This window comes from Rhinoderma darwinii, chromosome 8, assembly GCF_050947455.1.
Source record: "Rhinoderma darwinii isolate aRhiDar2 chromosome 8, aRhiDar2.hap1, whole genome shotgun sequence".
Lineage (NCBI taxonomy): Eukaryota > Metazoa > Chordata > Amphibia > Anura > Rhinodermatidae > Rhinoderma > Rhinoderma darwinii.
In genome coordinates, this window is record NC_134694.1 from 25,871,946 (window position 1) to 25,944,034 (window position 72,089).

Below are 72,089 nucleotides of genomic sequence, written 5' to 3' on the forward strand. Positions count from 1 at the left end.
ACACTGGCTTGGCAAATGGCAATGAATGAGAATTTCAATCAGCCTCGCTGCAGTGCACTCAGGGAATGCTGGGCGTTGTAGTACTTCTAGGCTGCCTGTATGGCAAGTTGGATTGTTATTCCAGGGATGAGCCCCTTTTAAAAGCGTATTCACACACGGACACTGGCTTGGCAAATGGCAATGAATGAGAATTTCAATCAGCCTCGCTGCAGTGCACTCAGGGAATGCTGGGCCTTATAGTACTACTAGGCTGCCTGTATTGCAAGTTGGATGCAACGGGGATGAGCCCCTTATAAAAGCGTATTCACACACTGGCTGAGTAGTGAGTAGTGGATGAGCCCCTTCGATTTCTGAATTCCTGCCTTTTAGATTCCTAAAGCTTTCCCTTACTGCACAGAGATGCTATTCCTACAGCTCCTGTCTGTAAAATGGCCGCTGAGCTCCGTGCATAGACTTTTATTGCAGGCTTGAGCCCGCCCCTATGCTGCCTCCCGATAGGCTGGGAGAGCCGTTTGCAAGGCATTATGGGGTAGCCTGATGTCAGGTGATCTTCTGTAATCCTCCATTTTAGATGTAACATGTGGCAGGCGCCAAAATGTAGCCGGGTTCGGTCAAAACGGGTTCGGCCGAACCCGGTAAAGTTCGGATTCGCTGCGAACCGAACTTTTCCTGAAGTTCGGACCGAAACCGGGTTCGGTTGTCCCGGTTCGCTCATCTCTAGGCAAGACCAAAGAGCTTTCTAAGGATGTCAGGAACAAGATCATAGACCTGCACAAGGCTGGAATGGGCTACAAAACCATAAGTAAGACGCTGGGTGAGGAGACAACTGTTGGTGCAATAATAAGAAAATGGAAGACATACAAAATGACTGTCAATCGACATCGATCTGGGGCTCCATACAAAATCTCACTTCGTGGGGTATCCTTGATCCTGAGGAAGGTGAGAGCTCAGGCGAAAACTACACGGGGAGGAACTTGTTAATGATCTCAAGGCAGCTGGGACCACAGTCACCAAAAAAACCATTGGTAACACATTACGCCGTAATGGATTAAAATCCTGCAGTGCCCGCAAGGTCCCCCTGCTCAAGAAGGCACATGTACAGGCCCGTCTGAAGTTTGCAAATTAACATCTGGATGATTCTGAGAGTGATTGGGAGAAGGTGCTGTAGTCAGATGAGACTAAAATTGAGCTCTTTGGCATTAACTCAACTCGCCGTGTTTGGAGGAAGAGAAATGCTGCCTATGACCCAAAGAACACCGTCCCCACTGTCAAGCATGGAGGTGGAAACATTATGTTTTGGGGGTGTTTCTCTGCTAAGGGCACAGGACTACTTCACCGCATCAATGGGAGAATGGATGGAGCCATGTACCATCAAATCCTGAGTGACAACCTCCTTCCCTCCACCAGGACATTAAAAATGGCTCGTGGCTGGGTCTTCCAGCATGACAATGACCCGAAACATACAGCCAAGGCAACAAAGGAGTGGCTCAAAAAGAAGCACATTAAGGTCATGGAGTGGCCTAGCCAGTCTCCAGACCTTAATCCCATCGAAAACTTATGAAGGGAGCTGAAGATCCGAGTTGCCAAGCGACAGCCTCGAAATCTTAATGATTTACAGATGATCTGGAAAGAAGAGTGGGCCAAAATTCCATCTAACATGTGTGCAAACCTCATCATCAACTACAAAAAATGTCTGACTGCTGTGCTTGCCAACAAGGGTTTTGCCACCAACTATTAAGTCTTGTTTGCCAAAGGGATCAAATACTTATTTCTCTGTGCACAATGCAAATAAATATATATAATTTTGACTATGTGATTTTCAGTTTGTTTTTTTTTTTAAATATAATCTATCTCTCACTGGTAAAATTAACCTAGCCTAAAAATTCTAGACTGTTCATGTCTTTGACAGTGGGCAAACTTACAAAATCAGCAAGGGATCAAATACTTATTTCCTTCACTGTACATTCTCGCATATACCCTACACAGTTAGGCAGGTTCGTATGGCCATAGAAATGCTCAGTTGAGCATGCGCCTGATGAGCATTGATTTGATGGACGTGTGGGTCATGACGTGCGTTCCACGACTCAGCTATGCGCTCTAAAGACTAAGAGACGCCGAGGATTAATATAACATGTAAAGAATGTGAGGATATCCGTAATTGTTAGATCTGATGGATACAAATATAATTGTGACTGTGATTATAATTTGAAACACTTGCACCTTATTGACTTAGCACTTAGCACATTATAACATATATACAGCAAACATAAGATCATTTTTGATACTTGTTTAAAGGAAATATAATAGCTGTATACACATGTAATGCACGATCATTTGCTACACGTGTAAAAATGTTGACACTAGAAGTTATATGAATTTTTGATGGTTAATTAACTAATTATGGATTATTGGAATCTGTGTATTTATACGTGAACCGCTCATTGATTGTTATGCTTGAGGAAGGGCCCATGGAGTAGGGCTGAAACGTCGCATGTGGTGAACAAATCCACTTTTTCACTAACTGTGGAGTGCTGTCTCGTATTTTTGAGTTCTTTAACTATATATACAGTCCAAATAAAGATGAACACGGCACTCCATATAAAACTGAATATCAGGCCATGTACACATTACCAAACGGAGGATGAATCAATTCCCCAACTTGAATGCTTAGAAGGAACCAGAGGACAAGTAACAGCAGAAGGACTTCAGAATCTATGAAAAAGGGTTGCTTTAAGTGCGCTCACTTAGTGGTGATTAAACCAACCCTTTGTCATCTATTCTGAAGTAACGGTGCTGTTACTTGTACTATGGTTCCTTCTATATATAGATATATTTATATATCTATATATATACACACTGAATGGTCATCTAACAGCGCGATAGCCCTCTTTTTTGGCCTTCAAAACCGCAGCAATTAGTTGTGGCAAAGGTTCCACAGGTGTCAAAATCGTTCTGCAGTAATATTGGCACATGCCAGGATAGCTTATCACAGTTGTCATTAAAGTGTTATTTAGTGATAGGGTAAACAACTCTGACCCCTTTAGTCGGCGAGTTGTTTATGGCCACGGGATCCTATTTTGCTGCATGTTTTTTCTTGATCGCATCATTCTCAGTATACTCTTGACATCGTTGCACAAGAAAATCCCACAATGTTGGCAGTTTTTGAAATTCTGGCCCTGGCTAGCACCGATGACCATACCCTCATTCAAAGTCACTCAGACTGCTCGGTTTTCTCATACTAATGTAGATTCACACTGAAACTGATCCACTGAAAACTTGCTCGCTTGATTTTATGCTGCACTCCGGGTGACGTGTCTTATTTAATTGGTGAAAGAGCAGGTGTCTATAATTAAGTGGCTCTTCAGTGTATATGAATCTATATATCTTTGTCATCTATGTGTGAATAGGTGTGTGTGTGCACCACGTACACTGTAAGCAAGAGTATGGAAACAGTTCACCCATGCAGGGAAGGAAGCCGGTGCCCAAGAATATCATCTCCCTCAGAGACAACACGAGAAAATATAAGATTACCAGATAGATAAAGATAGGTAGATAGATTACAACTAGATAAAGTTGAACAAGCCCCTAGAGATGAGAGAACATTTTAGATGTTACCAAAGGAAGAAAGAGTGTTCAACAGATGTAGTAGTGTTTAAATATTTATTTGAATGCGCCCCTCCGGTCTCAGGACAAAATTATAAATGTGACAGGGTATATGGAATAATATTACCTGGTGCCTTTCAGTTGCCCCCCTATACCGTGAATCTGCTGTTTTAGGGTACCCTATGTGTTGTCTCAGACTGAGTCCAAGACACTCCCTCTGTTCACGGATTGGACAGAACTGCTCACGTGAGCAGCTCTGGCAAATCCGAGAACCGTGGGATTGTCTCAGACTGTCACGATGCGGGGTGTGGACCCATGGGCCGTAGAGCGTAGCGAGATGGCAGCTGGCCAAACAGGTAAGTACAGAGTTCAAATAGTTCAGGGAGGATACCTGAGGCAATTGTAGACAGTAGCGAGGCAGGCACGTCCAGGACCAGGCAGCGGAAAGACGTCAGGTGAGGCGTAGCAAATCAAGCGGGACTGTAGCACAGCACGGCAACAGCACGTCAACAGCACTAGAACGGGGTAGCACGGAAACAGGGTATGGGATACAGGAACAAGGTACACTAGGAAACTGGAAGACACTGGGAGACCATTAGCACGACAAACTATGGGTAAAAAACAACGCTCTGGCAAAGAGCAAGGGGACAGAGCCTTTTTTTTATAGCCCAAGGCATCCTGGGCTAGATTGCAGACTTCCTGCAAAATGCGCGCACTGGCCCTTTAAGACCATGCGCCCGCCGGAGACCGTCTCTATGTCCAGAAGTGAGTGACGGCGCCTCACAGGAGGGAGACGCTACATAGTGGTAAGATGTCCATGGCCACGGCCGTCGATGTTTAAGGCAGAACGATGGACCGTGGCCATAGACGTTACACAGACTCATAGTCTAAGAAGTACAGCAGCAATTTTGGGACAGAACAGAGGGTACCCTAAAACAGCGGATCCATGGCAGAAGGGCACAACTGGAGGGCACCAGGTAATATTACTCCATATATTCCATCTCATTAAAAAATTGTTCCACGACAGGAGGGTCGTGCATTGTGACTATTTCAGTACAACATCACTTTGACATTAGGAAAAAAAAATGAATCTAACAGAACCAACTAGGAGCCCTTGTGATCGCTTGAACATGTAATGAGAATTAGGTAAATTAAACCCAAAAATATTGGTATTTCTGAAATTTTTCAAATAATATTTTTTCTCTATGGTAAAGGTTTTCTTCAAACAGGTCAGAAGAATTAACGAATAGTAATACAGTCAGCAATGTTTAATTCAGAGGCATACTGAAATTTTCTCGGCTTCCTTAATCATCCAACAGAAAAAAATGTTGTAGCATGTCCTATCTAATAATGTACTGACATGGTTTGCACTGATCTGTATTTAGTGGAGCACCCAATTGCAGTGGATAAAGTCCAACAATTTTTATATATGTCCTATTGAATGCTGTATCATGAAGGTACAGTATGCTTCTGGGGGATATTACAGTCGAAATACAGTATTCCATACTCTGTATATGTTCCATGCACGTAAGTCTGCTGTGCACATGACGACTTAACCTGTTACTGAAATAATGTTTTTACATTAAACATATATTTATTTATTTATTAGTTTTTTGGGGGGGCGGGGTTTTCCATGTCCCTATCTGTATTTTAAAAATCCTGAAATATCGCACTTTTTACTCTGGCTACTGAGTCTCACAATAGACGGTCACTTCCTGTTCTGTACAGATCACTTCTCAGCATTCATCTCATTATCATCACAGGCAGAATTACAATGAAAGGTACGTAACACCTCTATATAAATAAGCCAGGATCCACCATTCACAATACACTGACCCTTCCTGTTCTGTAGAGATCACTTCTCAGCATTCATCTCATTATCATCACAGGCACAATTACAATGAATAGTAAGTAACACCTCTACATAAATAACCCAGGATCCACCATTCACAATACACTGACCCTTCCTGTTCTGTAGAGATCACTTCTCAGCATTCATCTCATTATCATCACCGGCACAATTACAATGAAAGGTAAGTAACACCTCTACATAAATAACCCAGGATCCACCATTCACAATACACTGACCCTTCCTGTTCTGTAGAGATCACTTCTCAGCATTCATTTCATTATCATCACAGGCAGAATTACTATGAAAGGCACGTAACACCTCTATATAAATAACCCAGGATCCACCATTCACAATACACTGACCCTTCCTGTTCTGTAGAGATCACTTCTCAACATTCATCTCATTATCATTACAGGCTAGATTACAATGTAAGATAACTCCTCTATTATCGAGCTTGAGGCAGATAACACAAGATCACACCATTGGCAATAGCTGATGAGAGAAAAGTATAGATACAAAACTCTCCAATAGATTATTTTTTGATTGAGGTTTCTTACGTCTATCTGGCTTCATAATCATGTAAAAAATAATTTAGCAAGAAAAAAATATGATACACTCCCTTTGAAGTGTAACTATACATTCATAAAACCTTTGGCATGTCATAGTGACGTCAGAAGTTTTGATCAGGGGGGTCCGAGCACTGAGACCTCCACAAATCGCTAAAACAAAGCTGTAGAAGCGCTGAATTGAGCACTGTGCTTCTTTGTTTCTCATTGGCTCTGCTCAGCCTTCCTCAGACTTTCTATTGAATCCGTACACCGCTCGCTCGGCTTTCCGAGGAAAGCCGAGCAGAGCTGATCAGAAACTAAGTGGCACAGCGCTCACCTAAACGCTTCTGCTACTTCGTTTTAGCGATTGGTGGGGGTCTCAGTGCTCGGACCCCCTCTGATCAAAACTTCTGACATGTCAAAAGTTTTATGAAAGTATAGTTACACTTTAAGGCTATCAAATATCTTATTTTCCCAGGATATTTTCTTTGTTACTAATAACACTATTTAATCACATATATTATGTAGTATACCTTTTATTACGAAGCAGTTAGACTCACTAATTCAAAATCATTAAATAATTTGTTTCAAGTGGAAGTGAAGTTGTAGCCTTAGGAATAACTCAACTGCATTGCCTAATGGGACTTTGAGGTAGTCTGAAATCTAGCTCCTCTTAGGCTGGATTCACACGAGCATGTTGGGGTCCGTAAAGGACGGAACGTATTTCGGCGGCAAGTCCCGGACCGAACACACTGCAGGGAGCCGGGCTCCTAGCATCATAGTTATGTACGATGCTAGGAGTCCCTGCCTCTCCGTGGAACTACTGTCCCGTACTGAAAACATGATTACAGTACAGGACAGTTGTTCCGCAGCGAGGCAGGGACTCCTAGCATCGTACATAACTATGACGATCGGAGCCCGGCTCCCTGCAGTGTGTTCGGTCCGGGACTTGCGGCCGAAATACGTTCCATCCTTTACGGACCGAACATGCTTGTGTAAATTCTGCCTTAGGCAGCTGCTTTAAACTGAAGCTCTGCTTTCTGTGATTCAGAGCCAATTTCCAATGCAAAAAGCATTGAATTTTTAGAAACTACTAGCAATTAAGGCTCAGTTCACACCTTGGTCCGCTTTCATATGATCTTTGTGACCAAAACTCTTAACAATGGTTATTACATTGGATCCCATTTATTTGAGTGGAATTTTGTTTGCCAATTTTATGTTTTAAAAGGCATTCATTATTAGGGGTGTAACTATAGGGGGTGCAGAGGTTGCAGGCGCACCTTGGCCCTAGAGCCTGAGGGGGCCGAGTGGATACGCTGCCGCATTAGAAGACACCAGTAATGTAAATGACTCATGGTTGGTGGGGGGCACTTTTACACATTGGGGCCCAGGAACTTCAAGTAAAAGCCCTATTACACCGGCCGATAATTGGCCACTGCAGCGAGCGCCGTTTCACTTTTTTAAAACTATACGATCAGCAGATGATCGAGCGTTTGCTTGTTCATCTGCTGATCGCTGCCTTATTTACACAGGGCAATTATCGTCAACGAGCGTTATATGAACACCTTGTCAGCCCGATAATCGCCCAGTGTAAAACCCCCTTTACTCCACTGTCCATCATTATCTATTGTGACAATGGATGATTTTAAAGACATTCAGAAGAACCTTGCAACCTTTGCAAGAAACATAAAATTATTTAACCATTTTGGAAGTCAACAGGATAAAAAAAAATGGATTCAACGGATGATAAGTAAAGTCATTGACTATATCAGTTTTTTCATCTTATTGTCTCATTGACATTAACGTCAATGAAATTTAAAGTGATCAAACAATGATCATAGTAAGTGACAAATGAGCACAATGTACCTTTATTTTCACAATGGATCTATAAAAACTGACAACTGATTCATTTTTGCATCTGTTTTGCATACATTTTTACCTATCTGAAAAATGGAGTACATGGAATTAGTAGAGATACTGGAGTTTTAGCCGTATGTATAAATGGTTATGTGTATTTATTTATGGGTGAGGGTCATCACACAAAATATATACAGTATAAGGCTGGAATCACACATGCAGTTTTCGTGGCAGTGTTGATGGCGTTTTTTTTAGCCAAAACCCGGGGGCGATAAAAAAGAGAGAAGTATCAGTATTTACTTTATTCTTTTTCTACTTTCTGGATCCTCTTCTGGCTTTGGCACAGAATACTGCATGTGTGATTTCAGCCTAAAAATAGTAAAATTAACTATATATTAAGGGAGTTGTCCACTTTAGATAATAACTACTCATTAAAAGGATCTCTTTACAATAAGCTAATCACTAAGTGTGCCTCTGCTGCGATCTCCAGTAATCAGCTGTAATCTTAGAAGGAAACTGGCATTAAAGTTTGTCCAGCACATAAAAAATATTTTTGACACAGCTCAAAATTCTGTACAAACATGAATAAAAGCCATACTCAATTCACCGATCCCCTACTGCTTCGGTTCCGCCTCTGCCTGGTCCCCAGCCAATCTCTATTTTATGCCTCAGGGATGCCAGTGATTGGCTGCAGCGATCACATGTCCCTGTGTCGACACGTCATCACTGCAGCAGGACGTAGAGACCGGTGGGGAACTGTAGTAGGGGATCCTGAGGTGTAAATGACTTTTTTATGTTTATACAGCATTGTGAATGTGAATAAAAGCCATACTCAATTCACCGATCCCCTACTGCTCCGCTTCCACCCCTACTTCAGGGATACAGTGATTGGTTGCAGTGTTCACATGTTCCTGTGTCGACATGTTATCGCTGCTGCAGGACATAGAGACCGGTTGGGAACAGTGTTGGGGGATCCGCGAGATGTATATGACTTTTTTAATGTTTATACAGCATTGTGAGCTGTTATAGAAATATTTTTTTGAGCACTGGACAACCCCTTAAAGTGTTCAAGTTCCCTGCAATGCCTCAAAGGAGAAATTAAGTATTACACACTGCCCACTCAAATCAATTGGTTGTCTGTGTAATGCAGGACAGGTCCTCCAGAGCTTTGTAACCGCTCTCTTCTCTGGCCAAGAGATGGGAATCCTGAAAAGAAGATCCCTCTTCTATTAAATTAGAATAATTCCCTACTAGGATATTTGAAAATGGATTTTTACGCTAGACAACCCCATAAACTATACTGGTATCTCACCTGAACAGCAATACATGTGCAGCCTTAAATTAAAAAAACTGGCCAACACAGACATGATAGCTGGATGTAGTAGAAAAAAAACGTATAATGGTAAAAGTCACGCAAAAGTATGAAAAATCATATAGGATTAATATATGAGCAATCCGCTTTAAATAATCTAACATTTTCCAGATTGTGAACTGGCATGTGTAAAGTCAATAAATTGCAAGGAGAGGTTAAATCAATATTTCCTCATTGCTCTTATATTGATATTTTTAAATTATTCCAATGTAATGTAATCCCATTGAACAGTCTAGCAATGCACAATCTTCCTCTGTCTCTGGTGTTCACTTAATATAATGTAGAAGGCAGAACCCTTCTTCACAATTCCCCAATCACTATGTAGGAGAGCTCTTCAATTTTGTAATTGCAAATGCACTTGAAAAACAAATTTGGTGTTCAGTTCCCATTGCACAGCTCGTCTGAATGTTCATATAAGCCAATAGTACAGGCATCTGGACAGTTAGGCTAAAAGCACAAAATGTCAGAATAAGGTACATTGGGGCCACCAGAGGGAATGATTCTGGGGGCTCACTGTCAAGTCATACAGAACAGATTGAGAATCTAGGTATCATAGGATCCTTGACAATTAACATTAAAAAAAAAATTGTCTTTAAAATCGCTACCTCTTGAGGTGGACCCAATGTGAGTAGCAGCTGGCCCAACAGCCCAGGAGACAACGATGCAGTACACCATGGGTTCAGGTACTGGCAGATAATACCGTGGCAAGCAAGTACGGATCAGAGGTCACAGTTCGTGGCAGGTAGCAAGTCTACTGGCTTGCAGCAGGACACAGGTTGCTAACAGGTAGTAGGCAACTGGCTTTTTATCAGGTATAAGGATATAGACTGGCAACAGGTAGCAGAATACAGACTGGCAACAAGTAGCAGGATACAGACTGGCAACAGGTAGCAGGATACAGACTGGTAGCAGATTACGGGATACAGACTGGTAGCAGATTACGGGATACAGACTGGTAGCAGATTACGGGATACAGACTGGTAGCAGGAGACTGCAAGGACCCATTACCAACCTTACCTGCCCAGGACCTTACACCATCACCTAATTTATAATAAAACGCAGACACCTTGTGGAAATGTGGAAGTGGCCACAGCTTTATTAATCATATACAAATCGGCATGAACACACCCTTATCTCCTTTCTCCTCTTCCTGTAATGCTGATGCTCGCTGTACTCCATCAGGCATGTAGGGTTCTAAATCCGCCTTCATAGCCGTAATTTCCGCCAGATGTGACATCTACAAAAGAAACCAGAAAAACGCCAGAACAAGAACATAACCGCAGAAAACCTGAAAACCAAAACCACAAGGGGAGGGCGGGTGTTCCTCACGCTGCAGCTTGAAGGTAAGAGGGCGTTCTGCCCCAAGACCAACACTTATATCACCTTTACCACGCCCCTCTTACCCCTTGTACACCAATCCTGATCCTGGGCATTTTTTTAATACGTTCCCTCCTATATTTAACCCTTGCAGTCCCTGATACTTTCCCTAAGCGGTTCAGTGTCTACAATGGGGACTGGTTGCAGGTAGCAGAATATAGACTGGAACCTTCGCAGGAAAAAACTAAGTTGCACCAAAGTTGCTCAGTCATCAGGTGACCAGAGGAGCTGCCTTAAAAGGGGTTTTCCCATGAGAGACATTTATGACATCTCCACAGGAGATGTCATAAATGTCAGATAGATGCGGGTCCCACCTCTGGGACTCGCACCTATCTCTAGAACGGGGCCCTCTGAACCCTGTTCTACTGCTCTGTGTTGCGGCTGAATGAGGTGAATTCCGACAATGAAAACGGTTATATGGTCGTGAGTTACGTAAACAGCGTAACTCGCTGAGTTACTCTGTTTCCGTAAGTCCCTTAGAACTGAATGGTAGTTACGGAAACAGCTTAGCACGCATGCTACGCTGCTTCCTGTAAATTCCATTCACTACTATAGGAGTTACGGAAACAGCGTAGCTGGATAGTTGCACTTTATAGACGTGTATTCTGAATTAAGCCCAATTTTGTTCGCTTTTACTTTCCTTCATGTTAAGTCAAGCCTTGTGTAGAATCTTGTGTTCCATCTCGGTGCCTCCTAATTGGAACTGAGAGTCCCAGCCTATTGATTAGGAGCGTACTGAAACAAAGTGTTCAAGCAACACCACTCATATATTATTAAAGGAGAATCTGAAAGGGCTGAGAAAACTGTTTGTCCTAAACCTCAAGGTCCGCTCCATGCTTTTGATTATATTAATAAAGGACGGATTGTGGTTTAAACATCCTGTGTCCTGTTAAGATCCTAAAAATAAACAATGTGGTCGATGACAATTATTAGATGATCACAATGATGTCGTGGAAATACAGATGTCATAGAGAGTTGAAGACAGATGACTAAGGGTCTGAGTATACATAAACGGACTTACTTAATGGTGTGATTTAGATATTGTGATGGCAGGAAGGAGGTGAAGGGAAAGTGAGCCCTAATCTACCCACCGCCCTGTCCCTGCCTACTTGCAACGACCCGCCCTAGGCGACGAGGTACAACTGGGCGGCGGTCCCTACGCTGTCTAAGTGCACAGGAAAACAAACAGGGAACACGCAAGGGAAGGGGCAGTAGCCACGGAACGCCACGAGGAAACGGAGCGGCGAACGAACAGTCAGGACCAGGACGAAGTGAGTAACCCGAGCGGGCACGGAGACAGAAGCAAGCCAGGGGCAAAGCAAAGCAAGTCAAGGAGAACTGCAGCAAGGCAGAAGCACGGCAGAAGCAGGCTGGAGCAAGCAGCAGTGGGGCCAGGAATCCAAAAGAATAACAAGCAATGAGGAAGAGAAAACTGCAGGTATAAATGGACAGGGGGCGGAGCTAACTCTGACTGACCAGGCCGCGATAGGCTCTCCCACTCCTGAGCCTGCCACCCTGATTGGTGGGAGCCGGTGTCAGTCTAAGAGGTCTGGCCTCAGGTGTCGACTGATTAACCCTGGGAGTCTCCACAGACGTAGTGCCTGGCAGATCCTTTACAGTACTCCCCCTTTTATGAGGGGCCACCGGACCCTTACTAAGAGGACCCGGTTTAGTGGGGAAGAGAAGGTGGAACCTCCTGACCAATACCCCAGCGTGAACATCTCGAGCAGGTACCCAAGTCCTCTCCTCCGGCCCGTATCCTCTCCAATGGACCAGGTACTGGAGGGAGCCCTGGATCAACCTACTGTCCACAATCTTGGCCACCTCGAATTCCACCCCCTCAGGGGTGAGAACGGGAACAGGAGGTTTCCTAGAGGGGGACCAGGACGGGGAGCAGCGTTTAAGGAGGGAGGCATGAAAGACGTCGTGTATGCGGAAGGATGGGGGCAGCTCCAGACGGAAGGATACAGGGTTGAGGACTTCAATGACCTTATAAGGCCCAATAAATCGGGGAGCAAACTTCCTGGACGGGACCTTAAGGCGCAAGTTCCTGGACGACAACCAGACCAAATCCCCGACGACAAACCGGGGGTTAGCAGAACGTCTACTATCCGCCTGAATCTTTTGTGCGCTCTGGGACGCCTCTAGGTTCTTCTGAACCTGGGCCCAGACAGTGCACAGTTCCCGATGAACATCCTCTACCTCAGGATTATTGGAACAACCAGGGGAGACGGAGGAGAACCTTGGGTTAAACCCGAAATTACAGAAAAACGGGGAGACCCCTGACGAGTTACTGACCCGGTTATTCAGGGAAAATTCAGCAAGGGGAAGGAATGAGACCCAATCGAATTGACAGTCAGAGATGAAACACCTTAAATATTGTTCCAGGGATTGGTTGGTCCTTTCCGTTTGGCCGTTAGTTTCGGGATGGAAGGCGGAGGAGAAGGACAGATCAATCTCCAACTTTTTACAAAAGGCTCTCCAAAATAAGGAAACAAATTGTACCCCTCTGTCCGAAACGATATTGACTGGGGCCCCATGGAGACGCAGGATGTGTTTCACAAACAAAGAAGCTAACGTCTTGGCGTTAGGTAGCTTCTTAAGGGGCACAAAGTGGCACATCTTGCTGAAGCGGTCGACTACCACCCACACCACCGACTTGCCCTGAGATGGAGGCAAATCGGTGATAAAATCCATGGAGATATGGGTCCAAGGTCTCTGGGGAATGGGCAAGGGACGTAGTAGGCCCGCAGGTCGGGACCTAGGGGTTTTGGACCTAGCGCAAACCTCACAAGCGGCGACGTAAGCCCTAACATCTTTAGGCAACCCAGGCCACCAATAGTTTCTGGTAATGAGGTGTTTGGTGCCCAAGATGCCAGGATGACCAGATAGAGCGGAGTCATGGTTTTCCCTGAGTACCCTCAGCCGGTATTGCAGGGGAACAAACAGTTTGTCCCCAGGGACGTTCCCGGGAGCTGCACCCTGATCAGCCGCGATATCAGAAGCTAAATCAGAATCCGTGGCAGAGACGATTATACCAGGGGGTAAAATACAAGCGGGATCCTTCTCGGAAGGAGGATTGGCCATGAAACTACGTGACAGAGCATCAGCCTTAATATTCTTGGACCCAGCCCTATAGGTAACCAAGAAATTAAATCTGGTAAAGAATAGTGCCCACCGAGCTTGTCTAGGATTAAGCCTCCGGGCCGATTCTAGGAAAACCAGATTCTTGTGATCCGTAAGGACCGTTACCTGGTGTCTGGCCCCCTCCAGGAAGTGCCGCCACTCCTCAAAAGCCCATTTAATGGCTAGAAGTTCGCGGTTGCCAATATCATAGTTACTCTCCGTGGGCGAAAACTTCCTAGAGAAGTAAGCACAGGGGCGGAGATGGGTGAGGGAGCTGGTACCCTGGGACAAGACGGCCCCCACTCCCACCTCGGAAGCGTCAACCTCCACAATAAATGGCTCCTCTTGGTTGGGCTGAATCAGCACGGGGGCCGAGATAAAGCACTTCTTGAGAGTCTCAAAGGCCTGGACGGCCTCAGGGGGCCAATGGAGGACATCAGCACCCTTGCGGGTAAGGTCCGTAAGAGGCTTAGCGACGACCGAGAAGTTGGCAATAAATCTCCTGTAATAGTTGGCGAACCCTAAAAAACACTGTAACGCCTTAAGGGAGGCAGGTTGGACCCATTCCGCCACAGCTTGAACCTTGGCAGGGTCCATGCGGAATTCATGAGGAGTGAGGATTTGCCCTAAAAATGGTATCTCCTGTACCCCAAAGACACATTTTTCAGTCTTAGCAAACAGATTATTCTCCCGAAGGACCTGGAGCACCTTCCTGACATGCTCCACGTGAGAGGACCAGTCCTTGGAAAACACCAGTATGTCATCAAGGTACACAACAAGAAAATTACCCAGGTACTCTCTCAGGATTTCATTAATAAAATTCTGGAAGACAGCAGGGGCGTTACACAACCCAAAGGGCATGACCAGGTATTCGAAATGACCCTCGGGTGTGTTGAACGCAGTTTTCCACTCATCCCCCTCTTTGATGCGGATAAGGTTATATGCCCCCCGTAGATCGAACTTAGAAAACCATTGGGCTCCCTGAACCTGATTAAAAAGATCCGGAATCAAAGGAAGTGGGTACTGGTTCCTTACAGTGACTTTATTCAGGTTACGATAATCAATGCACGGCCTAAGACCACCATCCTTCTTCCCCACGAAGAAGAAGCCAGCACCTACAGGAGAAGTCGAGGGGCGAATGAAACCCTTGGCCAGGCATTCTTGGATATACACCCTCATGGCTTCACGTTCAGGACATGAAAGATTAAATATCCTACCCTTAGGAAGCTTGGCACCAGGCACCAAATCGATAGCGCAATCGTAATCTCTATGGGGGGGCAACACCTCGGAGGCCTCCTTAGAAAACACATCGGCGAAGTCCTGAACAAACTCAGGAAGCGTGTTTACCTCCTCCCGGGGAGAAATAGAGTTAACAGAAAGACATGACATAAGACATTCATTACCCCATTTGGTGAGATCCCCAGTATTCCAATCAAACGTGGGATTATGCAACTGCAACCAGGGAAGACCTAATACCAGATCAGACGATAATCCCTGCATCACCAGTACAGAGCACTGCTCCAAATGCATGGAGCCAACAAGGAGTTCAAAAACAGGAGTATGCTGAGTAAAATAACCATTAGCAAGGGGAGTTGAGTCGATACCTACTACAGGGATAGGATAAGGTAAATCAATACAAGGCATCTTTAGAGACATAGCAAATTCCACAGACATGATATTAGCAGATGAGCCAGAATCCACGAAAGCACTGCCCGTGGCAGACCGGCCAGCAAACGAGACCTGAAAGGGAAGCAAAATTTTATTGCGTTTCACATTAACGGGAAATACCTGTGCGCCCAAGTGACCTCCCCGATGATCACTTAGGCGCGGAAGTTTTCCGGCTTCTTATTCTTGCGCCTGGGACAGGTGTTCAGTAGATGCTTGTCGTCCCCACAGTAGAAGCAGAGACCGTTCATTCTGCGAAACTCCCTACGTTGTCGAGGGGACATGGAGGCCCCGAGTTGCATAGGTACCTCCGAGTCCTCCGTGGAGGGGCGAGGAGGCGGGACCTCGGGGGGGATCGCAGAAAAGTCAGAGGGGAGCACACTGAAGCGTTCTAGCTGACGTTCCCTGAGACGTCGGTCAAGTCGTACTGCTAGGGCCATAACCTGGTCAAGGGAGTCAGACGAGGGGTAGCTAACCAGCAGATCCTTCAGGGCGTCAGATAATCCTAACCTAAACTGGCACCTTAGGGCCGGATCGTTCCACTGAGAAGCTACGCACCACTTTCTAAAATCAGAACAGTATTCCTCAACCGGTCTCCTACCCTGACGTAAGGTCACCAGCTGACTCTCGGCTAAAGCAGTCCTGTCAGTCTCGTCGTAAATGAGTCCGAGGGCAGAGAAAAAACGATCAACAGAGGAAAGTTCAGGGGCGTCAGGAGCCAAGGAGAAGGCCCACTCTTGGGGCCCTTCCTGGAGTCGGGATATGATGATACCCACCCGCTGGTTCTCGGAACCTGAGGAGTGGGGCTTAAGGCGGAAATATAGTCTGCAACTCTCCCGGAAGGAGAGAAACGTCTTACGGTCCCCTGAAAACCGGTCAGGTAACTTGAGGTCGGGTTCTAGAGGTGAGGTGGTGCGCCCAACCCTTTGGGCCAGGGCCTGGACCTGTAGGGAGAGGCCCTGCATCTGCTGGGTCAGGGTCTCAAGGGGGTCCATGATAGCGACAGCGTAGGAGAAATGGTAGACTAGGTAAGGGCTTGTTATTCTGTGATGGCAGGAAGGAGGTGAAGGGAAAGTGAGCCCTAATCTACCCACCGCCCTGTCCCTGCCTACTTGCAACGACCCGCCCTAGGCGACGAGGTACAACTGGGCGGCGGTCCCTACGCTGTCTAAGTGCACAGGAAAACAAACAGGGAACACGCAAGGGAAGGGGCAGTAGCCACGGAACGCCACGAGGAAACGGAGCGGCGAACGAACAGTCAGGACCAGGACGAAGTGAGTAACCCGAGCGGGCACGGAGACAGAAGCAAGCCAGGGGCAAAGCAAAGCAAAGCAAGTCAAGGAGAACTGCAGCAAGGCAGAAGCACGGCAGAAGCAGGCTGGAGCAAGCAGCAGTGGGGCCAGGAATCCAAAAGAATAACAAGCAATGAGGAAGAGAAAACTGCAGGTATAAATGGACAGGGGGCGGAGCTAACTCTGACTGACCAGGCCGCGATAGGCTCTCCCACTCCTGAGCCTGCCACCCTGATTGGTGGGAGCCGGTGTCAGTCTAAGAGGTCTGGCCTCAGGTGTCGACTGATTAACCCTGGGAGTCTCCACAGACGTAGTGCCTGGCAGATCCTTTACAGATATCCCATCCTTTTGAAAACAAGTGGTCCAGCGGAAACTTGCCCAAGGCCAGTGATATCAATGCTTAAAGGTTTTTTTTTCTGTATGATCGTTGGGGGTCCCACCACCCGGACCTCACCGATCAACAAAATGGAGCACAACAGCCACTTCACTGAAGGACCAGGACAGTGACATCCATTTAGGAGTGACTGTGTCAGGTACTGCAGGTCAACCACACTCAGCCACGTTCACTTGAATGGGATAAGCGGCAAGGTCAGGTACAGCAACATTCATATGGAGGTACTGCAATGAAGGGGCATCATTACCACTTCATTCCCAGAGATGGAACCCCCACAGATTATAAATTGATGATCAATCCTAAGTAAAGGCCATCAATGTAATTAAAAAACAACTTAAAGCAAGATTTCTGGACTGAAAGTATGTATACAAAGACGCAACGGTGGAGCTATAGGGCTTTCAGAGGTTGCAGTTACACACCTAGAACATAGTGCCTCAGGGGGCCAAAGGCCCCTGTGCCACATAAAAGAACATCGGCATTATAAAAGGGTGCAAAGTGGTGATGATAATTCCTTAATAATAATTCCTTAACAATAATGTAATAAAGGTAGACTAAGCTATCTTACCATACAAAGGAATCAATTACTATAGATTTCACACAGTCTGAGGTCACTGCGCACCAGGGCCCAAAAGTTTCAAGTTACATAAAGAGGTTTTTGGGGGAACAGATACAGGTCCCCATTGAAAACCTGTGGCCATGTATAAACAATACGCCCATAAACAATGCCTCATCCTAAGTGATGCCACCTTCAGTGGTCATGTAGCATCCTCATGTATCCACACCATCCAATGGGTACAGTGCTTTACATGTTTAAAGAGGCTCTGTCACCACATTATAAGTGCCCTATCTCCTACATAAGGAGATCGGCGCTATAATGTAGGCGACAGCAGTGCTTTTTATTTAAAATTGTAACCACTTTATTAGCGATTTTAGATGTATGCTAATGAGTTGCTTAATGCCCAAGTTGGCGTATTTTTACTTTAGACCAAGTGGGCGTTGTACAGGGGAGTGTATGACGCTGACCAATCAGCCTCATGCACTCCTCTCCATTCATTTACTCAGCGCATAGGGAACCTTATGTGCTGTCTTATACTTACACATTAACTATACTGAAGTGTTTAGACAGTGAATAGACATTCCACGGGATGTCTATTCACAATCTCTGCACTTCGTTACTGTTTCTATGGTAGTTACAGCAGAGGAAGCGTGATCTCGTTGTAACCTGTCATTTACTGCGAGATCTTGCGAGATCACACTTCCTCTGCTGTAACTACCACAGACAGAGTAACGAAGTGCAGAGATTGTGAATAGACATCCCGTGGAATGTCTATTCACTGTCTAAACACTTCATTATTGTTAATGTGTTAGTATAAGACAGCACATAAGGATCTAGCAGGATCCCTATACGCTGAGTAAATGAATGGAGAGGAGTGCATGACACTAATTGGTCAGCGTCATACACTCCTTTGTACAACGCCCACTTGGTCTAAAGTAAAAACACGCCCACTTGGGCATTAAGCAACTCATTAGCATAAATCTAAAATCGCTAATAAAGTGGTAAAAATAGATCGGTTGTTTAAATAAAAAGCACTGCTGTCACCTACATTATAGCACCGATCTCCTTATGTAGGAGACAGGGCACTAAGAATGTGGTGACAGAGCCTCTTTAAGTTATGTAAGAACTTCTTATTGTGGCGAAACCGGGTCAGTGGGGGTCGGTTTACGCCAAGAGAATGTGGACGATAGATTCAGGCAACACAGATTAACAGGGGACAAGCCACAGCGGCGCGTTTATTAACACGGACAGACACACACAGAAACAATGCACCGCTGCTTCTCCCCTCTGGGCTGGATGTGACAGGCTACCTCACTATGGGGTCTCTCCACTGTACCTTTCATCCTTTGGGGTGTCTCCAGATCCTCCTTAGTTAGATGGGACTCCAGCACTTGTCCTCTATTACTGTCCCTAGGTCAGGTACCATCTCTGAGGTAGATAGCCCCTGCCTGCAGCTCACACTGCTATCTCATCCTCTCCCGGGCAGGAACTAACTGAGATCTCACACAGCACCACTATCTCCCTCACTCACCCCTCCCTCAGACATCAGGCCATGTGCATCCTGCTCTTGCCCCCTCCTTTTTCTTATTTACATTCAGACAAGTTCCCGCTTGCAGCCGGTGACTCATTCTCCTTCAGTGTAAGATTAACCCTAGAGGGGAGGACAGTGAAGCAGCACTGAATACAATATATAAATCATAAATCAACTGGTTATCAAACATAACGTAATGCAGTTTGAGGGGACATATCCCCATCTAGCACCGGGCGCCATCTAAGCTATGGCACCCGGATGGCGGGAGTGCGACGGTTTGTGGCAGGCTTAACCTTTATTTGGGTACAATGCCTGTAACCGTCACCCGTTCCGCCACACTTATGTTAAGATTATTTAACCCCATTACATTGTGCGTCTTCTTACCACCCCCTTTCCCCCCGTTAATCGCTTGACGGCCTGATTAAAAGTTAAAGCAGTCCCGTTTAGATTAAAACCCTATTATAGAATTCTGAGTTCATCGGGGAGGGGTCTCCATTAAGGCCCCTCGTCTATTACCAGGGGAGAGAGTGGCTATAAAGAACATCTTCCTCCACATACTACATCTGATCTCTGGGTTCCCAGCAAGCTACCCACTGATCAGTTTATTGTTGGGAGACCATTGTAAAAGGACTTTTACACCAGCCAACACTCAGCCGGTGCAGGGAGCACCGATCAACGAGACATCGTTGATCGCCGCTTGTTTACTCCTGTCACACGGAGCTATGGATGGAGACGAGCTGTCGTTACTCCGATCACTTGTCCTCATACATTATCATCATGTCGGCAGGGTATCTCCCTGTTTACTCAGGGAGATGTGCTGCCGACAACGATAATATTTGACTTTTTTAAAACGATACGTCCAGCAGATGATCGAGCGTTTGCTCGTTCATCTGCTGATCGAGTGTTTCTCATTTATCTGCTCATCGCTGCCCTTTTTACACAAAGCAATTATCGGCAATGAGCGTTCTATGAACGCTTGTCTGCCCGATAATCGCCCAGTGTAAAACCCCCTTAACAAAAAGGAATTGTCTAGAGGGGACAATCCCTTTTGTTTCTTACTTAGCTATGATATAATTTGGGACAGGATTTTATCAGTTGTTTAGGGTGTCAATTATTTTTTTTTAAATTCTCCTTGGATTTATTGTTCACATTTTTATCTAGGACAATACAAATCCCATTATTTATTCCGGCGCAAAATGCATCTGCATCAAAAACAATATAAATAATTCCTAACAAATAAGTGCAAGTGGCAGCCGGAAAGTACTAAACAATTCCATGTAGTTTCCAGCATAGAGTTCCTGAACAATAAATATTCATAGAATCATAGATTGTGTATGTAAACCTGGAACAAGTCAATGACTTCTACACACAGTATTCTGTTCATATCCACACAGCAAATACTAATCTGATTAACAAAATAAAAAATCTAGGATTTTGCTGATTTTTTTCACTGCTTGAAGCATCAATAATTTATCTTCTCATCACATAATCTTGTTTCTTACTGACCTGGAAAGCGATAAGGGCAAAATAATGCTTATCAATGTGCCATATGACGCAGGTCGCCATGTTCTATTAAGTAAAACATGTCTATCCACTCATTTGTAAAGGAAAAGAGGTGTGTTCAGAGTCTACTGTACATGTTGGAAGCATGCAATATTGCAAATGGCCCAAAAGTCACTAAAATGTTGACTTTTGAGTCGTTTCCATCGCTCTTTAGGAAAAAGTGGGTGTGGCTTAGCAGAATGGGCATGGCCATCCACTGATGCATTTACTATAAGTTACGCCAGAAACTAGTGAAAATTACAGTGGAAATCTACAAGGCGCACGGACATTCGAAGATTCAACAAATTTATTAAGGCCTGATTCACACGAACGTGTTAAACGTCCATGGGACGGCCGTTGAAACAGCGGCCGTCCCACGGACCTATGTAATTCAATGTGGCCGTTCACACAGTCGTTGTTTCAACGGACTGTGGGAAGGGTCCGTGGGAAAATAGGACATGTTCGTTCTTTTCACGCATCACGCATCCATCCATAGACTCTCAACTATGGGGGATGCGTGACAACGCGTCCCGCAGTGCTGAACACGGATGCACCTCAGACGTGAAAAACTGCAGTTTTTCACGTCCGAGATGCGCAGCGCTCGTTTGAATCAGGCCTAAGAGGTATGTGTCTCTTAATAAATTTGTCACCTCTTACTCCAGCTTGTTTCTTATTAAGACTGGTGCAGTCAATACATCTTGCCCAAAGTATATTAGAAAATGGCATAACTGCGGTGAACTTTCCTTCACTTCTTCAACGTGTAAAGGCTGACCTGGATTCTTGGACGTCGGGCACCTTCACCTGGTTTGGTAGGTGCGCGATATTTAAAATGAACATTTTACCGCGGATTCTGTATCTTTTTCAGGCCCTACCGATACATATCCCACGCCCGTTCTTTCAATCCCTGCTGTCCCTTCTGCACAAATTCATTTGGGCAGGGAAACCTGCGCGTATTGCCTGATCCATGCATTTTCGTGTGAAGTGTGAGGGGGGCGTTGATCTTCCGGACTTTGTCTCCTATCATCATGCCTCTCACTTGACGCAAATTTTGGACTGGTTCCGACATAGCGAAATTGAAGAATGGGTGTCCATGGAACAGGCTTTTATGACAGTCCCTATACAGGCCTTACCTTGGTTGGGTAGACATGTTCCCCTGGCAGCACGGACACACCCGACGATCGGACCCACCCTGGCAGTTGCGGCGCAGATTTTTCCTCGGGCAGAGATCTCACCTTCCCCCTCCCCGCTGTTCCCGATCTTGGGCAATCCAGCTTTTCCGCCGGGACTGGACAGTGGCCCTTTCCAGCTTTGGTTGAGGGCAGGTAAGGGACGGGCTGTACACTTTTTGCAGGATGAGATGTGGATGACTAGCGCTCAACTACAGTCTTTGTCGGACCCAGTCTCTTTCTCGGCGTGGCAGGTTACCCAGTTGCGACATTTTCTGGCGTCCTTAGAACATCCAGCGGCACACTCGCGAGGCAGCTCCCCGTTTGAACTCCTATGTACAGGCACGGGCACTATTCGACATTCATTGTCCAGACTTTATAATCTCTTGATCTCATCCTCTAATCCGCCTCCTCCATCTTACCTGCTCAGTTGGGAAAGAGACTTGGGCTTGACATTTACTCCTAAACAAAAGGAGCGCCTGTTCACTATGACGCATAAATCCTCCATGGCCAGTAAATTTCAGTGGGCAGGGTTCAAGATTATGTCTCGTTGGTATAGGGTGCCTTCTAGATTGCATGCAATGATCCCGGCGGCTTCGCCATTATGCTGGAGATGTGGTGACCATGTGGGCACAATATTGCATATTTTTGGGGACTGCCCACTCCTGACTGATTTCTGGTCCGAGGTGTGGCGCATTTCCTCGAAATTTACAGATTTCCCCCTCCCACGATCTCCGGGCCTTTTCCTGCTCCATCTGTGTGAGGTGCCCCTGTCTACGTATAGATGCTTGTAAGGGTGCGTCCCTTCCTTACCTCCCTCCGGAGGACAGTAGAGCCAAGTGTCGGGCGGCTGAAGCGACCGCAGCTCCGGACGAAGGAGCGTCTCGGGCGTCATGGCAACGGCCGCCCTGCCGCCAGCCATGACGCCTGCGCCGAAGAAGGAGGAGGGCGGACTCTCGCGCGGCGGGAGGAGAGAGAGCGCGGGAAGGAAGAGGGGCGGAGCGGTGTGTGTGGCGCGAAATAGGAAGAAGGAGGAGAGAGGGAGTGTGGGTGAACTAGAGACGAGAGCGAGGAAGAGAAGAGGAGAAAGGAGAGAGAGGAGCCGAGTTTTAGGGAGAGAAGAGGAGAGGCGACAGAGGCTGCTGGAATTGCAGCTGCAGGAAAGAGGATCCTGTGTCAGCAGGAGGGGATTGCACGGAAGAACGTGTCTCCCTACAGAGGACCGGACTGGCAGGAGTGCATCTAAGGAGGAACTGCCTGAACAGGAGAGTGGAGTGGAGCCTCAGCATCCACTACAGGTACCAGCCACACACACACACGTAACCAGTAGGACCCTCAGACCTCCCCAGGCAAAGTCCCATAGCCGCAGTACTACCTTACGCTCCACGCGTAGTACGGTCCGCGCCTACCCCGGTTACCAAGTACTTGAAAGACTATCCTTACACTAACTTCGGCTGTTGGAGCCTGAAGTAGGCCTAGAACACTGCATGGAACTGTTATGTATGAGCACCGCATGTAACACTGCATGGAACTGTTATTTATGAGCACCGCATGTAACACTGCATGGAACTGTTATTTATGAGCACCGCATGTAACACTGCATGGAACTGTTATTTATGAGCACCGCATGTAACACTGCATGGAACTGTTATTTATGAGCACCGCGTGTAACCTTGCATCGAACTGTTATTTATGAAGCTTGTTGGAGCGGGAGCAGATAGAAGGAACGGTCGGGTTGACGGGACTTTGTTGGACTATTAGCTGGACTTCGTGTAATTCGTAGCGTCAGCCCGCCAGTTCAGTTGCGTCCTAGGGGGTCCACCGTTCGGACCACCGACTGAGGAGAGAGAGGGTTTGTCATGAAAGGTAGCGGATAGCTCCGCAAGGACCCGTGACGGTGCTAGTAGGTACGTTAGTCGCTGGTTCCCACGACGCGACCCGTGGGCCGAGAGTGTGACTCTTACCCTAGGGTAGGCTGTCAGTAGCGGGTAGCTCCCGCCGTGACTGACAGCGGCGTTTCCTTAGCCAAGCCGGCAACGTGGGGTCAGGCACAACCTCTCTCCGGGGGACTTCCAGCGGGATCGAAGTCCTCAACCAAAGGCTTCCTGTCTGCTCCATAGAGAAGAAGTTATTGTTAATTGCTCTCCGCAGTAAAGAAGTTGCTCAACCAGAAAGTGTGTCTTGTTCATTGTGTACCAACCGCGGTAGTTCCTCCTACACCCTCGGTGGTTCGCCATCTGGTGAACGCTGCTAGGGCGTGTGTTCCTGCACTGTGGAGACAATCTTGTCCCCCGTCAGTGGGCATGTGGTTCGGTAAGATTCAGGAGATTATGAGAATGGAGGACCTCACGGCATCAATGAAAGGGTCCCATGCCTCCTTCCTCAGAACATGGCGTTAATGGATCCAATTTCAGTCCACTGAGGAATATAAGGCCATCATGGCCTCTTGACTTATCACCTAGGTCCAGTGTGTCAGGTTAGTTCCTTCCCCTTCCTCTCTTCCCTTAGTGTCTCTGCTTTTCTTCGCTTCTCTTACTGTTTTCCTGTTCGCCCACGGAGTACTATGCACGCCTGCGGGTTCAGGGTGCATATCGGAGATTCTTTCACTCTTGATTTGAGCGATGTGCTATTTTTCTTGTGATCCTATGCACTTATGTAATGCAGGTAGCTGACCTGTGACCTATTGACTGTATTGCACTGGCTTATTCCAATTGTGTTGTGTATACTTTGTGTTTTTGAAAATAAAAATAAAAGAATAAAAAAAAAAATGGCATAACTTTGAATTGAAACGCTAACTTCCATTGATGCGGTTTGTATGTGCTTTTTCTGTTTTAACCCCTTAATGACCGCCGCCACGCCTTTCACGGCGGTCATTATTGGGCTTTATTCTAGGCCGTTGCCTTTTCACGGCAGCTTAATCAACAACTTGCGGCCAGATGCTTCTTTATAAACAACCTGGATGGTTGTCTCGTGCAGGCTGGAGCAGGGGCTCGGCTGTCTGATGACAGCCGGCCTCCTGCTCCAACAGTAGCGATCGAAGTTTACTTCAAACGCGACCGTTTAACCACTCAAATGCCGTGGTCACCCATCGGCGGCCCACAAATGCAATTGTGGGCCTACGATGGGGTGTCATTTCAGCCAGGGGCCCCCAGGTCTGCCCTGCATATATACCTATTAGGCCGTGCCAGAGGCACATCCTAATAGATTAGCTGTCAGTTTTACACTGACAGGCAGTAATGCTCTGCTATACGAAGAACGTCGACAACCCCAGATAGACACAGGTAATACGACAGGTAAAATGTATTATTTAATGCATTTTTAGATGCAGATTTGAAATTTTTATGCGGATACAGGTGCGTATTGTATACTGCAGATTTTGGTGTGTTTCTTTAAAACTTTTCAGATAAGATTATGAGATGGAAACATGCTGCGAATTTTAAAATACGCACTGTAAGTCAATTTACCTGCGGAAAAATTATGCAATGTGTAGATGATATTACATGAAATCTCATTAACTTTTTTACTACTATGTTCTGGTGCGGATTTGCCGCAGGGAAATCTGTAAAGCAAATATTCCATAGCGGTGCCATGCAGTTTCCTTCCTCTGTTATTTAAAGGGGTTTTCCCACCAGGGACATTTATGACATATCCACAGGATATGTTATAAATGTCAGATAGTTGCGAGTCCCACCTCTGGGACCTGCACCCATCTCTAGAATGGGGCCCCCTAAACCCCGTTTTGCCACTCTGTGTTGTGGCCGAAGCAGGTGAATTCCGGCCATAAAGAAGGAAACAGTTTTCGTAAGTCCCATAGAACTGAAAAGTAGTTACGGAAACAGCGTAGCCCGCATGCTATGCTGCTTCCATAACTGCCAATCACTACTACGGGACTTATAGGAACAGCGTAGCTCAGCGAGTTTAGGAGGTCCGTTCTAGAGATAGTGGGTGGGAGCCTCATCTATCTGACATTTATGACATATCCTGTGAATATATGTCATAAATGTCCCTGTTGAGAAAACCCCTTTAATCACATTAATCTAGCTTATTATTATCCAGTGCAACTAGCAATTATAAGATAATATAGTAAATTAATTATCTATTACATTACGGTATACCACCTTGTGGTACCAGACACTTTATTTGGCATCACATACATTTCCAGTGAACAGTCTCTATTAAAAATGAATGATCTATAAAAAATTTATGTCTCCTCTATTTCTGTAAGAAATGGCAGATCAGGCTTTATTTTTTTACATCTAAAATTGCATACAAAGATTGACATTAATATTTTATTTTTCCTTTGGAAATAAACCACAATATCAATAATAAAAGATTTTCATAAGAATTTAAAATTACTGTTTTTATAACAACTGAGTGGTCAACAAATGAAGAAATTTGTAGGATATAAAGACTATAATATCTTCTTGGTGCATGTTGGTTAAAACATCGCACTATAAGTAAAAGAAGATAAATGAATCGGTCTACTAAAAAAAACTGAATAAAAGTATATGTATATATATATATATATATATATATATATATACATACATATATATATATATGTATGTATATATGTCTCGGTATGTCTCGGTATGTCTCGGTTTCAACTGCATCTGCATCCTCAGATACAGTTTAATACACTGATGGAACAGGCATCTATGAGCTCCCTGCTTCACTATTCTCCCTGTGACACATGCCGTGAGCGGCTTTGCGCAGACAGGTGCAATGCAGTGATGTCATCACGCCTGTCTGTGCTAAGCCACACACAGCAAAGACCAGAGGATACCTGCAGAGCGATCTCCTCCATTCTTCGGGCAAACAGGGCTAGGTGAGTATTTAATTATTTTTTATTAATTGCTATTATTTTTAGGAGGCACTATTGGGGCATTTTACTTTGTGGAGGACACTATGTAGGCATTATACTGTGTGGGGAGTCACTAAGGGGCATGATACTGTGTGGGGAGGCACTATGGGGGCATTATGCTGTGTGGGGGGCACTATGGTGGAATTATACTGTGTGCGGAGGTACTATGGTGGCATGATACTGTGTAGGGAGGCACTATGGGGGCATTATGCTGTGTGGGGGGCACTATGGTGGAATTATACTGTGTGCGGAGGTACTATGGTGGCATGAAACTTTGTAGGGAGGCATTATGGGGCACTATACTAAGTGGGAGCACTGTAGGGGCAATTTACTATAAGGGGGCACTATGGGGGCTTGATACTTCGTGGGAGCACTAAAGGGGCATTATACTGTTTGGGGGCACTATAGGGGCATGATACTGTGTGTGAGCACTAGGGGCAATGATACTCTACAGGGGCACTATGTGGGCATTATACTGTTTTGGGAGGCACTATAGGGGCATTATACCGTGTGGGAAAGTACTATGGGGACATTATACTGTGTGGGGGCATTATAGGGGCATTATACTGTTTAATGAGGCACTATGGGGGTATTATACTGTGTGGGAGCACTATGGGGGCATTATACTGTGTAATGAGGCACTATGGGGGCATTATAGTGTGTGGGGAAGCACTATGGGGGGCATTGTACTGTGTGGGGGCATATGGGGGCATTATACTATGTAAGGAGGCACTATGGAGGCATTAAACTGTGTAGAAAGGCACTATGGGGGAATTGAACTATATGGAGGCACTAATGGGACAATAAACTGGGGGGGCACTATGGGGTATTATACTGTGTAGGGGGCACTAAGCGACATCAAAACTGTGAGGTATCATAAGGGAGGTATCGTTACTGTGTGGGGACGCTATAACTGTGTGTCATACAAAGAGTGCAGTAAGAAAATGTGTAAAGCACAAGGGAGCAGTATTATTGTTTGTTACCCAAAGGAGGGCACTATTACTGTGTGGTGGCACAAAGAGAACATGTTGTGTATGGACAGGGATTGGGCAGGGTTAGAGACATGGCTTTACGTTAAAAATTTGCTGATTGAGTTGTCGCCCTTACAATCATTAAAAGTTGGGTATATGTACAGTAGATATATAATTTCCTCTGGTAGGCCCAAGGAACTGTATCATGGTGCTAAACAGAATATCTGTAGGAAAGTTTTGCAAACACAGTCAGAAAATCCATCGCCCCATCGACGGGGTTTTTGACGGGTTTTGTGGCGCGGTTTCCGTGTCAAAAAACTTGTAAAAAAACTCCGTGTGAACATAGCCTTAAGGATCAGTGAGAACGTTGAAAGGCATTTGACTATTTGAAATGTAACCAAGTACCGTCCATCATGTGAAGAGCCTCAAATCAGGTGCATTATCGCATCGCATCGCATTCTATTGTGCATGCCGCACAATAGAAAGCTTTAGGTGGAAGTTGCAACATGGATAGGGCTAGCGTTAAGTAAAAGTAATTTTGCTTATGGTCCATCCGTTTTTGACAGGATACGTATAGGGGAAGTGCAGGGCAGAGTATTTTATAACAGAGCACTAATTGCTCAAACTATCGGGGCAGTTATAATGGTGAATCAGAGTAATGTTGTACATTAAATATATTAACCACTTCCCGCCGCAGCCTTCTTTTTTTTTCTTCCTCACCTTCAAAAAGCCATAACTTTTTTATTTATCCTGCGAAATAGCCGTATGAGGGCTTTTTTTGTTGTTGGACAAGTTGTAATTTTTAATGGCATAATTTTATGTACCACATAATGTACTAGGAAACTTTTAAAAAATAATTTTGTTTGTTAGAATGGAAAACAGACAGTAATTCCTTTATTGTTTTTGTATTTTGTTTTTACGGCGTTCACCATTTGGTAAAAATGACATGTTAACTTTATTTGCGGGTCAATTATATAACAGCGATATCAAATTTATATAGTTTTTTTTATGTTTTACTACTTTTACAAAATAAATTTAATTTTTTTTAAATAATTTGTTTTGTGTCACCATATTCTGAGACCCATAACTTTTTATCTTTGGTTTCAACTGTATTTTTATTGAAAGTTTTCAAAATACACACATGACATAAGGACGCATGGGCAAGTCATGCAGTCCATTTGACATCGCAGAAAATCCAAACAGACAAATCAAAACACTGGGGAAAAGACAAAAGGGAGGGGGGAGAAAACAAAAAAAAAGGGACAATCAGAGATCAATCCACGGTCTAAGGGGGGATTCACACGAACGTGTATTCGGTCCGTGCGGGCCGCGTGGTTTTCACGCGCCACGCACAGACCAATACAAGTCTATGGGGCAGTACAGACAGTCCGTGCTTTTTGCGCAGCGTTTGTCAGCTGCGCAAAAAGTGCGACATGCTCAATATCTCCGCGTATTTCGCGCATCACGCACCCATTGAAGTCAATGGGTGCGTGAAAACCACGCAGGTCGCACGGAAGCACTTCCGTGCGAACCGACTGAAACAGCGCACCAGCTGTCAAAAGGATGAATGTAAACAGAAAAGCACCACGTGCTTTTCTGTTTCCAAACATCCAAACGGAGTGTCTTTGAGATGAGCGAACCCGGACAACCGAACCGAACTTCACCGGGTTCGGCCGAACTCGTTTTGGCCAAACCCGGCAAAAAAATTTCCGGTACGCGACGTCAGGAGATAGTCACTGTCCAGGGTGCTGAAAGAGTTAAACTGTTTCAGCACCATGGACAGTGACTTCCGATCTCAATATACATGAACCTGTAAAAAAAACGACGTTCTGACTTACCGATAACTCCCGGCTTCTTCCTCCAGTCTGACCTCCCGGGATGACAATTCAGTCCAAGTGACAGCTCCAGCCAATCACAGGCCAAGCACAGGCTGCAGCGGTCACATGGACTGCCGCATCATCCAGGGAGGTGGGGCCCGATGTCAAGAGAGGCGCGTCACCAAGGACGCGTCACCAAGGCAACGGCCTGGAGGGAAGTTCTCGGTAAGTACGAACTTTTTCTTTTTTTTTAACAGGTTTCTCGATATTGTGTTCGGCATTCACTTTCGAGGGAGCTGAAAGAGTTACTGCCGATCAGTTAGCTCTTTCAGCACCTTGGACAGTGACGGGCGTCGACTAGCCTCATCTCTATGATGGCGGCTGCGCGAAAATCACGCAGCCGCGCATCATACACGGATGACACACGCAGCTGTCAAGTGGTTTTTGCGCGCGCAAAACGCCGCGTTGTTTGCGCGCGCAAAAACGCAACGTTCGTCTGAATCTGCCCTAACCCTGAGATATCGGTAGCCAATACTTATCCCACGGATCCCACACCACTCTAAACCTGTCCAGTGTATTGTCAATTGAGGCCGTCATATACTCCATAGTGCGAATTTCCCTAATTCTAGTCAGTAAGTCGATGTGAGAACGAGGGGCAGTCTGTCTCCACTTCCAAGCAATCAAGGTTTTAGCGGCAGTGCGAAAGTGCCGAAAAAGTCGGGCTAGTGGTTTCTCCAAGGACCTAGGAGGGACATTCAGGATCTAGAGGAATATCCTGCTGCAACACCACCACCGCCAAATTTTAACCTCCAGCCAAAACTGTTGCACCAGGGAACAGCTCCAAAAAATATGGAACAGGTCTCCCCTCTGATCTCTGCATCGCCAACAATCCGATGGAATACCCGGATTGAAGCCATGAAATAAGGAAGGGTTATGGTACCAAAACATAAGAATTTTATATCGATTTTCTTTATATGTAGTACAGATGGAAGTTTTAGCTGCTTGTGACCAGATAATCTGCCACAATTAGGGAGGGATAGATTTATTCAACAGGGTCTCCCATTTTAACATATATCTATGCCCAGGTGGAGGGGAGTTATCCGGGGACAGCAGTATCGCGTAAATAGCGGATGTAAGCCCTTTAGTAGTGGTAGTATGCCGACACAGCATTTCAAAGCTTGTAGGGGTAGTGACCTGAGTCGATCCGAAAGTTTGTTGCATGTAATGTCTAATCTGAAGATAGTGGAAAAATGGAGAAGAGGGGATGTTATGATGCTGTTGGAAATATGAAAACGGGTGAAGCTCTAGCGTGTGAGGATCAACCATATCGGCCAAGTGGTAGTACCCCCGGAATAGTCGGAGTATATAGTACCAAGGTCAATGGCGGACAACCCAACGCCAAATGAAAGCGTACTTTTTATCTTTGGAGCTGCGCAAGGGCTTGTATTTGCAGGACGAGCTGTAGTTTTTATTAATACCATTTTTGGGTAACTGCGACTTTTTGATCACTTTTTCTGGGAATGCCAGGTGACCAAAAAACATCAATTCTGCAGTTTTGTTTTTTTACGGCGTTCACCGTGCAGAAAATAACACTATATTGTAATAGTTCAGACTTTAACACACACAGTGATACCAACTATGCTTATTTTTTTTAATTGTTTACATTACTTTAGGGGGAAAATGCGAAAAGGTTAATTATGTTTTTTCTATATTCCTAAAAACTTTAGCTTTGATACCTTTTTAAGTCACCACTAGGGGACTTGAACATGTGATCGTTAGATTACCTGCACAATACACTGCAATACTCATGTATTGCAGTGTCTTATGCTTTTTGCTGTCTCCTATTAAGTCCTGTCTCTCACAGGGTGCATTAGTAGCACTAACATGGCGGACCTGGGGGGCCATGACAACCCATCAGCAGGGGCGTAGCTGGGGGGGCAGGCGGGGCATGTGCCCTGGGCGTAGCTTAGAGGGGGGCGTCAGCGCCACCTCCTCCTGCACTATAATTGTACCTGTGTCTATAGGACACAGGTACAATTAGAAGCAATGAATGACCGTGCCCGGCCATTCAGCGCCATTCCACGAGTGAAGCAACTGGTACCTTTTGTACCAGTGAAGCTTCCGTCGATGAAAGGCGCTGAGTGACAGGGAAAGTCATCCTGCCCAGCCAATCAGTGCCTTTCATAGATGCTGCGTTCAACCCCCAGGAGACCTGCGCAGAAGAGAGCAGGTCTCCATGGCTGCCGGATGGCGTGGGAGCGGGAATAAGGTGAGTTTAAATAGTTTGTTTTTTTTGTTTTTTTTAAATTGTAATAAAAGTGTGTGGCTGTATCTACGGGGGGGGGGGGACTTTGTCTATACGGGGGGGCTTTATCTACGGAGGGGAGACTTTATCTACACGGGGGGCTTTATCTACGGGGGGACTTTATCTACACGGGGGGGCTTTATCTACGGAGGGGAGACTTTATCTACACGGGGGGCTTTATCTACGGGGGGACTTTATCTACACGCGGGGGGCTTTATCTACGGGGGGTGTCTATCTACAGGGAGGGCTATATACTGGGGTGGGCTATCTATGGAGCACCATATACAGGGGTGGGCTATAGCTACAGGGGGGGCTATATAGTATATAGCCCCCTGTAGATATAGCCCCCCTGTAGATATAGCCCACCCCTGTATATAGTCCCCCTGTAGATATAGCCCACCCCTGTAGATATAGCCCACCTGTAGATATAGTCCCGCTGGATATAGTCCCCCTGGATATAGCCCACCCCTGGATATAGCCCACCCCTGGATATAGCCCCCCTGTAGATATAGCCCCCCTATAGATATAGCCCCCACTGTAGATATAGCCCCCCTGTAGATATAGCCCCCATGTAGATATAGTCCCCCTGTAGATATAGTCCCCCAGTAGATAGCCCACCCCTGTATATAGCCCACCCCTGTATATAGCCCCCCTGTAGATATAGCCCCCCTGTAGATATAGCCCCCCTGTAGATATAGCCCACCAGTAGATAGCCCAACCCTGTATATAGTCCCCCTGGATATAGCCCCCCAAAAAATATATTGTACTTACCTTGCCCCGTTCCCGTGACGGACGGAGCACTGCACAGCCTTGTGGGCCGCACGCATCTTCCCAGCGCCTTATAGGCTGCAGGCCTAAAGTGGCCTGCAGCCTATAGTATTCATTTGTATCTGCATCCTGAGGACGCAGATACAAGTGAATGTGGCTGTCGCTAGCACCAGGGCTCCCTCCGGTGCTAGAGACGCCACTGCATCCACCCGCCGCCCTTTACAGTGCGCAGGCTTTAACGTTTAGTGAGCGGGAGGACCGTGGAAGGTGTAGGGAACACTGCCTGCATTTAAGGGCTTTGATGCTGTGGTCGCTATTTATTGTTAAATGTCGAGGTTAAAGGGGTGTTAAACCCTAAAGATCAGAGAATAATGTAGGCAGTTTTATAAAAAAAATAATTGATATAAACAATATTACTTGATTACAGTAAAGCCTTATTTAAACGAGCGTGTGTCAAATCGGTCGTGAAAAAAACTTTTTCACGTCCGATTCGCACCCATGCGGAAACCGTTTTCACGGATCCCTCATAGACTTGAGTCTATTGAGGGATTCGTGAAAACAGACAAAAATAGGACATGTCTTATTTTTTCATGGGCCCTTTACACAGTCCGTTAAAACAACGGCAGTGTGAACAGCCCCATAGAAATACATGCAACAGTGTGATGGCCAATAAAAAAACAGCCGTCACACGACCAATTTATATGCTTGTCTGATTAAAGCATAAGAGAAAAGAATAAGGACCCATGCACACGACCGTAAAAAATCTCCGTAATACCGTCCGCAATTACGGACCCATTCAGTTCTATTGGCCACGGACACCTTTCCATATCGCTAACTTAAAACTCCTGGGCCCTAACGCAAAATCTGTACAAGGAACCCCTAGCTACAATCTGAAATAAATATTACTTTTGTCTTCATATGTGGCAAAGGGGCATTTGGGCCCCCTAAGGCACCAGGATCTAAATGTGACTACTATCTTTGCAGCTGCACGGTTCATGAAGTGCCTGGTGTCGGGTATTTTAAACTGCGTTTTCTGTTGCGTTTTTTATTTCATGTCATTGTACATGTGATTTTCCTAGTGTGTTTGAAGTTCTAAAAAGAAGCTTATGGAGGAAAAATGCCAGAAAAAAAGTTATACTGTACCTAGCGCATGCTGCATTTTGGGAAAAAAACGCCAGTGAACCCAAAAACGCTACAAAAATGCAATAGTCCAAGACGCTATATATGTATGTATGCTTTCTCATATTTTACCGCATATTTAGCTGCAGTGTCTTTTAGGGAAAATAATATGCAACAAAACACGTAAAAAACGCCACTGAAAAAACAAGTAAACGCTGTGTGTTAATCCAGCCTTATAATAAACTGTGCACTTGTATGAAGTGGATACAATCAGGGCAGACTTTCTGGCTTTGAATGTAATCATAAATGTTCCTATTCACTGACAGCAAGCAGAGATCATGAATTTGGTAAGGAATTAAAACAAAGTATGTTGGAAAGTTGCATATCTTCCCATTATATAATTAGATATGCTTATACATAAATGTATATAAAACCAGAAAACTGCTACTTTGGGTTTTCCCACCAATCACATTTATTACCTTTTCACAGAATAGGTAATAAATGTACGATCGCTAGGTCTCCCATTGATCACTAGAAAGGAGTTCCCGAGTAGGAGTTTAAATTGAGTGGTGGTCCAGGATGTGCGCTGCTGCACCGTTCAAACTCTATGGAACTGACAGAAACACCTTTAAGGTACGAACACACACAGCATAAACACAGGGGATTTTCCGCAACGGATTCATTGCGGAAAATCCACAGCTTATTACAGTAGCAGCAGTGTGGGTGAGATTTCAAGAAATCTAGTCCCACACAGCGGGGAAAAAAAACGTTAAAAAAAAATGCACATAAATTGACCTGCGGTGCGGTTTCCACAACCACAGTATCATGTCAATGCTGCGGAATCGCAGCTCTTCCGTTTCGGGTTTTCCCGATTTAATTCAATGGGGTAGTTAAACTTGCAACAAAGTGATGTGTGTGTTGCGACATTTGCGGCAGAATCACAGAGATTCCGCTGCAAAAAACGCAAGTAAGAAAAAAAAGTTATACTTACCCAGAGTTCCCTGCTTCTTCTCCAGTCCGACCTTCTGGGATGACGTTTCATTCTATGTTACCGCTGCAGCCAATCACAGGCTGCAGTGGTCACATGACCTGTAACGTCATCCAAGGAGGCCGGACTGCGCGCACAGAAGAGGGAGGGGGTAAGTATGAACTCTTTTTTTATTTTTTCCGGGCGCTGCTTTACACAGCGGAAAAGCGGTGCGGTAATTCAGACAGCATCCCCGCGGGTGTTATGGGAAGATACGCTGCGAAGCTTGACGCAGCGTATCCGCCCAGAATACGTCGCTGTGGTAGGGGATATGTTTTTTTCATTTTGATTGTATACATTTGCACTCCTCCCAACTGTCCCAGATTCAGCGGGACAGTCACGAGCTACCGGTGGTATGTCCCGGTGTTAACTGTATCTGCGTCCTTAGGATGCAGATACAGCTGAATACTATGCTGAAGCAAGGAACCGTCAGCTCCCTGCTTCAGCATTCACTGTGTGAAGCGACCGTGAGCCGCTCGGCACAGACAGACGCAATGCAGGGACGTCATTGCGCCTGTCTGCGACGAGCCAATCATAGCACAGAGCGGAGGAGAAGAGGGATTCTATTCACTTGTCGTGGGAAAAGGTCTAGTTAAGTATTTTTTTTATTATTTTTTTTATTAGGCACTATTGGGGCATTATACTGTATGGTGGCAGCTAAGGGGGCATTATACTGTATGGGGCAGCTAATGGGACATTATACTGTATGGGGCAGCTATGGGGAAATATACTGTATGGGGGTAGCTTAGAGGGCATTATCCTGTATAGTGGCAGCTAGGGGGAATTATACTGTTTGGTGGCAGCTAAGGGGGCATCATACTGTATAGGGGCAACTTTAGGGGCATTATACTGTATAGGGCAGCAATGGGAGCATTATAATATATGGGGGCAGGTATGGGGGCAGTATGCTGTATTGGGGCAGCTATGGGGCATTATACTGTATGGGGGAATTTGTGTGGGCATTACACTGTATGGGGCATCTGTGTGGGCATTATACTGTATGGGGGTAGCTATGGGGGCATTATTCTGTGTGGGCATTCTACAGAATGGGGCAGCTGTGGGACATTATACTGTTTGGGGCAGATATATTGGGCGTTATACTGGATGGGGGAATTTGTGGGGGCATTATACTTCATGGGGGCATTTGTGTTGGCTCTATACTGTATGGGTACATCTATGGAGGCATTATACTGTGTAGGGGCAGCTATCATTTGTGGGGTCAGCTATTTTGCATTATACTATGTGGGAGGCACTATGGGGTATTATACTGTGTGGGGGCAGCTATAGGGGCATTATACTGTGTGGGGGGTTCTATGGGGGCATTATACTGTGGGGAGTCACTTTGGGAGCATGATAACCTGTGGGCTGAACCGGGTTTGTATTGGCGGGGATTGAGTGGGGTTAGAGGTGTGGCTGAACAGGGGAAAAAATTGCCACACCGCGTTGTCCCAATTTGCCATACTTGAAAGTTGGGAGGTATGCATTTGATCCACATTTGATTGTGTATATTTGATCCTAATGTATTCTCCTGACAATCTGCCATCCTAAATTGATGCTTTGTTAGGGACCATTCATATTAGGTTTGCAGTGTACGCGCCAGGAATGCTCCCGGCGCTTAACCTGAACATATCCATAGGACCCCATTCACCTGAGAGATGCCATAAGAGTGTCCATTTAACATTTGTCAGGCCAGTATACGGTACGTCAATATACCTTTTTTTTCATGTATGGAATAGCGTAGTCAACTACACTATGCCATATAGAGGCATCCATTAATAAATTATAAATTTTTCATCTTTGTTTATGGGTCTGTTCTTAATCCAATAAAAAATTTACATAAAAAGATGCAAAAAATACAATTTCCCCAAGCTGTTCAGTCTGTGACAAGTAATGATACGAGATGTAGAGTGTCACAACGACTACGTCATGATAAAATGCTAAACCCCTTTTTAAAATGAACATAGAGGAAGCAAAGGAAGATTATCGGCTGTCATATTAACCAATCTTCGGCAATCAATCTTGGGAATAATTAATCCTACTCTTAATATAATATTGAAGGAATGTCTGAATTACACATAGATCTGGAACCTGTCTCTGAATAATTTATGTTGGGAATGAAATTTATGAGGAGTGTTGCAAAGAAAGTAATTAGCCTACTTTTGGGGAATGGCAGCAGTAAGTGCATTATTGGTAATTTATAAAGGTTATTCCATGCTTAAATATGGAAATATTACTACGGGGACGTTAAGCAAAGCCTGACATAATGAATTACCTCCTAGAGGACAAATATTACACGTGAAGTAAGATTAAGAACTTATGTTGTAGGAAAATGCTGTTTCAGCAGAAAAAGATAGCTCGAAAGAAATGCGATCTTTCACTCTGAAGGGGATAACACTATAAATAAGCCGATTTCGTTAGCCGAGAGTGCGCCTTCTATTGCACTAATGTATTTATTCCACGTAACATATTGAATTTTTCTCCCGTTAATACATTTCTGAGCTACTTTGTTTACAGAAATTATAGTCGGCCACCGCAAAATCGAAGAGGAATATTAGGTCAAATACAACAATTAGAAACCTCAAATTTGATAGTAAATGATCTGCAATGAAAGATCTGAGTAAAGTATATTTGCTCAAGGTCAGAGCTGGGATTGTGGGCTATCGAGCTTTGGAGGGGGGGCATGGTGAACATGTTGAATGCTTGTTAAGCCGTAACTGGAGTTGACAGGGGCCACTACCTCTGTTGCCCATGGGCTCACATACATCTGGAGGTGGACATGCGCTAGGTCCATGGAAGCTTAGATTTGAAAAAGTTCTTCAAAATAATTTAGGGATTGTCTTGTCTAAGTAAATACATCTGAATCAGTGTATAATGAACAGTTTTGTGTTCTGCTTCCTGTCAGTGAGTGGAAACATCCTTGTTTCCAACACCTACCCAACTCCTAAACTAGTACAACTCATAGCTGATTTACTATGCCAGTGGTCTCCAACCTGTCGCTCCACAGCAGCCGCAAAACTATAATCCCCAGCGTGACCTGACAGCAGCAGGCAGTCAGAGAATGCTGGGAGTTGTAGTTTCAATACAGATGGAGAGCCACAGGTTGGAGACCAATGGTCTAGGAAATCAATGGGCAGAACATAGCCGCAGCACAAGTCTCTAATGTCAATTCTTGAGCATCACTAGAGCAGTACAGGAATTCAGCCAATAAACAAGAATGCTTCCATTTCTTAGCAGCAAGCAAAGATCTTGAAAAGCATTTAAAAAGTTGCGTACCTTGTTATTATGTGGTGGCTAAGCTTTATTTACATACAACTATAAAACATATTTAAAAGTGAAAATATACAGGTTTTTTTAAGAAGAAATTTAACACATGATTAAAATCAATTTTTCACCTTCTCTCGCTGGGGTGCAGAAGAGTGAAGACTACAATTACAACACTACAATTGGTTCACTTTTTTCCTCTGCAATTTCAGTCAATTTGTTATTACTTTGAGCACTGCTCTTGGTTTATTACTATAATAACTATAATAAGTGGCCCTGGGTCGAATGTGTCTAGTACTGAATCGACATCTCAGGAAACTTAGGCCCCTACTCTTAAACTAAATCCATCAAAACCAAATCTCTTATGTAAATAAACACATGAGATTAACCTAAATTTATATTATTAAACATTCATCATGAATAGTCAATACTTTCATACATGGCTGAGGTCAGTACAATGAAGTAATTTTCTGGCAGTGCTTATAAGGCTGGGTTCACATTGTGCGTTTTTTTTTTGCGCTTACAAAGTGTTTCAGCTGTAAGCCTATGATCATTACATTCAAGACAAAGTCGCAGAGGAAACATTTAAAAAAAAAACACATGCATTTTTACAAAAGAAGCATACGTTTTTTCGGGAGTGTTTCTTTTGGCAGCGTTTCAAAACACAACAAAAACACACTGAGAACCCTGTCTAACATAGAGTTAAATTACATGTATTTAATAGAGGATATTCCACCGACTCACCCGCATGAACTATAATCAAGCCCTGACCTAAAGGAGCAGGTACCCTTTCCCACAGGGTCACCCTTGGTACCAGCTTTTTGTGTCTTTTGGCTCCATGTATTCATTAATGAATGTGACTGGTCAGAAAATGTTTAGTTATAGTCTGACTGATAATAAAAAAAACTGTCCACATTGTGTCATAATCAAAAGATAAAAAACGAAAAAAAAAAACGCTTCAAACCCGAGCAACACATTTCAACCCCGAGCCAAGGTTAAAACGCATTGCATTTCCTTTTAATAATGTTTTTGTCATCCTTTTTTTGCTAAAAAAATAGCTAAGATTGTTACTAAGGGTATGTTCACACGGCGGGGGTCCGTAACGGCTGAAATTACGGGGATGTTTCAGCCTGAAAACATCCCCGTAATTTCAGCCGTACCGGCATGTGCAGGCGCTTGAACGCCGCGTCAATTACGGGCGTAATTAGCGCTGCTATTCATTGGAGTCAATGAATAACGGCTCTAATTACGGCCAAAGAAGTGACAGGTCACTTCTTTGACGCGGGCGTCTATTTACGCGCCGTCTTTTGACAGCGGCGCGTAAATATACGCCTCGTGTGAACAGACAAACGTCTGCCCATTGCTTTCAATGGGCAGATGTTTGTCAGCGCTATGGAGGCGCTATTTTCGGGCGTACTTCGGGTCAAAAACGCCCGATTTACGTCCGTAAATAGGCCGTGTGAACATACCCTAACCATTCAAGAGTAGCTAAAAAATTCCGTGCATATCGTAGCCCTTTGACTGAAAGACGCGTTTTGCATCTTTGGATTGAGGTTTGACAGCATGGAGGACTCACAAGGTCAGCTTCCGAAAACAGCAGCCGTAGACACCATCCTGAGTCCATATAACTCGATATGTCTACAATTGAGTTATGCCGTACTATAAAGAACAACCGATCCAGGCGAGAATTTCCACAAGTTTTTGTTTTGTCTTTCTACGTATCTCATAGTTGTATATGTTAGTGCCATGGCATCCATTTATGCCAGAGCCATCATAGTTATGCCAGATCTGTTTTTTAAACGGATACTGAATAAACCTGACATACCCGATTGACTTATTACAGGGTCCGTCAAGTTTCAGTCAGGGGTTCTAGTATTCTGGTATGCACAGCAAAACCGCTACCTCTGCATTTTGTGTACTTGCGAATAGGGAGAAACCTGACAAGCGAAGCCGAGCAAGGAGAAGCCCGAGGTTGTCACCAACGGACACTTCTCCCCAAGCATGCCACTTTCTTAGCTCTTCATGGTAAAACATAGAACACAGTATTTAGGTTACCTGTGACCTTTTTTTACCCGAGGTAAGGGCAGCATGAACCAGCTAACAGGTACCCTCTAAGTGTAGGGCTGCCAGCTATATCTATTCCAAACCAGTTAGGCTAAATTCACACTTGCGTTGTATAGTCTGTAACTCAGATCCGTTTTTAGATCAGAATAAGGATAAAAATGGATCAGTTAAAAATCCCTATGAAATCAAAATAACGGATGCAAATGGATTATAATCCATTTGTATCCGTTTCACATTGAAACCAATGATAAAAATTACCCATCCGTTTTTGAACGGAGTAAAAGTCCTGTACTCTGCACTTTTATCTTCGTCCAAAAAACAGATGACTAACATAGTGGATGCAAATGGATGCTAACGGATGTAATTAAAAATCCCATTGATTTCAGGGGGATTTATAACAGATCTGTTTTTATCCTTATTCTGATCTAAAAATGAATCAGCGTAATCAGGGGCGTAACTAGGAAAGACTGGGCCCCATAGCAAACTTTTGACTGGGGCCCCCCCTACCCTGGGTGTCACACAATCCCCCCCCTTGTAGATAGTGCCTTTTTTATAAACCCCCCCTTTTGATAACGCCATACAGCCCCCCTGTAGATAACGCCATACAGCCCCCTTTGTAGATATCTACAGAGGGGGCTGTATGGCGTTATCTACAGAGGGGGCTGTATGGCGTTATCTACAGAGGGGGCTGTATGGCGTTATCTACAGAGGGGGCTGTATGGCGTTATCTACGGGGGGCTGTATGGCATTATCTACGGGGGGACTGTATGGCGTTCCCTACAGGGGGGGACTGTATAGCGTTCCCTACAGGGGGGGGACTGTATGGCGTTCCCTACAGGGGGGGCTGTATGGCACTATCTACAGGGGGGCTGTATGGCGCTATCTACAGGGGGGCTGTAAGGTGCTATCTACAGGGGGGCTGTATGGCGCTATCTACAGGAGGGCTGTATGGCGTTATCTACAGGGGGGGCTGTATGGCGCTATCTACAGGGGGGGCTGTATGGCATTATCTACAGGGGGGGCTATATGGCGTTATCTACATAGGGGACAGTATAGCGTTATCTAGAGGGGGTACTGTATGGCGTTATCTACGGGGGGCTGTATGGCGTTCTCTACAGAGGGGGCTGTCTGGCGTTATCTACAGGGGGGGTCTGTAGGGAACGCCATACAGCCCCCCCTGTAGGGAACGCCATACAGCCCCCCCTGTAGGGAACGCCATACAGCCCCCCCCCTGTAGGGAACGCCATACAGCGTCGTCCCCCCTGTAGGGAATGCCATACAGCGTTGTCCCCCCTGTAGGCAACGCCATACAGCGTCCCCCCCTGTAGGGAACGCCATACAGCGTCATCGTCCCCATAGGGAACGCCATACAGCGTCGTCCCCCTGTAGGGAACGCCATACAGCGTCCGTCCCCCTGTAGGGAACGCCATACAGTGTCCCCCCCCTGTAGGGAACGCCATACAGCGTCGTCGTCCCCGTAGGGAACGCCATACAGCGCCCCCCCCCTGTAGGGAACGCCATACAGCGTCCCCCCCCTGTAGGGAACGCCATACAGCGTCCCCCCCTGTAGGGAACGCCATACAGCGTCCCCCCTCCCATAAAAATGCGACCTACAGTGTGTCCTAATAAAAGACATGTATCCCCTATCCACAGGATAGGGGATACATGTGTGATCGCTTGCAGCGATAGGGAGAACGGGGGACTGAAAGTCCCCTGAAGTTCTCCATCACAAACCTCTGACTTCCGGCGTCTGTGTCGGCAGCTCAATAAAAATAAAAGGAGCACTGGTCACGCATGCGCACAAGCGGGACCGGCGCTCCATTAATTTCTCCGGAGCTGCCGACACAGACCCCGGAAGTCCGAGGTTTGTGATGGAGAACTTCAGGGGACTTTCAGTCCCCCGTTCTCCCTATCGCTGCAAGCGATCACACATGTATCCCCTATGTGCATAGGGGATACATGTCTTTTGTTTAATGGCAGAGCGGGGAGATTCCTCCCTGATCTGCCGTACTGTTCAGTAGCTTCCCGCTGTAGCAGCCATAGCGGCTGCTAGCGGAGCCTCCGGCCATGGTGGGGGCCCGTGCCGGCGGGCGACACGGGCCCCCTCATGCCGCGGGCCCCGTAGCAGCCGCTACTGCTGCTACGGCGGTAGTTACGCCACTGAGCGTAATGGATTATACAACACAAGTGTGAACTTAGCCTTACTTCTTCCCATACTGTTGTCACCACTAAACTACTACCTCTCTGCACTCAGGTTTCTGTTACTTTACCCATTCACAGACATATAGAGGAAGTAAAGGCCCTTTTACACCGGCCTACACTTGGCCGATGCAGCGAGCGCCAATCAACGGGACATCGTTGATCGGCGCTTGTTTGCTCCTGCCACACGGAGCTATGGATGGGGACGAGCGGTCGTTACTCAACATACATTATTATCATGTGGGCAGCGTGGCTCGCTGTTTACACAGGGAGATGTGCTGCCGAAAAAGGTAATATTTTACTTTTTTAACCCCTTCCCTCTTTGGCCACGTTTGACCTTCCTGAAAGAGCCTCATTTTTCAAATCTGACATGTTTCACTTTATGTGGTAATAACCTCGGAATGCTTTTACCTATCCAAGCGATTCTGAGATTGTTTTCTCGTGACACATTGGACTTTATGTTACTGGCAAAATTTGCTTGATACATTCAGTATTTAATTGTGAAAAACACCAAAATTTAGAAAAACATTCCAAAAATTAGCATTTTTCTAAATTTAAATGTATCTGCTTGTAAGACAGGCAGTTATAACACACAAAATAGTTGCTAATTAATATCCCCCATATGTCTACTTTATGTTGGCATCGTTTTTTGAACATCCTTTTATTTTTCTAGGACATTACAAGGCTTAGAACTTTAGCAGCAATTTCTCACATTTTCAAGAAAATTTCAAAAGGCTATTTTTTCAGGGACCAGTTGTGAAGTGGTTTTGATGGCCTTATATATTAGAAAACCCCAATAAGTCATCCCATTTTAAAAACTTCACCCCTCAAAGTATTCAAAACAGCATTTAGAAAGTTTCTTGACTATTTAGACGTTTCACAGGAATTAAAGCAAAGTAGAGGTGAAATTTACAAATTTCATTTTTTTTTTTTTTGCAGAAATTCATATTTAATAAAATTATTTTGTAACACAGAAAGTTTTACCAGAGAAACACAACTCAATAGTTATTGCCCAGGTTCTGCAGATTAGGGAAATATCTCACATGTGGCTAATGTACTGAAGCACAGGCCTCAGAAGCAATGGAGCACCTAGAGGATTTTTGGGGCCTTCTTTTTAAAACAAAATATATTTTAGGCACCTTGTCAGGTTTGATTAGGTCTAGTGGAGTCAAAACAGTGTAAATCCCCCAAAAGTGACCCCATTTGGGAAACTACTCACCTCAAGGAAATTATCTAGGGGTATAGTGAGCATTTTCACCCCACTGGTTTATTGCAGAAATTATTGGAAGTAGGCCGTAAAAATTTAAATCTACATTTTTTCAAAGAAAATGTAGGTTTAGCTAATTTTTTTTTCATTTCCAAGAGGACTAAAGGGGAAAAAGCACTGCCACACTTGTAAAGCAATTTCTCCCAAGTAAAACAATACCCCATATGTGGTCATAAACGGCTGTGTGGACACACGGCCGGGCTTAGAAGGGATAGAGCGCCATTTGACTTTTGGTGCTCAAATTTAACAGGAATGGTTTGCGGAGGCCATGTTGCATTTGCAAAGCCCTTGAGGGGACAAAACAGTGGAAACCCCCCACAAGTGACCCAATTTTGGAAACTACAGCCATTGAGGAAATTATCTAGAGGTATAGTGAGCATTTTGACCGCACAGGTTTTTTGCAGAAATTATTGGAATTAGGCAGTGAAAATTAAAATAATTTTTTCAAAGAAAATGTAGGTTTAGCTAATTTTTTTTCATTTCCACAAGGACTAAAGGGGAAAAAGCATCTATTTGTCTATGCTATTGGGCTTTTGGAGATCACATTTAGCAGAAATGGTTTGCAGAGGCCATGTCGCATTTGCTAAGCCCCTGAGGGGACAAAACAATGAAAACGCCCAAAAAATGACTCCATTTAGGAAACTACACCCCTTGAGGAATTCATCTAGGGGTGTAGTGAGCATTTTGATCAAATAGTTATTTTTTTATAGAATGTATTAGAACTGGGCAGTGAAAATAAATACAATCCGTTTTCTTCAATAAGGCGTCGCTTTAGCTCAACATTTTTCATTTTCTCAACAGATAAGGAAAAAAAAGAATCCCAAGATATGTAAAGTAATTTCTCCCGAGTACGGCAATACCCCATATGTGGTCATAAACGGCTGTTTGGGCACACCGTAGGGCTCAGAAGGGAAGGAGCGCCATTTGGCTTTTGGAGTGCAGATTTTGCTGGATTGGTTTCTGGGCGCTATGTCTCATTTGCAAAGCCCGAGGTACTAGCACAGTGGAAGACAGCTCTCTAATTATTATGCTGTGTTTCCCGGTTTTAGAAACACCCTACATGTGGCCCTAATCTTTTTCTTGGACATTTGACAGGGCTCACGAGTGAAAGAGTACCATGTGAAATTAAAGCCTAATTTGGCGATTTACAAAGTATTGGTTCACAATTGCAGAGGCTCTGATGTTAAATAATAAAATAAACCTGAGAAGTGACCCCATTTGGAAACTACACCCCTCAAGCCATTTATTAAGGGGTGTAGTGAGCATTTTCATCCCACAGGCCTTTTCCATAAATGAATGCGCTGGTGCAAGGTAAAAAAAATGTAATTTTTCCCTAGATATGCCATTTCAGTGGCAAATATGTCGTGCCCAGCTTGTGCCACTAGAGACACACTCTGCAAAAATTGTTAAAAGGGTACTCCCAGGTATGGTGATGCCATATATGTGGAAGGAAACTACTGTTTGGGCACGCTGTAGGGTACAGAAGGGAGGGAGCACCATTTGGCTTTTGGAGCGTGGATTTTGCTTGGTAGTAGTTTTGTTTGAGTATTGCTGGTGTTTCCGTTTATAATGTGGGGGTACATGTAAGCTGGGCAGAGTATATCAGGGGCATAGTCAGGTGGTATAATAATTGGGTTATAAAAAACAGTCAAATAATCCATAGATGTGTGTTACGCTGTGAAGCAATCCTTTATGCACAGGCCAGTGTCGCACTGATAAATGTCCTTTCTTATCCCCCTTTTGGTCACACTCCGCACCTTTGCAGTTTGGGGAATTGTTATCCTGGTATAATACGGGCACCCCCGCTTCCAGCAGATATGTTTGGGCCCTCCCCTTCCTGGTTCCCTTGATAATTCGCCTCTTGAAACAGAAGAAATGTTCCCCTCGGTCCTGCACAACTGCATATTTTTTATTTCCTGACTTATTGGAGCCTTAACTAATTTTTTGTTTTCAGAGACGTAGTGGTAAGAGGGCTGTTTTTTTGCGGGGCGAGCTGTAGTTATTATTGGTACCATTATTATTGGTACCATTATGGGATACATGCGACTTTTTGATCACTTTTTATCCTATTTTTTGTGAGGCAAGGTAACCAAAAAACAGCAATTCTAACATCGTTTTTTAGGTTTTTTTTATATAGCGTTCACAATGCATTATAAACTACTTGTTTAGATTCCGGCGATACCTAATTTATAGCACTTTTTGATGTTTTACCACTTTTTGCACAATAAAATTACTTTTGTAAAAAGAATGTATTTTTTATGTCGCCAAGTTGTGGGAACCATGACGTTTTAATTTTTTCGTCAACGGAGCTGTATGAGGGCTTGTTTTTTGGGGGACGAGCTATAGTTTTTATAGATACAATTTTTGGATACATGCGACCTTTTGATCACTTTTTATCTCAATATTCGTAGGGCAAAGTGAACAAAACGTTTGTTTACGTTGTTCAGCACGTGGAATAAATAACATAATATTTTATAGCTCAGGCCGTTACGGTCGCGGCGATACCAAATATGTATGGTTTACTTTTTTTCAATAATAAAGGACTTGAAAAGGGCGATTGTGTTTTATTTTACCACTTGAAACTTCTATTATATGTTTTAATCCTTTTTTTTTTTACACTTTTTTATACTTTTTTAAATTTTTCTTTAGTCCCACTAGGGGACTTGAAGGTCATACTGTATGATTTTTTTTTTTTTAATGCATTGCACTACCTATGCACTACCTACCATAGAGCCCGCTCTATGTATTATCATGGCGTTACAAATAGGCTGCTACCAGGCTATATAGGCTGTGCCTCATGATTTACGCATTAGCCCTCCATGTTTTACACACTGCACCCACACTTCATGCATCACTCACGTTCCTGACCCTTTCAGTACTGCCCCTATATTTTACACGTTATTCACCACTCACTATACTCAGTGCTGCCCCCTATATTTCACACATATTATTACTACTTGCACATTATACACTATTCATTTACTTTTTACTACCTATCCCATGCACAACACGCCACTCCCCTCAAGGCTAGTGGGAGTGGCTATTATTATTTAACACACCTGAGCACTTTCCTTCAGCAGCATTTTTGACCTGGCTGCGTCCTGTTGGGATTATACTTGCCCAATTTGTGAGTATGGGCATTTTTTGTGTTTTTAATTGCACTACCTATGTAGTGCAAGGTATTAGATCTGTCAGTCATTCACTGACAGCAAGCCGATTAGGCTTCACCTCCCAGCGGGCCTAATCGGCTACCGTAATGGCAGAGTCGGAGGCCATTCCTAGCCCACCTGTGGCCATAGCAGCATCGGCAGTCCTGATTGCATGGCAGGGCTGCCGATCTGCTAGCAACTTCTAAGATGCAGCGCTCCCTTTAGATCGCTGCATCTAAGGGGTTAATGGCAGGAATCGGAGCTAGCTCCATTTCCTGCCATTACAGGTGGATGTCAGCTGTAACATACAGCTGACATCCACCACTGATAACGCTGGCTCAGCTCCTGAGCCGGCGCTGTCTTGCCGCCAGCTACGGAAGCCTTTCAGGCTCCGCCTCTGGGCGGGGCATGGAAGGCTTCCGTGCTAGGCAGTCCAGGCAGCCAGTATTAGGCCTACGGTTGCAATTGCAGCCACCGGAACCCCTGCAATGTTATTGCTGGGGTGCCGATGAGCTGCAGAAAACTTAAATGCAGCGATCGCTTTTGACCGCTGCATTTAAGGGGTTAATGGCAGGGATCTAAGCTAATTTCGGTCCCCACCATTATAGCCGGATGTCAGCTGTAATACACCGCTGACATCCGGCGATGATGGCACCGACTCAGCTTCTGAGCCGGTGTCCACCATTTGTCGTATGGTTACGGCAAAATGCAAGAAGCACTAGCATTCCATGATGCATCCATACGGAAAATGTCGGGAAGTGGTTAAAACGATACGTCCAGCAGATGATCGAGCGTTTACTCGTTCATCTGCTGATCGCTGCCCTGTTTACACAGGCCAATTATCGGCAACGAGCTTTATATTAACGCTTGTCTGCCCGACAATCGTCCTGTGTAAAACCCCCTTAAGGCTCTATTCATGCGACAGGGCTATATTGGTCCATTTTTCTCGGCCATTTTGCATCCGTTTTGTTTCCATTCCGGGTCGTGTTTCCGTTTTTAACGGTCGATTGTGACCCGTTTTGCATCCGTTTTTTTCCCTGTCCGTTTTAAAAACGGATGAATTTCATTTGTACATTTTTTTGCCACACACTTCCCTCAGTAGAGAATGCCACACACTGCCCACTGTAGATACTGCCACAGCCCCCCTATAGGTAGTGCCACACAGCCCCCCTTGTAGGTGGTGCCACACAGCCCCCTGTAGGTAATGCCACACAGCCCCCTGTAGGTAATGCCACACAGCCCCCCTGTAGGTATCGAACACAGCCCCCTCTAGGTAGTGCCACACAGCCCCCTGTAGGTTATGCCACACAGCCCCCTGTAGGTAATGTCACACAGCCCCCTGAAGCGGAAACACAGGCCACAGGGTCAGGGATTCCGCTTCAGAAGTCCCTGACGTCACTGTGTCCATATATGGACAGTGAAATCAGGGACTTCTCCTGGAGCGTAAACACCGGCCACAGGGTCGGGGATTCCGCTTCAGAAGTCCCTGACGTCTCTGTGTCCAGGGAGCAAAAAAATACCCTCCTCCTCACATGCACTTTTCACTGTGAGGAGGAGGAGAGGGCAAGCGACGGAAGACACGGCCGTCACTCGGGAAACACATTCCAGTGATGGCCGTGTATTACCCGGCCCCATAGACTTCTATGGGAGCCTGGCAGCCGGGAGAACGGCCGAAAATAGGGCATGTCCCATTTTCCCGGCCCGTCAAAAAATCGGTTGTGTGAATAGCACCATTTGGGGTCTATAGTTCCTACTGCGGCCGTGCGACCGACGTTTTTTGAATGGCCGTCACACGGCCGGGAAACCCTGTCGTGTGAATAGGGCCTAAGTAAATTCTTCTGTTCCTAGCCCTTTAAATCTTGTTTTGTTGACAATGTGAAATGATGGGAAGTTGTTTGGCGCCTAATGCTCTAGTAAATAAACCAATGTGAATACAAACAAGCAAAATATACTGTAACTCAATGTATTCCTTCATACTTCTGCTGAGACCCCTGGCACCCCACTGCTTCATTTACTGAGAGAGAGAGTTTTTATGGATGGATAGCTTCATGGTGAGAGGTTTAATGTGCATTTGTTTTTTTAAAGTGACCTTCTGATGTTTTTCAATCAATATTATTGGCACAACTACAGGAAACCATTTTTATGCTGTAGTTTCAAAATGAATGTCAATAAAATTTGTTTACTCACTCTAAGATTCCATGATTCGACTAAAAATGAACTGTGTTTGCAAGAGCAGATGGTAGAAGAACATAACATAGTTATTGAATGCATTATGCTATAATTTCTAAAGTTATTTCTCAACAGTAAATCAATGTGGGAACACCAGGACAAGAGGTAAATGTGTATAATGTTCATGACATTTATATTAGTCATTATATAACTAAGGAGTCATTAAAGCATACCTCTAGCCAAAACTTGACTGTGCCCCTGAATCCATACATGTAGATGCTGTATACAGTCTTTGTACGTAATCTCAGCCATTTATGCTGCAGACTTCTCCTACTTTCAGTATTCCAAACTAAATGTAGCTGTCTGACAGTTACAAATGTCAGCCATTACAGCTTTCATGGAAAGGAAAACCCTGTCATCCGGTCACCGAGAGGGTCCCCACTCTCTCAGGTCTATCTGGCAGTTAATGTCAATGAGAGATTCATTCACCTCCAATCCCTCTCACCACGCTGTTTGTCAAGGGACAAGGATCAGAGCAGAGACTTTACTCCATACCTCCCAACTTTCAAAGAATGTAAAGGGGAACCCCATGGAAGCAAGTTTGTAAACATTAGGCCACACCTCTAACCTCGCTTAATCCCTGTCTATACACGCCCAAGTCCGCCCAGTCTAGTGCCACTGTGCAGGGAAAAACTGTAGCGGGAATGCAGCACTAAAACAGAGCTGCAGCGCCTTCACTTTTAGGGTATGTTCACACGTAGTCAACAAAAACGTCTGAAAATCCAGAGCTGTTTTCAAGGGAAAACAGACCCTGCTTTTCAGACGTTTTTTTACCAACTCGCATTTTTCGCGGCGTTTTCACGCCGTTTTCTACGTCCGTTTTTGGAGCTGTTTTCATTGGAGTCTATGAGAAAACAGCTCCAAAAACGTCCAAAGAAGTGTCCTGCACTTCTTTTGACGAGGCAGTATTTTTACGCGTCGTCGTTTGACAACTGTCAAACGACGACGCGTAAATAACAGGTCGTCTGCACAGTACGTCGGCAAACCCATTCAAATGAATGGGCAGATGTTTGCCGACGTATTTGAGACGTATTTCCAGACGTAAAACGAGGCAAATTACGCCTCGTATACGTCTGAAATTTGGCCGTGTGAACATACCCTTAGGCTGGGTTCACACGACCTATTTTCAGGCGTAAACGAGGCGTATTATGCCTCGATTTACGCCTGAAAATACGGCTCCAATACGTCGGCAAACATCTGCCCATTCATTTGAATGGGTTTGCCGACGTACTGTGCCGACGACCTGTAATTTACGCGTCGTCGTTTGACAGCTGTCAAAAGACGACGCGTAAAATTACAGCCTCGTCAAAAGAAGTGCAGGACACTTCTTGGGACGTTTTTGGAGCTGTTTTTTCATAGACTCTATTGAAAACAGCTCCAAAAACGGCAGAAAAAACGGCGCGAAAACGCCGCGAAAACGGCTCGAAAAACGCCGCTAAAAACGTGAGTTGCTCAAAATACGGCTGAAAATCAGGTGCTGTTTTCCCTTGAAAACAGCTCCGTATTTTCAGACGTTTTTGGCTCAGCGTGTGAACATACCCTAAGGGTATGTTCACACGCTGAGAGGCAGTTACGTGTGAAAAGACAGACTGTTAACAGCTGCCTCGTTTCACACGTAAAAGCTCCTCCTCGTAATTTACGAGGCGTCTGAGACGCTCGTAAACCTTGAGCCGTGCTTCATTGATTTCAATGAAGAACGGCTCCAATTACGTGGCAAAGAAGTGCCCTGCACTTCTTTGCCGAGGCAGTAAATTTACGGGTCGTCGTTTGACAGCTGTCAAACGACGACTCGTAAATAACAGGTCGTCTGCACAGTACGTCGGCAAACCCATTCAAATGAATGGGCAGATGTTTGCCGACGTATTGTAGCCATATTTTCAGACGTAAAACGAGGCATAATACGCCTCGTATACGTCTGAAATTTGGCCGTGTGAACATACCCTTAGGATTGAAGGCATAGAGTATTTTTTTCTTTTAAAATAGTGGTCAATAGATAGTGCCCCACACAGTAATACTGAACCACATAGTAACAATGCCTCCCATTGTGCCACAAACAGTAATAGTGACCCCATACAGTAATAGTGTCCCCACACTTTAAAACTGCCCATATACAATAATAGCCCACCCACTCAGTCAGGGTATGTTCACACGTAGTCAACAAAAACTTCTGAAAATCCAGAGCTGTTTTCAAGGGAAAACAGACCCTGCTTTTCAGACGTTTTTTTACCAACTCGCATTTTTCGCGGCGTTTTTCGTGCAGTTTTCGCGGCATTTTTTTACGTCCGTTTTTGGAGCTGTTTTCATTGGAGTCTATGAGAAAACAGCTCCAAAAACGTCCAAAGAAGTGTCCTGCACTTCTTTTGACGAGGCTGTATTTTTACGCGTCGTCGTTTGACAGCTGTCAAACGACGACGCGTAAATAACAGGTCGTCTGCACAGTACGTCGGCAAACCCATTCAAATGAATGGGCAGATGTTTGCCGACGTATTGGAGCCGTATTTTCAGACGTAAAACGAGGCATAATACGCCTCGTATACGTCTGAAATTTGGCCGTGTGAACATACCCTCATAGTGCTCCCTTTCTGCCCCCCCATACAGTAATAGTATTTCCTTTGTGCAGCACACACTTTAAAAGTGCTGATGTTGTGTGGCACACAATAACAGTACCCCCACACAGTGATGATGCAACCTTAGTGCCCCCAACACAATATGGATGTCGCCCTAGTGCCCCCACTCATTTGGGATGGCCCCTTAGTGCTCCCACACAATAATGATGCCCCCTTAGTGCCCCACATAGTAAGGATGCCCCCTTAGTGCCACCCACATCACAGAAATGTCTCCTTAGTGTCCCCACACAGTAATGATGCCCCATTAATGCCCCCACGCAGTAGTGATGCACTCTTAGTGTTCCTCACACAGCCGAGATGCCCTCTTAGTGCCCCACACACATTAAGTATGCCCCTTAGTGCCCCATATACAATAAAAATGCCCCCTTAGTGCCCACGCATAGTAAGGATGCCTCTGTCGTGCCCCCCACACAGTAAGGATGCCCACTTAATGCCCCCAACACAGTAGGCATGCCCCCTAAGTGCCCCCACACAGTAGTGGTGCCCTCTTAGTGCCCCTCACACCATAAGAATGCTCCCTTAGTGCCCCGCACATAGCAGGAATGTGCTGAGCCACCGACAGACGGATGCCTGCTCCACCATTGTATCCAACTGTATCTGAGTCCTCAAGACGCAAAGATAGTTGCACAATGGGACATATGGCAGGCGTCTTGGGACACCGCCCGAAAACTTGGACTGTCCTGCTGGATCCGGGAAGGTTGGGAGACATACTTTACCTTAACTCACCACCTATAAGGTACCAAAAAAAATCTGGTAAAAATAGGCCAAAATGGTCAATTTGAGACAATTATTAGCAAAAGTGCATCTTGAAGCACCTGGGCCCCAATGCCAAATCTATAACAGGACCACAACTTACCATGTGCTGAAAAAGTGATTGGTCATGTACCTTCCTTTTGTGTCATAAACAGAAAGCAGGATAGTCTGGAGCATAAATGGCTTAGCTTAAGAGAGGAAGAACTGCACACTGTTACGGCATGTAAGGATTCTGGAGCACAGTTATGATTTCATTTTTAAATTGAGGTACAGAAATATACTGTGGTTTTATTTTCCTGTATAGCACTGTGTTATTGTGATAAAGGAAAAGCCTAAAAGAAAAGGTAATAAAGGAAAACTCGTTCTATTACTAAGTGAAAACTATTTTCCCATACATACCATACAACTTGTATGGGCATCAAAAAGACACTAAAAAGAAAATGTGGGCTGACAATGAAGGAACATAAATATGTATTCATTTAGAAGTTAAAGTATCCATTTAAAATGAGTAAAAAAGGAACCTTTCAGAAATAGCGCCACATTTGTACATAGGCCGTGTCTGGTATTGCAGTTCAGCCCCATTCACTTTTTGATGTGTACACCCCTATATTTGAATTCCTTTTTAATATGCAACTAACATATGGCCAATGTCGGTACAGATAACAAACTGTAGTGTAAGTTGTCAAAGACTCATTTAAAGTTATAAACAGTAAAATAATAATAAGCCTAAAAATTCGTTGTGCAGGGAGGACTTAGTGTTCTCTGACAGCTAGCTGTGCGCTATCTATAAAAACACTTACCACGGGTCAATTACCTGAAGCTTCTGCACCCTGGAGCTACAATAAAAGGCCTTTCTCATACCATTTATTGAACTCCTATCCCTCTAAAAGAAGAAATAAACTTTCAACCATGGCCTCCTTTTATCCATTACCTACAAATATTTCTAAACTCAACTCATCAAATAGTAAAGGGTCCCTGGGAAACCTGTTATATAAATTATTCCTGCCTGTTTCAGATACCCGATGAAAACGTTGCTGCTGCTGCCAGTGGATTATTTCTTTGCCTACTATACGAAAGTACAGTTATTAAAAACCTTTTGAAGCAAAATCCTCAATTTCTGTTCAGTTGTTTTGCAATCCCCAATTCCGTTGTATCCTCTCCCAGAGAATTACCAGAAATTACCAGAAACTTCAGGCGAAACTATTTTGCCAGCAATAATTTACAGTAAAATATCACTCTAAGGCTATGTTCACACTACCGTTATAGTACGTTTCGGACTCTTCCGTTGGAGGAAGAGATGAGCGAGAGTCCAAATGGCAAGCAACGTTTCCGTTTTAATTCCCATTTATTTTAATGGTAATTCTTTTGTTTCGGTTTTTTTCTGTTTGTCTCTGTTCACTAGGTTTCTGTTTTTTATCACGGAAGCAAAAGTGCTGCAGACTGCACTTTTGCTTCCGTCAAAAAATGGAAACCTAGGCAAACGGAAAGCATCTGAAATAAAAGAATTACCATTGAAATCAATGGTAATTCTAACGGAACCATTTGGACTCTCGTTAATCTCTTCCTCCAACGGAAGAGTCCTAAACCTACTATAACGGTAGTTATAGACATTAAAGAGGCTCTGTCACCGCATTATAAGTGGCCTATCTTGTACATGATGTGATCGGCGCTGTAATGTAAATTACAGCAGTGTTTTGTTTTTTTTAGAAAAACTATCATTTTTGACGGAGTTATGACCTATATTAGCTTTATGCTAATGAGTTTTTTAATGGACAACTGGGCGTGTTTTACTATATGGCTAAGGCCTCATGCACACGACCGTGCTCGTAATTACGACTCGTAATTACGAGCACGGCTGGGCATGGGCGGCCACGGGCAGCCGGCCGCTTTTGCGAGCCGTGCTGCCATTATAAAGTATAGCAGCACGGCCCGTAAAATGAAAAAATAGAACATGTTCTATTTTTTTAACGGCACGGGCACCTTCCCGTGAGAAAACGGGAAGGTACCTGTGACTAACAGAAGTCTATGGGCCCGTTATTGCGGGTCGTAATTACGACCCGCAATAACAGGTGTTTTTACTGTCGTGTGCATGAGGCCTAAGTGGGCATTGTGGAGAGAAGTGTATGACGCTGACCAATCAGTGACCAATCAGCGTCATACACTTCTCTCCATTCATTTACACTGCAGATGGCGATATAGCTATATTGCTATGTGCAGCCACATACACACACACTAACATCACTGCAGTGTCCTGACAATGAATATACATTACCTCCAGCCAGGACGTGATGTGTATTCAGAATCCTGACCACTTCTCTGCACTTCTCTGTGAGTTACAGCATAGCAGGCGTAGTCTCGCGAGATTACGCTGTAAGCTGTCATTTACAGCAAGATCTCGCTGTGCTGTGCTGTAGTCTCACACAGACGCTACAGAAGTGTTCAGGATTCTGAATACACATCACGTCCTGGCTGGAGGTAATGTATATTCATTGTCAGGACACTGCTGTAACGTTACAGTGTGTTTATGTGGCTGCACATAGTGATATAGCTATATCGCTATGTGCTGTATAAATGAATGGAGAGAAATGTATGATGCTGATTGGTCAGCGTCATACACTTCTCTCCACAATGCCCACTTGGCCATATAGTAAAACACGCCCAGTTGTCCATTGAGAATCTCATTAGCATAAAGCTAAAATAGGTCATAACTCCGTCAAAAATGATCGTTTTTCTAAATAAAAAACACTGCTGTAATCTACATTACAGTGCCGATCACATTATGTACAAGATAGGCCACTTATAATGTGGTGACAGCCTCTTTAATCTGACTAGTTAATAAGATATCTATTTTAATAATGGTCTCCGCTTTCCTTAAAAAAAATAATAATAATAATTGCTATTCATTAAATTGTCCCCTAAGGCCTAATCCACAGAGCATGTACACTGGGAACATGTAGTCCCTATCACTTAGGGCAGGGGGCAGGGGAAGTTGCCCATCAGACACACCTAATAATAATAATACCTCAGATACCTTTGTTAGGTACAGGGCTGACCACAGCCGGGGCTGACAATCAGGAGGCAAAGTGAATCCAAAACCCTTGTAATACTTCAATCACTATTTATCATGGCTTCACAAGTGATCTGAGTTTTCTCCAGTTCTGGCGGTTGCTGCGGGGTGGCACCTGTCAATCACAGCCGCACCCCATGGGTTATCACATAAGCACAGATATACCTTGGGAGGAGTTAAGTACCAGCTCCCAGCTGCCGCAGGGTGGGAAGGGGTTAAATATAAAAGGGTTAAAAAACTTTGCTGGGTTTAACGCTAAAAATAAACAAATAAGCAATGTATTAGTAGGCTCACAGGCGTATATAGCCGCTGGGCCTTTGAATGTGGCTTTAATGGGTTAAAATATTTCCTTGGTAGGCTAGGGGAGTAGTTTTAATGACTGACCAATCACTTGGATAAGGGGGGTGTTTATGCTAATCCGCAGGGTTTATAGGGACAGGGCCACTTCCTCCTTTGGCCGTGTGATCTCCCTCCCTCACTGTCCTTTTTCATTCGGTGTTTTCAAGTTTATGAACCAAAAAAATTCATTAATTATTATGTATTTTGTTTTTTTCACTGGGGATTATGGTTGTGATATGGCGATGTGATGTGTTCATTTCATCCATACTGGTTATTTCATACGTTGGTTTTTCCCGGCAAATTACTTAATAAGTTATTTGAATAATAAAAGCTGTGGCCAACCCCTGAGTCAACCCACTTGATAAATAAAGCAGTTTGTCGTGTGTATTTATGTAAGGGGTTATAGGTTTTATTTATTCTAGCCTACAACAGCATGGTTTATATGCACACAGTCACATGTGCTACTGAAGGAGCTACATAAATAACATTTATAAATCATTATTATTATTATTTACTTCTGCTTCTTCTAATTATTATTATGTAAATAATAAACAAATTATAATAATAGATAATAAATTCTATAGCTTTAAATATAAAGAGCAAAAAAAAACAAAAAGTCGTTCAACATCAGATAAATAATACATAAAAAAGAGAACATTTGGAAAGAAACGTAGACTAATAATAGATGACAGTTCAAACATAATATTGTATTTTACCCGGATTAAGCATATAAATGAAGAGGAGATTCAAATAAGCCATTATTTGAGTCTAAACAAATTCAATTGTAAATCAAATTCATGAAGTGGCTTCCATATAGTAATGTGTAAATGAGAGAGCAGCTGCTAATGCCAATAAGGGGCAAGGCCTGAACAAATGTGTTACATGATCCATTATTGAGCTTGGACCTGCCTTTCATGCCACACTATATAAGTGGTTTTCAACATACCCCATGTAACCACTTTATCAGATACACATTTCTAGTACTGGAGATCCCATTCCCTCTTTGAATTATTTGTGGAGGTGATTCAACAAAATTCTGGAAACATTCCTTAAAGATTCTGGTCATTGTCAACATAATAGTATCTTGAAGTTGCTACTGATTTGTGGGGTGAACATTTCTACAGCAACATTCCAATTCCATCATGTCTGACTGTTCTATAGGATTAAGATCTGTTTACAGACCTTTAGAGTATTGGATCATGTTCATGGGACCCAGCTTTAGATGCGTACTTTGTGTCGTAGTACATAATCCTGCTGGGGGTAGTCATCCATGCATGTGGTCAATATCAATACTATGGTAGGCTATGGTAAATTAAAAATTAAGGGGCCTAATGTGTACCAAGGAAACATTCTATGAGCTGTTAAGTGAAGATAGGATAGATCCATTAATTGACATGGTTTACGCAAAATTCAGACCATAAGCTCTGTATTGTGCAATAGACATTTCTTCAAACCTGGTAACACGCAGTAACCCAATCTTCACCCTTCCAGTTGTGCTAAGTCTGTTATCACTGCAGTCCCAGTTTCCATTTCTTAATTCACAGGAGTGTAACCTTAAAGGGGTATTCTCAGAATCAACATTTTGTCACCTATCTACAGGATAGGTGATAAGTGTTTCAACGCTGGGTGCCCTACCGCTGGGACCCCATTGATCACTAAAACGGGGATCCCGAGTCCCCTCTGCCTCCCACGCAGTCAGGAGGAGCTTGAATGGAACGGAGGACGAGCATGCGCTCTGCCGCTCCATTCAATGTCAATGGGACTAATGGAAACAGCGGAGCGCTGTACTTGGCTTCCTTCATCAGTTCATAGACTTGAAGGGTGCTGCCCCGCACATGCTTTACCGCCGCTCTATTTAAAGTTGACTGCATAACTGTAGTAAGGAGGAACGGGGGGCTCGGTACCCATGTTCTAGTGATTGGTGGGGCCCCCACGACACTTTTTGCCTATCTTGTGGTCTTTTGATGCTGTAGCAAAAGATGTCCTGAGATGTTCTTTTATATGACAGTGTTGTATTGCATAGTTTAAATGACTGTTTTCCTCTCATCAACTGGTCTAACCATTTTTCTGTAACCTCTCTCATTAAGGTATTTCCACCCGCATAAATCGTTATCATTGGATGTTTTTGCTTTGTGCTCCATTCTTTGTAAACTCTAGAGACTGTTGTGAAAATCCCAGGAGATCATTTACTGATATCCTCAAATCACCTGGTAATTTATTAGGACACGTTCAGACGTGGCGGAATTTTTCCGCTGCAAATGTTGGTTCAGATTTGGGGCAATTACGCAACGAATCTGCAACAACATTTGCATATTTGACAGGTAAATCAGACGTTGCAGAAATCACAGCGGACTTGCCACAGATTTCAGTTTTTGCATTGCAAAGGCTGAAATCCGCAGTGAAATTCCGCTTCTTCTCCGCAACGTCATGAGCATGCTGCGGAGGGAAAATTGTGCACCGCAGCCTGATTTCCGCACAGTTATTTTCTGCAACGTCTGAACTAAGTTACCTAAAAATCTATAGAAACAAATGTAAAAAACGGCTGCTGCAGAATTCCCCTGCGGACTGTCCACAGTGGAATTCAACAGCAATTACGCCACGTCTGAACGTGCCCTTACAGAGGCAACATCACTCAGATCACATTATGATGTTTGGTCTTTACAATAAGGGTATGTTCACAAAGAGTGTTTTCGGCTGTTTTTCGGGCCGTAAACGCCCGAAAAACGGCCGAAAAATCGGAAGCAGAACGCCTCCATACATCTGCCCATTGATTGCAATGGGAATAACGGCAGTCTGTTCAGTTTGCCTGCTGTTAGGGCACACTATGTGCTGCCCGATCAGCAGCCTGTGTCATAGTGACACAGTGTAATGTATTAGCATACAGGAGTATGCTAATCCATTATAAGTAAAAAATAAAGTTATAAATAAAGTTATCCCTTAATGGGATTTAAAAAGAAAGTAACAAAAAAAATGAATAAATAAAAAAAGTCATTATTTTGCATAAAATATATTTTATTGCCCCTACACTAAATAAAAACAAAAAACCTACACATATTAGGTATCTAAGTGACCGTAATAACCTGAAGAATTTATTTAATGGGTTATTTAGCGCGAAAAGTGAACGTGATAAAAAATAAACAAGAAAAACAATGCCAAGAATCGCTTTTTCTTATATTCACGCCGTAAAAATATTTTTTTTTTTACCTCCAAACTATAAAAAAAATAATAATAATTCTACTCCATAAAACAAGGCCTCATACTACCACATCAATAAAAAAAGAAAAAAGTTATGGCTGTTGAAATGCAGAGAGGTAAAAACTGACAAATGTAGCGGTCATTTAGACCTTTTCAGGGGCGGTCATTAAGGGGTTACACTAACATACTGAGCATTGCGTTTGGTTATCATGAAAACCTGTGATGCCATTAATTACATCAAGGGTATTGATGGGACAGAAGGGGGCAGGGAGGATGCTGAGAAGACATGATCTGTGCATGTCCCTTTATAAATAAATAATATGTCCATAAATACACAAATACAGTAAATAAAAAAAATATTTGAGCGTCCCCTAAACCCATGTATGTCTGTCTAAACAAAATCCTGCATGGCACTCTAACATTTCGCATAGGCATCACATGCTCATGCAATAATATGTATGTGCGAAATGTACGTTACCCCAAGCACTTCTGCTCTTTTGCTACAGATGCTGCTTTGCATCCATAGGCAGAGAAAGACGATATTCATAACGGTGGGGAAGGGTGATAAACGAAAAACGGGCCTTGCTATAAATAGGGTAACAAGAGGATTCATTGTATAGATGAATATTATCTATTGAATAAATATTATCTGTATAGGTAAATATTATCTATTGAACAAATATTATCTGTATAGGTGAATATTATCTATTGAATAAATATTATCTGTATATGTAAATATTATCTATTGAACAAATATTATCTGTATAGGTGAATATTATCTATTGAACAAATATCTGTATAAGTAAATATTATCTATTGAACAAATATTATCTGTATAGGTAAGTATTATCTATTGAATAAATATCTGTATAGGTAAATATTATCTATTGAACAAATATCTGTATAGGTGAATATTATCTATTGAATAAATATTATCTGTATAGGTAAGTATTATCTATTGAATAAATATCTGTATAGGTAAGTATTATCTATTGAACAAATATCTGTATAGGTGAATATTATCTATTGAATAAATATTATCTGTATAGGTAAGTATTATCTATTGAATAAATATCTGTATAGGTAAGTATTATCTATTGAATAAACATTATCTGTATAGGTAAATATTATCTATTGAATAAATATCTGTATAGGTGAATATTATCTATTGAATAAATATCTGTATAGGTAAATATTATCTATTGAACAAATATTATCTGTATAGGTGAATATTATCTATTGAATAAATATCTGTATAGGTAAATATTATCTATTGAATAAATATTATCTGTATAGGTGAATATTATCTATTGAACAAACTTTCCTGGAGCAGAAGATGGATAAAATGAAAAAAAAATAATTCTTGATTCTGCCAGTCTAGGGTAGCGGTGCGCTAGTCTCTGCCTTAGTGCAGCGTGCACCAGAATCTGCTTTTGGCTCAAAACAATAACAGGTCGGGTTTGGCATTGTTTTGAAATACTTTGATAAATGAGTAGAACTTGATGAAACTCCGATGATTCTGCTGTAAAATTAATAGATAGTATGCAGTCAGTGAGGACTAGAAAATCTGTGTCTTATGTCCAAAATTAGGTGATATTGTGGTAGTAATAAAAGGGTTGCCTACTTAAAACAATCCCTTTTTGTTGGAAGGGTTCCCTGAAAATTGGATGTCCTCAGGGTGTACTGCTGCTGAGACCCCCCACCGAGCAGCTGCAGTCAGCAGGGGAACCTGGCAGTATGTGTTCAATTCCTCTGCAGTGCCTCCACAGGAGAAATGGAGCAGTACATGTTGCCTAATGAAATTAATAGCAGGTGCAAGTAATACACGGACATGCTAGGTCCTCTAGAGACAGAGACCAGTTTTGTTGCCGTTCTAATCCAGACAACCCTTCACAAGAGACTAAATCAAATACTCAGGTACTGGCAAACTCATCAGCAAAACCCCGCCAAGACTTACAGTACATTGAAAAACTTTGAAGACCTTTGCTTTTTTCTATAGTGTCTTCTGTATGACCTGCTCTTAGTACATGCAGGTTTGTCATTTATTTCCCGGACTGTTTCTATTTCTGGTGTGCTTGTTATTCTCGTGGTTAACCAACACTTTACCTCCTTCAAGGCAGTTTTCTCTTATTGATCTCTTGTTTTCTGTACTTACATTCAGTAGTGCTAAAAGTGACCTCTCTTTTATATTTAATTACTTGTTAAAAGAAAAAAATGCACAAAACGTCTTGTCTTGGGAATTAGTTTGACCTTCTCCAGAAATAAAATGATTACGTAAAGTGTTTTTGATTCTTTTTCCATTTGTGCCTCCCAACTCCAGTGAAGCACATCACGCGGATAAACAAATGAGCAATAACCAAAGCTTTATGCAAAGTAATACACAATGAATTGCATTTTAATCCCCTAAAACTTGGCTTTAAAAAAAAATATTTTAATTTTACTTTCTCCATAAATACATCCTATGAATAGTGCACTGTAACAAAAAGAGCTTGAAATAGAGGAAGGAGAAAACGGGTTGTGGGAGAGATAATGGATCTTACTGGACATATGTAAAAGCAGAAACATGTGCATATGAAACAACTACCTTTATTAGATGAATTTAACCCTTTAGCTGATTTGGATGGTTGAAGAGCAATATTTAAGGCCCGGACATACATTGTAGTTTTGGTGCAGTTTCTGCAATTTAGTCAAAATTGGGATTCTATTAAAAAAAAATTGTAAAAAAAAGTTTGCTTTCATTTTATATGAACTTCTCTCTTTAGAATCCATTCCCGATTTGGGCTAAAAACATAGAAAACTGTCAGCGTGTGAACCCAGTCTCAGGGCTTATGCACACTACCATATTACAGATCCGTACACGATGTTACATGAAGTTTATAGTAAAAATTAAAATGCACTAAATACAACTGCATTTTAGTTTGCGCCGTTTTCGAGCAGTGGCGTTTAAATGCAGCCTGCTCTAGGTATGGCATTTCTGCAGGAGTTTTTCCCCATAGGCTTCTCTATAGGACTTCAAAAACGCTTTCAAAGCCATATGTGCAATGTGACACTAAATGAAAAACACTACAAAAAACAACATAAAAAACGCATGCTACATATGGAAAACCCTAGCGTTTTTAGAAGCTGTAGGTGCTGTTTAAATTGCCAGAATTTTTCTGTCTGTAACGGAGGCCTAACAGAGGTATTCTGCTCTAGGGACTGTAGGGACTCTGTGTGGTGCAGATGAGGCTCACTGCACATCGAGGAATTATAACTGGAATACACATAGCTACTAAAATACAAGAATCTTTTTTGGGGTCAGCAACCTTTGGCGCTCCAGCTGTTGCAAAACTACAATTCCCAGCATGCCCTCACAGCCTTTGGCTGGACAAATAAAGCCTTTGGCTGTCAATGCATGCTGGGAGTTGTCGTTTCATAACAGCTGGAGCACCAAAGGTTGCTGACCCTTTAGTATACTATAATATACTGAGAACCTTAGGCCCTGTTCACACAGAGTTTTTTTGACACATTGGAAACAGCGCCAAAAAACAGCTGAAAATGCCTCACATTGATTTCAATGGGAGGCGGAGGCGTTTTTTTTCCAGCGAGCGGAAAAATGTCTTGCTCGAAAAAGAAGCGACATGCCCTATCTTTGGGCATTTACGTCTCTGACCTCCCATTGACATCAATGGGAGGCAGAGAAAGCATTTTCCTCAGCGTTTTTGCCCGCTGCTCTCAATGGCCGCGGGCAAAAAACACAGCGAAAAACACAGCAAACGGAGTGCAGGCAGATCAAAATATGCCTCAAAATTGAAGACGTTTTTCCCATAGGCTTCTCCATAGGACTTCAAATACACCAGAAAAAAAACGTACAAAATGACATCAAATAAAAAATGCCGCCAAAAACCACTGAAAACGCCTTAAAAACAACATGTTCTATTTTTATAACACTAGCATTTTTAGGGTGTGTTCACATCTGCGTCAGGCTTCCGTTGATGGGTTCCGTCAGACCTTTCCATTGGAGGAACCCAAACGGCAAACCGAAACAATAGCTTCTGTTTGCTTTACCATTGATTTCAATGGTAATGCTTCCGTTGCTAATGGTTTCCATTTGTCTCCGTTCCATAAGGTTTCCGTTATTTTAAAGGACTCAATAGCGCAGTCAACAGACAGAACCCATTAACGGAACCTAAGTCTGATGTGAACAGGCCCTTAGAAGCGTTTTTTGATGCAGTTTAAATTGCGAGACAAATTCTGTGTGTGAAGGAAGCCTTATAGAAGTCTATAGGTGCCGTATATCAGCTGCGTTCAACTTTAAATTCCTAGGATGTCTTTATTCATAAATCTGTTGCATAGATTAGTCTCTATCGCTATTGTAAAATTCTGTTGTTGACTTCATAATGAAACCACATGACAATATCAGTTATCACACAACTGGTCCGGACAATAGATGAATAAATAACCACTGACAGATGAGTTACGCAAACCCATAGCTGCCTTGGGAAAACTCAACAGAATGATGAATATTGTGAAATATTGTCTGACACCTTGTACCGTCACATCACCTAAGGTGCTAGAAATTGAAATCAATATTTCTCTTTGTGAATATCTAACCATTCCGAACTTCATTACACTGCGAAAGACAAAGTGAAATATCCCGACTTGAAAATTGTATTCACTTTTTCTATGTTTTATTATTAGATTTAGGCCGAATTCAGACGAACGTAGATGACGTATGTAATTTCAATGGGGACATTCACACGCCGGTTGTCTCAACGGACCGTGTGAAGGGTCCGTTGAAAAATAGAACATGTCCGATTTTGTTCCGTTTTCACGGATCCCTCCATAGACTCAAGTCTATGGTGATCTGTGAAAACAGAACCCGCACGGGGGCACCTCGGGAGTGAAAAACTTCGCATTTTTCACGTCCGAGTTTCCCCACGTTCGTGTGAATCTGGCCTTAGAATGTAATGTGAGGGTTTTTTTTTTATCTCTTCTCGTTTCTGGTACCCATGGGTGTGGACTGATGTGAATAGTGACAATCTGTGTACAGTGCTATGGAATATGTTGGAGTTATGTGAGCAATGAGATATAAATGTAATGCATAATGGCACGGCACACAGTCACACGTTAATAAGGGACATCATATGTTCCCAGTTACGGATGATTTAACGGCTTTGTATCAAGCTAATATAAAGTGTTGACAAGTAAGTACTGCGCCATGTCACCAACGACAAGCAAACCTGACCTTGTGGAAAGAAAATGTGAACATGACAAGTGCGTCTTTGAGCTCATACATTTATTAGATACCAATCCTCGTAGACTTGTTAATTTCATCCTTGGTACACATCTGCCTGGGCTCTGGTCCCTACCGTCTTCCAATAAAGGAAACATATACACAACATAGGGTACGTTTTTCTGTCAGGTTGGCTTCATGTTTGCAGGTTTTATATTTTTACATGTTTTCTCTTCACAATTGATCTAAACGGATTTAAAAAAAAACCTGAGGACAAGTCACCAAATCCCCCCACCCCCACTGAATATAAGGAAGTGCAGTATGTAGCATTTTTTCATTTCACAGCGAAGGGAAAATTTGCCATTAAAGTGAATGGGATTTTAGTCAATCATATTTATGTGTTGTAGCTTAAGGCTGGATACACACACACCGTTTTGCTGTGTGTTTTTGTGGCGTTTTTGTTGGCATAATTCACTGTATTTTTTTAGGTTAAAAAAAAGGCTAAAACCAGAAGTTAATTTAAACTACATAGTAAAATATTTGAAAGTCTATATAGGGGCATTTTAGTGACGTTTTTAGGTTCAGAGCATGCCGCGTTTGAAAAAAAAGAACACCACTGACCACAAAAAAAATACATAAAAAAGCCACAAACCATAATGCAGTTGTATGCCGTGCATTTTATATTTCAATATAGACTTTGGCGTAACATCTGGCCGCACTAAAAAACGCATAAAAAACTGTTAAAACTGCCACAAAAAACGCACAGAAACAAAGCAAAATGCTGTGTGTGAATCAAGACTAAAGGGGTTTTCCTTGATTAGGGACAATAGAGTTCGGTTCTGTCTTACCCTTTTTTTTACCACTGCACCAACTCACACCAGCTCTCCTTAGAACTCCCCTTTTATCTCTCTGGTTCCCCCCAATAACGACACAGAGACTTTCGGTTGGAGTGAATTGGATACAGCAGCAATTTTGTTAACAAACAACAAAAACAAGTCAATAATAATAAATACCAATAATACAAAATAAATTACAAAAACGTAACTTTTCACGCAAATCCATACTAACATCATTCACGTGAAAACCATTCCCCCCTACGGAAAAATGGGGAGGTCCTTGGAGCTTCTCTGGCGCCTCTCTGCCCACATCTCTATTTTTTACTCTCAGCTGTCTTAACACAGACTTAGGGCCCATGCACACGACCGTATTGTTGTGCACGGCCCAGTGATTTGCGGCTCGGACGGCCGCGGAGTCTCATCCGCGGGCCACCCGCAAATATCGGGCCGTAGGGGCACATAAATTAATTTCAATGAGCGCGGACCACAAAATGCGGTCGTAATAAGACATGTCCTATCTTTTTGCGGTCCAGACTCCCGGCCAATGCACGGACTGTGGAAACCACATGAATGGGACCGCAATTCACCTGCAGATTTGCGGGTGAATTGTGGCCGCAAAAACACATTTGTGTGTATGAGGCCTTAGTGGCACCGTGACCAACCGCAGATGGTTAAAATTCAAATTTTTTACTCCTCGGGACCCCACCCAGCAGGAGCCCAAATAAGCCAGATTCCCCATAATGTATAATTTGGGACGGACCATCCCCATTATGAATCCCTCCCCCATCAATTTTAACCAACTCCAAGAACTCCCCAAACCCGCCATCCACTGCTATGACACCAGACAAAACAAAAAACACAACAGACCCAAAGAAAACTACCCCACAACAACCAACAATCGAAAACTTACAAACAAGCACTCAAAATAATCAGGGAGGGTGGGACAACTGCTCTGTGTACTCCTTCCAGTTAGACTGGCGCTCAAACCAGAGCGCCGTCTAACACAGCCTTGTGTCCCTCAGCACCTCCCCTTCCTATTCCCCTGTCATGCAGCCTACCCCTATGCCTGTGGCATGGGTACGGCCGTTCTGGACCTAAATATAGATGGCCTAAGTTGTCAATGTTCGATCAGCAAGGTCTAACCCCCAGGACCCACACCGATCAGCAAAATTAAGGGGCCACATCATCCATACATACATATGGGTGTGGCCGGGCCTGGTAATGCAACTCAGTCCCATTTACTTGCATGGGACTGAGTTGCAGCACCAAGCACAGCTGTCTCAAAGGACAAGTTGCTGTGCGGAAACAATTAGGCCGGGTTCCCATGGGTCGGACACGCTGCGTATAAGCTACGCAGCATATCTGACCTGGAACCTGCAGCATATTCCGTCAGTAAAACCGCACCACATCGTTTTTCGGCCGGAATTTCCGCTGCAGAAAGCAGAGCTGAAAAAAACCCAAAACCGTTTATACTTACCCTCTCTTCTGTGCGTATTCCAGTCTCCTAAGATAACGTTGCAGGCCTGTAATTGGCTGTAGCGGTCACATGGAATGAAACATCATCCCAGGAGGCTGGACTGGAGAAGAAGCAGGGAATTCTGGGTAATTTAATTTTTATTTATTTTTTTATTTTTTCTCACTTGTGATTCCTTACTTTCAGATGAATTGAACTGATTTTAAGTCGCAGAAATTTCTACTACATAATCTTCAGCGTATGAATCTACCCTAAGACCCTGTTCACATGGCAGAATTTGGGCGGAGGATTACGGTGCAAAATTTTGCCTCCCATTCATTTCAATGGCAGACAGACGCTTCTTCTGATTCTTCTAATCTTTTCAGCTAGGGGGAAAAAGAAGCGTCCTGCCCGATCTTTGGGCGGATTCCGCCTGAACTTCCCATTGAAGTCAATGCAGTGGCGGACCCCATAGATCCGTTATGGGAGGCCGTCCAAGGCCACCAAAAAACCACATTGCAGTTTTGTCACGTTTTTACCGTGAATCGGCAAAAATCGTGTCAAAATTGAAGGCCCCTGGAATCCATTGTATCCGCGTCCAAAGGACATGGATACAATTGGCATCACTGGCAAGGGAACCGTCAGTTCGCTTCCCCACCATTCAGCCTTTTTTTTGTGCAGGTGGCGCGATGACGTGCATTCCGCTGGATGCATCCTGTGTGGTGCTATCTACAGGGGGCTGTTTGGCGCTATCTATAGGGGGCTGTGTGTGATGCAATCTACAGGGGATGTGTGTGTGGTGCTATCTACCTGGGGGCTGTGTGGCACTATCTATAGGGGTGCTGTGTGTGTGTGTGTGTGTGTTGCTATCTACAGGGAGTGTGTGGCGCTATTTACGGGGTTTGGGTGGCACTATCTATTGGGGGTGATGCTATCTACAGGGGGGCTGTGTGGTGCTATCTATACGGGGCTGTGTGGGATGCTATCTACAGGGTGGGTGGTGCTATCTACAGGGGGGGTGGCGCTATTTATAGGGGGGTGATGCTAGCTACAGGTGCAGTGTGTGGTGTTATCTACAGGGGGCACTGTGTATGTGGTGCTTTACTTTACAGTGTTTGACACAATTATATTAAGGGGCACAGTGTTTGCTACTATTTTATTCAGGGGCACAGTGCTATTATATTTAGTGGCACAGTGTGTGGCACCATGAGAATTTTATCTTCGTTTATAGGTGTGGAAACGTTGGAAAAGTGAGGAGCCGAAGACTGTGGCAAATTCTGAAGAAATGTGTCATGGCCGGGAGAAGTCGTCATGAGGTCTGGACCAGATGGAGAAGAAAAGAGGGAAAAAAACGAGTAGAATCTGAGAAGAAGTCACCTGGATTTATAGAGAATCTGTCACCTCTCCAGACATGTTTTTTATAGGAAATCCTTGTATTTCGCAAAAAGTCTTTGTGCAGTCCAGGACTGATAGACACATGGGTGTTACCATTCCCCTTGTCAGGAGGATGTGTCCCTGTTCAGTGTGATACTGTCAGCATGCACAGGACACAGCCCTTTGACAAGGGGAGTCGTAACACCCATTTGCTAATGCTTGCACAAAAAGGTAGTGTTAACAATAGTTATGGCGCATAAGGGCGGCGGTGGAGTAGGGGGGCCCAAGTTTGGGTAACAGCCCAAGGCCTATGGTCTACTTAATCCACCACTGAGGAATAATTCCGCGGTGGATTTTGTGGCAGGACCTTCCACGCAAAATACGCCGTGTGAACTGATCCTTAAGGGGACACTGCACTTCTGCTGATTGGTAGTGTCCCGGGGACTGTGCTGGTGGCAGCATTCATGGCAGGTAATTTGTTTTCCTGCTCCTTCCCTACTCTATCAATGCATTAATCTGGTCCATAAAGGGAGCCGTTTCATTTCAGTTTTATTAAATGTAAGTAGCAGAGAAATAATACGCTATTGTTTCTGGTAAAACCGCGGATACCCTTATGGAAAACTGATCGAACCTATTAAAGTCAATAGTTTCTGTTGTGTCCGGCATTCCATTGTTCTGCTCCTCTGAACAGGAGCTAACAGTCTCCAGGGAGGATAGAGGAAAGTGAGACCGTACTACCAAATGAGTGAAAAAAGTGATGCTTGAGAAAGGCTCATACTGAGCTGAAACGTGGCACGTGGAATTAAACAGGATCACTTTTTTCACTCATTTGGTAGTGCTGTCTCACTTTCCTCTATCTACATTGAAGGGTCATTGGACTATGACCTAGGAGGCATGCACCCACCCCAGCTGTGTGTCCAGTGCTGCGGATCTATACCAGTCTCCAGGAAGGGATGGAGATAAGGAGTACTGCCCCTCCTCCAGAGACCAGAGAGTGGTAAGAGAGAGGCATACAGAGCCTTATCTGTGTCTATAGTATGTAGTGCTATTATACTGCCTTATCTAGTCCTTCAGCCTTGTAATGATAATAACATGACTCAGCTGACCTTATTCCAGTCTACGCAGCAAAGCTGGACAGTAAGCTGCAGAAAACAGGAAATATCTACCTATTGTGTGTACTCCAGCGAAGTGTGAATCTAGAAGATATCAATTTGTATATTGATAGCCACATAAAATATTTACAGAAACACCAAAGACAAAAAAAGTAAAACCTGATTTTAATTAAATGTAATTTCTGATTATATATTCCTTTTAAGCTCTAATTAGCTGCAATATGTAATTTCCCTGTAGACTATATTTTTAAAACAAAAACATCATTTTGTTTATTTTTTGTACTCTCTAAAAGGGTTTCATTAAGTTCTCTTGTATCTCTAAAGATCAGCCTAGGCATGTGATCAGTTTTCTAATATCTTTTTAAGTAAACATAGGGATTTATAAACAATTGAAAAAATATTTTCTCTCCATCTTTCCAGCTTTTCTTTACTTCTTTCGGTAAGATTCAGGGTGGGTAGCAGGCAAGGTTTGTGTGAGTGGGTGTATGGAATACATCTTTATCCGCAGCATACTGAACATGTGGCAGTACTACTTTATGTCAACAGAACTGTTTCATTAATTTCCAAATGCTCCAAATTGCAATTTGCACATTCTCATTCTTAATCCAATTACTTACAACAACATTCCCATACTGTATAAACTCTGCGGGACAATTTGTGAAGCCATCATTTTATAGTAATACTACCCTAAGATCCAGAGTGTTATGTTGATCCGAGGTTGTAAAACGTAAGTGCAAAGTAATTTCCCCACTCAAGCAAACATAACAAAGCGAGTACTTAATCACTTTGTTATACATACAGAAAGTCGGGAGCCTGCATGCAGCTGGAGTTTCATATTTCATATATTTGCACAAACTACTTGTATTAATGTGACTCAAGTTTTGGGGGTACAATTTGTTTACACAAAATAAATCTGGATACAGTTCTGTATACAAAGAATAACTTTTCATTTTATTGTCCTATTTCCACTTACTGTAAGGCACTTTAAACTTATCTCAGGAAGATGGCTAGATCTTCAAAGCATACTCCCAAAGTAAAAAATAATTGTAAGGAAAATCTTTGGCTCCAGCTCCTTAATTGGGACTAGCGGCATAACACGTAATTATGTGGCCCATAGCACCCTCAGCTGTGGCCTGCATGAGCAGCGAGTGAGTCCAGGAACGGTTGTGATTACAATTCTTACCCTTTCGGCTCTGAGTATTTTTCTCCTAACCTTGGCCTCATCCCCCTCTTTCTCTTGCACACCCAGTTTTACTGACATTACTTCATGCAGTGGTAGTACCACAGATGTCACTGGCTGCCCCATACCTCTAATACATTAACCCCATTTTTTGTTTTAACATACCACATTCCAAAAGCTATAAGTTTTCTATTTTGCCATTGATAAAGCCGTATGAGGGCTTGTTCCTTATGGGACAAGCTGTAGTTTTTCATGGCACAATTTATTGTACCATATAATATACTGGGAAACGGTAAAAAAATTGAACCTAACTAACATTGGTGTACAAAAGTGGCCTAACTACTACATGGGAGCCAAATGGGTACCTAACTACTATAAAAGGGCTCCAAGGGGGTCCTAACTACTATATAGTGGCACAAAGGGGGCCTAACTACAATATAGGGGCACAACAGTGGCCTAACTACTATATAAGGGCACAAAGGGGTCCTAAGTAATATATGGGGTCCAAAGAGATGCTAACTACTATATAGGGGCCCAAAAAGGGTCCCAACTACTATATGGGGCACCAAAGTAGAGCTAACTAACATGGGGGCAAAAAGGTGACCTAACTACTATATGGGGCACAAAGGTGGAGTTAACTATTATATGGGGGCACAAAGGGGACATAACTACTATATGGTGGCACAAAGGAGACCAAACTATAATATGGGGGCACAAAGGGGACCTAACTACTATATGGGGGCACAAATGGGGTTCAAAGAAAGTGACGGCTGCAGTAGGAACAGTAGACCCCAAATGGGGCTATTCACACAGACGATTTTTTGACGGCCCGGTAAACCAGGCCGTCAAAAAATCGAACATGCCCTATTTTGGGCCGGCCGCACGGCTCCCATAGAAGTCTATGGGGCCGTGTAAAGCACAGCTGTCACTCGGATATGATCCGAGTGACGGCCGTGCATTCTGCCGCTCACTCGCTTTCTTCTCCTCCTCACAGTGCGAAGTGCATGTGAGGAGGAGGAGGGTATTTTGTTGTTCCCTGTAGGAGATGAATCCGTAATCCCCGGCTACAGCTTTAGCCGAAGCTGTGGCCGGGGATTCCGCTCCAAGGGAAGTCCCTGACGTCACTGTCCATATATGGACAGTGACGTCAGGGACTTCTGAAGCGGAATCCTTGGCACTGTGGCCGGTGATTCAAATCCAGGAGAAGTCCCTGACTTCAATGTTCATATATGGACATTGAAGTCAGGGACTTCTCCTGGAGTGGTCCCCTACAGGAAGGTGGGGGGTGCCATCTATGGGGGGTGGCTATGTACAAGGGTGCTGTGTAGCACTACCTACATGGGAGCTGTGTGGCATTACCTACAGGGGGGCTGAGTGGCATTACCCACAGGGGGGCTGTGTGGCACTACCTAATGGGGAGCTGTGTGGCACTACCTACAAGGGGGTCTGTGTGGCACTACCCACAAGGAGGTCTGTGTGGCACTACCTACAGAGGGGCGGTGTGGACTGTGGTAGTGTCTACAGAGGGCAGTGTGAGGCATTATCTACAGAGGGCAGGGTGTGGCATTATCTACAGAGGGAAGTGTGTGTAAGAAAATTGACAAATGAAATTCATCAGTTTTTAAAACAGACAGGGAAAAAACGGATGCAAAACGGGTCAAAATCGACCATTAAAAACAGAAACACGGCCCGGAACGGATGCAAAACGGACCAAAACGGCAGTTTTCATCGGCCGACACTCGGACCCTGTCATGTGAATAGAGCTGTTTTGGTCCGTTTTTCTCGGCTGTTTTGCACCTACTAGACTTTTCCAATGATAACAAAGTTTAAAACCCAATTGGAAGCGCACTGTGCACATCTTCTGTATAGATCTGCGGTAGGCCTTCACAATAATTTACATCGGTGAACGCAAGAAACCCCAATCTGACGCTGCCTATAGCGGCTATTATGTCTGCTACTCTGCTAGTTATGCCTGTGCTCCACTCCCTGTGAATGCTCACAAAACTGGGACACCTTG